Source organism: Diadema antillarum, unplaced genomic scaffold, assembly GCF_040938485.1.
Source record: "Diadema antillarum isolate AM-2024a unplaced genomic scaffold, OU_Dant_1.0 scf00000098, whole genome shotgun sequence".
NCBI lineage: Eukaryota > Metazoa > Echinodermata > Echinoidea > Diadematoida > Diadematidae > Diadema > Diadema antillarum.
Genome location: NW_027270987.1, coordinates 2,923,018 through 2,995,106, shown reverse-complemented (window position 1 = coordinate 2,995,106; position 72,089 = coordinate 2,923,018). Strand labels below are relative to the sequence as shown.

General features: G+C 40.2%; 2 protein-coding genes across 2 annotated transcripts; one reads left to right on the top strand and one right to left on the bottom strand.

Annotated features, from left to right (window-relative positions):
• Positions 1 to 10,756: 10,756 nt before the first annotated feature.
• LOC139718641 (origin recognition complex subunit 5-like) lies at positions 10,757 to 21,156 on the bottom strand. Its single transcript, XM_071630102.1, has 9 exons — positions 20,984 to 21,156; positions 20,378 to 20,671; positions 19,612 to 19,798; positions 18,424 to 18,554; positions 17,669 to 17,808; positions 15,604 to 15,820; positions 14,254 to 14,364; positions 13,530 to 13,642; positions 10,757 to 10,802 (listed from the first exon to the last, which is right to left on the bottom strand). Exons 1-9 carry the CDS (start codon positions 21,098 to 21,100, stop codon positions 10,757 to 10,759), a joined length of 1,356 nt encoding a protein of 451 aa, XP_071486203.1. The 5' UTR covers positions 21,101 to 21,156.
• Positions 21,157 to 42,598: 21,442 nt separating this feature from the next.
• On the top strand, positions 42,599 to 67,433 carry LOC139718665 (RNA helicase Mov10l1-like). Its single transcript, XM_071630122.1, has 20 exons — positions 42,599 to 43,528; positions 44,138 to 44,281; positions 45,127 to 45,315; positions 46,071 to 46,277; positions 47,299 to 47,419; positions 48,011 to 48,109; positions 48,256 to 48,405; positions 50,226 to 50,317; positions 54,191 to 54,249; positions 54,848 to 55,119; positions 55,240 to 55,399; positions 55,701 to 55,810; positions 57,035 to 57,112; positions 57,559 to 57,780; positions 58,497 to 58,661; positions 59,151 to 59,327; positions 59,688 to 59,837; positions 60,494 to 60,601; positions 61,874 to 62,014; positions 65,103 to 67,433. Exons 1-20 carry the CDS (start codon positions 42,633 to 42,635, stop codon positions 67,431 to 67,433), a joined length of 5,871 nt encoding a protein of 1,956 aa, XP_071486223.1. The 5' UTR covers positions 42,599 to 42,632.
• Positions 67,434 to 72,089: the final 4,656 nt, after the last annotated feature.

The following is a 72,089-nucleotide window of genomic DNA, read 5'->3' as shown; positions in this document are numbered from 1 at the left end:
TATACAAGTAAACTTGGCGGAGCTCAGAGCTGGTTGCGTTGTGCTGAGGGCAGTGTCTCTGGGTTGACCTAATATTATCCGAGATTTAAGAGCGTTATGCCGTTATATATAGGCTAGATGGGAATACAAGCATCATTTACCTTTAAAAATACAACCCAATAATATCTGTAGAGATTAAACTAAACTAACATAATTAATGTTATATTCTAGGTGTAAACTAATCTTATTGTCGTAAGAAAAAGGTGTCATCATAAGTTATTACAAGGTACAGGCAGTGAACAATAATATTTGTTTGTCACAACACTATGCCATTCGTTGTGCACGACGTTGATTTGTCTCATGGACAGAATGTCCATGATTAAAAAATGTCAATTCTATCATTTATATCGGAACAGAGCCTACAAATTATTGCCTGGATCACAAGAATGTGTCTGTGAATGTGAGATTGATATCTCTTGTAGAATGACGTTGAGTGTGGAGTAGGACAAACTGTCCTAGTACATCAGTTGTCAAGAGTTAACTTCCAGAGACTTTGTGAGCTATGTATACAGTTTGTATACGGCAAACAAACGAAGCCTAGCCATTAGCCTTACATACTGCTCGGCAGGGGATATTTTTATACAGTACACGTGTGTGTAGAAGTGTGCATGTCCTGATCAAACATGCCGGAATATAGTAGAAGCACAGGAGCTAGAATGTGATTGCAGTGAGCTTTCAACTCACCTGTGTAATCCATGATGATTGCTGGTGCTGGTGCTGGTGTTAATCTGATACAGATGAAGAATTGAGGTGTGCTGAAATGAGATTCGATGAAGATCTAGAACAGGGTCCCAGTTTTCCGTATATAAAATCAATTGGGTGGTGGCAGCATTATTCTTTAGTGATCGAGACCTGTAGATCGATAGGTCGCGTAGAGAGGCACGCGCGATACACAGGAAGTTAGTCTAAAGTACCAGACTTTCTAATTCTGTAAGTGTGTTCTCTGATAGATTGCGTAGAGGCAAGCGCAGCACACAGAGAGCTAGTCTAAAGTAAAAGACTTCCCAACTCTGGTTGTGTGGTCTCTCTCATAGATCATATTATATCTATATTTTTAATCCCCCTCTTTTAAGGGACTTTTCCGCTACAACATGTATATTGTCTTCATCAATTTCTTCTTTTTTTTCATTCTGTTTTAAGGTCAGTGTCAAAAACGGAGGTTCTAAAAAGGACCACCAGAAATCAGGGAACAAAGAACTACAAGAAAGAGAATCAAGGAAAGGCAGGGAAACAGCACCATGTTCCCCTTTTCTTTCAGTTCATCTTAACCCCCATCACCCTGCAACTCATTTACTTCATCGCTGGCTTTTTTTTTTTCCAGCTCAATTTCGACCAGCTTGCTTGTCTTTGGCTGGGGTTCAGGCATGCTGAGTGACAGCCTGCAATGACGGGAGCAGCCGACAGCAGCAGCAGCCTCCTATAGACCAATTTGAGAAGCAATTTGTGTATTTTGGCCCTCTATCGGCATGGACAGCGCCATTACTGCGGTGTTCACGCTTACCCCCCTACTTTCGCAAATGATGCACACGCACGGAATGAGACACTAGCTCCACAATACAGCGCGCCTGCATGTGATCGATGCAGCAGCGCAGACGATCGCGCTTTCTAATCCTACTTGATCCTAGCTAGCATAGCTAGCTCTGCATGCTGCGCACTTACGGCATATCCTGTCTGGATCATTTAGCTTCCATATCATACGATTTTTGCCTCCTGTATTTTATACATTAGACCACATCAAACTTATGTTACATTGCCTGCCTGTTATTTAGAATATACATGACCTCTAGACTTCTACTAGCTGTACACAATGGAAGAATGGTTGGATGACGTCCATCTGTGGCCTAATATTATTGATGAAGGTACACGTAGCTCTCACGAGGTCACCAAAACCAACGTCGGCAATGACCTCTAAGTCATGTGGGCAGTGAAACGTTTCAGTCGTAAAGTAATGTTGTTCCACCATTGATGGGGGGGGGGGGGGAAGGGACACCAAAAAGTTTTGCTTATTCATTTGTGCCTATGTCTAGAATATCAATTTGCTTCGTTCAAGTCATACATTGCAACACCCATTTTACAGTGTGCATCTTAAAATTTAAATAACAAATCTGTAACTCTATGAATTCTGCTTATGGTGTCAGTCGTTCTGAGTTAAAGGGACATTCCAGACGATTTTCATAATTTCACATCATGCAGTTCATAAATTGACAACTCCATGTACAGATTTGTGGAATCTATAGCGGTTATTGAGCAGAGAAATATTACTTTGAAAAATGTTAAACAAATTACACTGAACAAGGATGATGACATAGGAGGTTCACATATTTCAGAAATGTAGCAATGTAATTCCATTACAATACCACTTGCTTGCGAGTTCACCTGTGTATAATCTATGCATGCCTTCTTCTTTTGTTCTGCTTCCTTGAGTCCCAACTCATGCATTCTTATGGTGACTCTGCCATGTCATCATCCTTGTTCAGTGCAATTTGTTCTAAATCTTGAAAATATTCTTATTCTTCATCCCAATTATCACAAATTCTGAAACTCTGTCCTCAGTAAAACTAATCTATAGTTGTTCAAATGTAAAAATCTGAAAATCATCTGGAGGTCTCCTTTAAGGGAGCAGATAGAGAAGATCCTACTGATGTTTCTTTGATCAATGCTTCCAACAGGAGGACTAACTACCAAGCTGCAACCTTAACCCTAAAAGAGCCGGGCTTTTTTGGCTATGCTAAAACCATCCACTTCTTGGACGGGGAAGAATTCTACAACTTCTAAGTCTGCAACACAAACAGATTTTTTTTTTCTAGGGCAATGCATTTCAAGAAAGAATATGGTACAACTTGCATATGAAAGACAATTCCAGATAAATGCAGTGAAGAAATGAATATTAAACTTTTTAAATTAGAGCTGATGCTATTTTGTATGTAGTACTTGAGACCGCAGCGGGATCCATTCACGCTCACACATCCTTATCATCATCCCGACTCACAACCATTATGACCTCTGCAATAGTAAAAATTATTATTCGGTTATCTTACATGGAACTGTTGACCCTTTTGGGCAATTCATAGATGCAAGAAATTGGAAGATGGCACACTGTTCCCACGAACAATGAATCAGTGATAAAATTCAATTTGTAAGTTTGTGTTGCACTGCGGCAGAGCAGGTGGTAAAGTGAAGGCATATTCTCTGTAAAATTACAAACATTGGCTTCCTACAAGCATTTGGAGGCATTAATGGCTGTCACGTGCCAATCATTGCTCCAACCCAGCACAACAGTGACTTCTGTGACCGTAAATTATTATTCATTTATCTTACAAGGAACTGTTGACGACTCTTGGCAGTTTGTAGATCTATGTGACATTGGATGGTCAAGAAGTGTGCATGATGCAAGGGTATTTAGTTGCAAGAAATTGGAAGATGGTGCACTGATTCTTAAGATTTTGAAAAAAAAAATCACTAGTGGAAGGGAAACCCCAATGTTTGGTGACCCAAGAAAATCCTCTCATGAACAACTCCAGAAATCATAGAGCACTTGACAACGGCAGACTAACAGCCACACTGGTGGAAGTCAATAAACGATTAAGCTCACATCAAATTGCCGCATCCAGGAGCATGCTTTTGATACAAGTGTAGATTGAAATCAGCATGGCATATACGAGGGGCGACTGAAAAGTTTTGAGCCTAACATAAAAAGGATTAAGATATGAAGGCCAAATTTGGTCCATGAAGTCTTCATTATATCTTTCCTACCAACCAAATTTCTTGGTCGTAACAATTTTTATCCTTATTTTACAGGTTCTTGAACTTTCTGTACCAGGTGATTCATAAAGAATGGACAAAATGATCACAAAAGGTGTCTTGTTTCACCAGGACAATGCTCCAGCGCATTCATCAGCGGTTGCAATGGCAACCATTCATGACTGTGGGTTCCAACTAGTTCCGCACCCACCGTATTCACCAGATCTAGCCCCATCGCACTTCCACCTCTTTCTGAACCTCAAAAAAGATTTGGCTGGACAACGCTTCACCACTGATGAGGAGGTCATTGATGCTGTTGACTCCTACCTGGAGGACCAACCAAAGAACTCCTACTGCAGCGGCATAGAGGCACTACGTCACCGATGGAGGAAGTGTGTGGACTCACAAGGGGACTATGTAGAAAAATAGAGCAATAAAGTACTTCTGCCTCTTACCATCTCTTGAAGGCTCAAAACTTTTCAGTCGCCCCTCGTATTCACAGTGACACTCAGGATGTTTATTTGGAGGCTTTTGCACATGTTGGCATAACTGACTTTGTTTTTGAAAGAGTCTCAGTACCCTGAAGGGTACATAAATCTTTCGTGTTCTGCCTCAAAATTTGCAGTGGTGTGCTGGAAAGGGCTTCCTACAAGCAGCAGGTGCAATCGATGGGTCACACATCCCAATCATCACCAACACCAAAAACCACCATGACTTCTAAAAGTTATTCTTCAGTCTATCTCCAAAGGAACAGCTGACAGGTTTGGGCAGTTCGTAGATGTGTCGGTCGGTTGGCAAGGAAGAGTCCACGACGCAAAGGTATTTGCCAACTCAAAAATTTTACGGAACAGACAGAAGGGTTTCTATTGTGCCAGGAACCTGCAGCACGAATTCTTGAGGTGGATCATTTCATACACTTAACAAATCAAGAAGTTGGCATAGGACTTCAATAATGGTGCAGCAACCAAACCCCACATCTGAAATGTTAAAAAACATTAAAAGCATAGTTATGTAACATTTGAAGACTCCGCCAATGCAGGCAATCTCATTACGAAAACTCTCAACATTATTCAACATATTATATTTGAACACGGTCTGCCACTCTAGTTAAAAACCTTTGAAGTTAAACATAAAATTTAGTGAATTAAATCATCTTTATATGTCATCGTTGATGCTCCTTTACTGAAAACCTCTATCGGGACACAACTTGGTGAAAAACACTCATGTTTCATTGACTGATGTAGAAATCAATGCTCAACTCTTAGTTTATCAGGATGCATTTTCATGTATATTGTGGAAAGATTTTATCACAGGAAAAAAAAAAAGAAACCCTAACCTACTATAAAGAACTTTCAAATGCAAATTAACCCTACAAAGTTTGAAGGAAGTTGAACATTTTTTTTGAAGTTTTTCTTACATGTACAATGTACATACTTAATGAAAAGGCAGATTCTCCTGAAACACTGAAATGTTCACTTGGTCGTTTATTATGATTCTTTTAAAGTTGAAAAAGACATCAATGATTTCATTAAAGGGGAAGTCCGGACGATTATCAGCCGTTTCGTGTGTAAAGAACAATATTTCATGAACCTATTACCCTTTTCCCGACGAGAAAAGACCATCAGATACATTTACTATGATTTTTTTTTAAAAATAAGGTAATTCTTCATGTTCGAATCCGTCGTGAGCTGCCCTTCGTACTATCTGTCCCAGGATGCATTGCGCGTGACGTATCGGGCGCAGTTTCCTCAGCTGAGAGCACCGCGAGCGAAGCCCAGCTACGCATCGATCTCCCATTGCACTGCTGACTGCGGGCGGTATCTGCATGTGTGCCTTGTCGGCGCTACTGCAGGAGACCGTACACCGATTTAGGAGTTTTGTTGCCAAACGCTGTATTCCTTTATTCAAATAATCTTCGTTATATATCTATATAAAATCTTCAAAGATTAATGTAAAATAGTTGCAATGCTATAACATTTTCGTTTAAATTGAAATATGTATGTATTATAATACTGCCGTACTTATTAGTGTCCACCCCATCACTTACAATGCATTAGCTGTTGTCGGGCTGTGCAGGCATACATTTACGTCTGCTGCTGCCAAGTGCTATCACAATCCGCGATCGTTTTTTCGACTTCTGAGTGTGAACAATCTGAAATCAGTCTGTCAATGTCAGAATTATTGCCTCTTTTGTTGTCCGAGACTGTTGAAAAGTGTGTCTGACGGTGATAAAATACGACAGTATACATGTAACTTGAACCGAGGAAGAAATGCCAGCGCCAGCTTGGTAACGCCGCCGCGCCGCGCCGGTAACTACGACCAGCAGCCCAATACACACAGCGTAATCGGGCTGCGTGTTGTAGCATTCAGGATCATGTAAAGGTAGTATCGTGGATAGATATCAATTTAAAATCGAAATATTTCTTCAATTTGAAGACTTACTAGTAAAGTTGAAGTATTGACAACACCCTAACACTTGACACATCGGCATTTTTTAATGAAGCAATAGATCATGCCGCGTGCATCCGCTGTGTGGTCAGAGACTGTTGAGCGGTACGCTACTACCGCTTGCTTGGCCCGTATCACCGTTGCTCAAGCAGGGCTCCCCCGAGCCAGCTGACGCTCCAAGCAAAAAGCAATGTGAGGATGAAACGTCACGCTGTCACGTGATCTTTCTCGCCGGCGTACAGAAATCGAACGGTTACGATTCAAAATTAGTGATGCTAAAAAATCGATTGTGGCGAGTTGGGAGAGTCTTTTTCAATGAAACTTAGTCATTATGGTCCTTTATTTATGTAGATTTTGGTTAATTTTTTTCAAAATCGTCCGGACTTCTCCTTTAAGTATGGTTAGGGACAGCGCAACAATTAGGCTTCTTGTTCATCTGAAGGGGAAAAAATGGAGAATTTCTAGATTGGGTTATCCCATTAATAGGTGACTGGCATGTACTGAAGAATTTTCAGGAAGCTTTCACAAAGGCATTTTGGGACACTAGGCCGAAAGATGTTTCAAAATCAACAAACAAGCAGTCCACTCTGACAAACTTATGAAACTTTTCAAATTATAAGCATACACATCAATTACTTTAACAAGTGTTACACATTTAATTTTATTGTGCATTTAATTGTTTACTGCCATCAACAGGAGGAAATATGTTCAGTTGTGGAGAGTTCACACAGAAAGTTGGAGAAGTAGTTTCATGCCTAAGGCAACAAGACAGGTTATTTTCATTATCATAAAAATCAATATAATTGTTATTACTACCTTCATTATCATATATTCTTACTTATACAAGGTAGCCCCTTTCGTGATCTGAGCACTGTTATCCCATTCACTATCTTGTTCACATTATAAACAGAATAGCATGAATTCAAATTGAAGACTTTAGTAAAAGAAAACATTGAGGCTATGACGATAAGTGACTTAGAAGAGGAGAAGCGAATGATTACTGTTAAATATGATGGCGTTTTTATTAGAAATGAAGAAGCCATTTCACAGCTGGGTCAATTTGTCAAAAATAATCCACATGCAATTGATATTATTAATGGAATGCCATACATAGGGGTTACATGTCAAGTATATGTTAACTTTGAAAAAGAATAGCACACAGCTGATTACAAGTTTACAGTTGTGTGTCATTTGATGAAAAATATTCCGTGTGTAATATTAAAAGGTATGAACATGATTCACTCATCTCCCTTACCTGTTCAAGATATTTAAGGAATAGTGTCAAATTTTTAACCTCAACAATATCTTGGTTTCTACTTTGGTAAAGGCTATTAAAAGATACAAATTGTATTCACTTTGCCAAGTAAGTGTAAACTTTGGAGATATGTCTACAACATGGAGTTGCAGAAAGCTGTACTTGCAGAAAATTACGTAAGGATTTCATGTAGGAGAACCAGGGGAGCATGGATGGAGTAGGCCTTTGGAGACGGACCAAAGGGCTTTTAAACACCACATCATACGCAATCACGAGGAGAGTGATAACCAAATCTGGCTTCAAGCATTTGATACTCCCTGTAACCACATTTTGATTCATTCAATTGATCGAGACATCAGGATGATTGGCTCCCCTTGGGTTTTGACAACAAAACATTTGTTATACAAGATGGGAGCCAAATTTTATGACAAAAGGTACATGTACCGGTATCTCAGTGTATCCCCCTCTTTTTTAGTCTCCTTGCATGGAAGACACTGAATCTTGGACATTTAATGGAAAAACATATTGATGTTAGAAAGTGTCTCCAGGTTCAGTACATTTGCTCAGGGTGTGATTTCGTTTCATTCTTTGTGCACAAAGGAGAGAGTTTTTTTCCCTAAGATGTCCTTCCTAAAGGAAAGAGGTTTTTCTCTAAGATGTCCTTCCAATTCATTACTTTCATAAGTGGTGAACAAAAGAAGTCAAGGACATACAAGTATTGCCCAAAATGACTCTCAGCATAAATTAAGATCATGGTTTACTAGCATTTTACTCATATTTCCTGCTGCAGAACAAGTTGCACTCAATGTGCAGTGGACCTATTCATCAGAAGACTTGTTGTGATTACATAACACACAGTTATGTCAGCTGCCTCATAATGTAAGAGAAATGGATCAATCAGCTAGGCACTGTAAAATGTAAACACAGAGGACATCAATCGGTATACCACGTAAGAAGACATGTACCGACCTTGATATTGGACATTCTCCGTGTAGAGAGGACGCTTTCCACGACAAGTTAAAGTCTTACTTCATAAACATTGTGACACATCCACATGTGAGGGAGAATAGGCAGCTATTTGACATCCCATATTTTCTCCTGACAACCCTGTGATCTCTGAACAATTAGTCTGATGAGCTTCACATATACTTGGTAAACAGCAAAATAGTCATCACAGTGGTGACAGAGACATGGCTCAGGGATGACCTGCCGGATGATCATGTTTACTATTGAGGGATTTCAACTATATCTACTATATTTCAAATATTACTATACATGGATCATTTATAGAATATGATGCTCCATTAAGTACAATACTAAAAGATACCCGAAATCAGAGATTACTCATTTGTTTAGAAATCTTTAACATTTAAACATTTTAATTAATGAAATCATTTTCATTATCATTTTAATTCCACTGATCAGATGGATGTTTTCCCTTTTTATGGGATGCATTTGTCGTTTTTACTTACATTTTTATCTTTTACATATTTGTGTTGCATTGCAACTGTCCATTACTTGTTTATCTTATATTGGACTGAAAGTTGGAATTACATGTACATACCTTTCACCTGAGTTTTCTTTAAAAAGATTCTTTTTTTTTTCAACATGTCTATTAGAGTGTTTTCTGTAGTATTAGTAAAATGAGATATGCTATGCTGATCTCTGTAAATTAATTCTTTCACTTGTAACACTGCAGATCAGTGACAATATTGTATCCCAATATCGAAGTAAAGACAGTGCTGGTCAAAGGTTTGGTGCCCGCAAGTAGAATATATGCCGCTGTCCCACAAGCAAAATATCTGTCACAGGTTTGACGCTCAAGTTAAATATCCAGCCGGACAGCCCACAACAGTGTAGAAGGAATGCAGTAGATATGTTCAGTGAAAATAGTGTGACCTGGAGCAGATGGCTACCACAGGCTTTTTTTAGCTGTACCATCGACTGCTCACTTTACTTCAAAATTTTGTGCAAAAGACTTGCTCCGCTTAGGACTGGGGTTATTGCATAATGTAGCAGACTGTACTTCTGCACTTTATCTTGTACAGCCTGTTGGTAGCGAACTATCCTGTCATTGATGATAATCACCGCGTGAATGTAACTTGCAGGTAAGGAGCACATTTCAATAAACCTGATTGCTTGTGATATGAAGAGCATATAAATGTGGCTATTTTCCCCTTACTGCAATGTGCATTCATACTTGCACCTCCGCTGCATACACGGTGTACATCTTTGAGCCCATTATCAAGAATGTTTTAACGACCCCACAGAGATGTTGATCACAAGATGCATGTGTAGTCATGGAGAAAGTCCACTTCTTGTACACCTGCTGAACATGCTGCTAGAGGAATCAATTTCCCCAACTTCCCCCCCCCCCCTTCCCTAACAAACATGATAGATAATCTGTTCCAACAGAAAAAAAAAACATGTGACAAAATATTTCACAATGCAACTGAACAAACGCAATTTTTCACATAGACATTTTTACATTCACACATTCATTTAGACTGTTTCAACTTGTAAGATATTTTGGATATCAATACAATAATATCCAATCTGCTCAGAAGCTCAAACAAACTGCAAAATAGAATATCAGTCATCAGTCAAATACAAATTTTCTCTTTTCTTGATAACCACAAATTGGCTGAAGACATGAGGCAGTACTACTGCGATCTTCTGTCGTATGATGCAATACAACATGGTGGGTGAGGGGTTATAGCCATATGGGTTGATATCCAAGCTGTGGATTCAGTTCAGGGCGTTAGAAACATATGATGTGGTTGAGTCACAAATCAATGAGTCAAAAACGAAATGAGTGTGACTCTTAAATACTGCACCAGAGCACATACCAGCATTCCACACAATTTATCCAGCAGCCACAGGAGAGCAATTAACATCTTGTAACAAAAAGTATGTTTAACATTTGTTTGTTTGTTTTGTTGTTGTTGATGTCATTGTTGTTTTTGATGTTGGTTTAGCCCATCACTCCAAAATCAAACAATCGTCTCAGGTCCAAAGCATCTTGGGAAACAAAAATTCTCCTGTCGTTTCGTCAGCAAACAATTGAACAAATAGGTGTGGAGCACATTTGGTGGTGCCCAGCATACCGATCCATCTTCGCAGCATACGTTGTCCCTGAACCAGTCACGGCAGGGATGTTGCAAATGAGTCATCATTACATCTTTTCACACAATATCAAGAATTCTGTGAATTTTGTAATTTCAGGTCAGACTCACAAACACCATTCTCGCCCAGCTTCGGTCAAAATGGTCTTCAGACGAAGTCATACAGATACCGAATGATGTCAAAGTTTACGGTTCTGGAAATGGAAGAGAAAGAATTAAATGTGGTAATTCTACCTAATATCAAAGGTATTGTTTACCTTTGGATCCAGTTATTTCAAAAATATTTGAGTTATCACATTTGATGCATATGTGTAGGTCAGTTGAATCACTAAACACCCTACCATATAAAATTTAGCAATAAAGCCTAAAATATAAGGAGATATCACCATTTTTCTCACTAAACCATAACTTTAGACAGTTTAGTGTAGAAACAATTTCACTGCAATTATTGTTCACATTTTGTGTATGTAAAAATACTTAAGATTGATAATACACAGGGCTCGACACTAACGGTAGTCCGGTGGCCCGGGGCCACCAAAAACGCACGTCGGGCCACCAAAATGTCAGAAATGAAGAACATAGGCGGCCTGATCGGGCCACCAAAAAAGGTCGGATATTTGCCTTTGGGCCACCAAAAATAAAAGTTAGTGTGGAGCCCTGTTATACGCATTAACATTTTTATATTGGTTGTTTCTATCCCTCACTCACATTTTAGAACTATTTTGAAGTACTATAGCTGGATTTTTGTTTCTTCTGCAAATGGTAAATAATGGCTCTAAGATTCCTGCTGACAGCAAGCTTTTGAGTAAATGTCATTATTTATAAACTAGCAGCACCCGTGGAAATCCACGGGTCTGAGGGGTTTAATTTTTTTTTCTCATAATACGATTTTGCACATTTTTATTGAAGAAATAAAAAGAAAAGTCTTCTCATTCTTTCGTTAATTGTGCTGTCTTCTAAATGACCACCCTTCCCAGAAATTTTATAATACATTTTTGTAGTATATGCCAGGCGATCCGGTCCATTGGTAGGGATCATTCCCGCCACTACTTGCTTTTATTATAGAACTTGAGTTTCGAGGGGTTATTTTGCACCCGTTGAAGTCCAACAGTTGTCTTGTTGCCCCTCACCCCTCCCCCCCCCCCCTCACGCACACACACATTTCCACCTCCGCAGGGCAAAAAACAAAAACATTCAGGAAAAATTACCAAAAACGCAAATGAGATTCCCCGAAAGTTCTGCCCACAGGTTGTTCCCGTCGAAACGGGAAGATATTAACACTATGACTTTGATTACCCCCTGCTCTTGCATCCACGTGGGCACCCGCGGGAATCCACAGCTGGTCTCAAGGCCTCGGTTTGTTTTGTGGGGTTTTTTTTTTTCATGTTTCTTTTCCCCACGTTATGAGAGAAAAATAAGGTATTTTCGTCTTCATAATTTTGCTCCCTCATTTTTGTTTTTAATCACCAAAACTTGGCTTGATATATCATATTAATATAGAACTACATCTGCTTCAGATTGTACATTATCATAATCAATATTAGGCCTACAATTATTGCTCCTATTATTATTATTATATCATTATTATCATTATCCTTATTATTATTATTATTATTATTATCATTATTATTATTATCATTGTTATTATTTGGGGAGGGGGGATCATAGTCATCAGGTTTAATAGGCACCCGTGTGAGTAGGTTCTCACGACCTCGTATTTTTTTTCTTTAATATTTTTCCCATGTTATGGAAGAAAGAAGAATATATACATCACTGCATTCGTCTTCATTTGCTCCCTCTTTTTTTTTGTCACCAAAACTTGGTTTGATAGACCATAGAACCACACATTCTATTTCCACTTGCAATTTTAAAAATAGGCGGTCGGCAAAGCGAGGTTTTCCTCTACGTCCGCTCATCTTATGAATATGTATGATTACAGCAGCTCTGCAGTAAACGAATGGACACAGCTGCGCGTGTAATCTGATATGTAAGGGTACGATCGGCAAATATATTTAGCCGCGTCCTAAACAGTCTGCGTACAATGACACCGGACTTGAGAGCAAACGGCGAGCAAACTAAATGACGTACCTGAGCTGCATATAGTATTCTGCAGTTGTGCAAATACAACTACATAACCAACGTTCGTTGTTTTCATTTGGGGACGCCAATAATGGCGAACTGTACGTAAATGCCCTTGTAGTCCATATCACGCACACACAGATTCGTGTAACCATCGTCAATACATTCAGTACACGTAACAGGCGGAGGCAAAGGTACATCACAGAACTATATACACACAGTGTAGAGTGTGTATAGAGTTCTGCGAGGTACATTGTGTGTGTGCGTGCGCGTCCGCCGGAAGATGTCAGAGATTTCGCTGCACCATCATCTTTAGTATCCCCCAGTGTCTCTGCAAGCTAAAAGATGGAAAATCGAGAAAGCGGGAGGCCAGCGCAGGTACCGTGAATATTGAAACGCTGGGCTCTTTCGTCACGCACAAAAATGCATTATGCATGTAGCTAATTAATTTTTCTTTTTCGTCCTCGACGTCGACACGGAGGCGGAGAGGGGACGAAACCCGCGCCATTCGATGTAGGATACTCTCCTGCGGCCGACGGCACCGGTCGCAACTGCCCGGAGCCGACGGCTCGGGAGGAGATAGAGAAACCAGCAACGCCGAAATAAAACAGGAAATACATAAGGCCGCGACAACAACAACAACTTCGAGTATTATAGTATAGGATGATGGTATGGTATATCCTAGATAACTATGCTTTTAGTCTAATATCAAGTGATTTTTGTGTTAATATGGAATTTTTCAGTATGAGGGTTCTTTTTGTGGGAGGACATTTTCTACATTTTAAGATATTGTGATGTTGCACATTAACTTGACAGATTTGAATACTCAGCATAGGGCATACCTTGAAATAGACCGGATGAAGTCCAGCGACACGGTGCACTTGTACTTTGGAACATCCAGCTGGTCATCATGGCCAACATGAGACAGGAGTTGGAGGGTCACAAGGGAGGAAATCTGAAAATGGATGAAGAACAGAGAAGAGATGGCTCAAAATTTTACTCAGATTCAGAATTACACGCACTACCATATCTTCTTTATCATTCCCAAGTTAGAAATTACATCTTGCCGCTCCACTTCAAACATGCATCAAAATTCATAAGGTTGATTAAGAAATCATACATGTACAAGAATTGTTTCCTTTATTCCACAAATAGCAAGCCCCAGAGAAAGAGCACAGGATAGTACCTGAGAAAATACAACAATGTAGCAAACTGCACTGCTTGCAGTTGAAGAATCTGTTTTTATAATCAATTCAATAGCAGGTTTACTCCAGCTTCCTTGCACAAAAACATACACATTGGACTGATACGAAATAGAAAAGCTCTACAAAAGGAAATCATTATATCAAATACATACTGAAGAGTATCATCTCTAACACTTTGATTTTCATATTTTACAAAAGCCTTGTCCAATATCATTATTATCACACATCACAGAATTTCTTGGAGTCAAAGGATGGTTTTACAGACAATACCTTTGTCATATCTAGAAACATGTTCACATATTCTTTTTTTTTAACACACACACTGGTGTGTACAATGATATGGACTTCTATCAATGGTCACCTGTGAGAAAATGTTGGCTGAGGGGGCCACTCTTGCATCGACAATGCTGTAGAAGATGGCCATGAGTCTGTCGAGAGGGAAGGCCTTTGGACCCAGCAGTTGGTTACTTGTCTGTTATGGACAAAATCACAGACAAGCCATGATTAAAGTTTGTGTGTCCCTTTTTGCAACCTTCAAAATTAGATCCCTTTCATTTGCTGGTACATTTAGGAAGTACGTAGGTAATGCAGACCTTTACCCAGAACTGAACTTCTTTATGATGGAGGGGGAAACAATACTCTAGATTTTGAGTGAATTTTATTTAGACCTTAGATATTATAACCTTCATTCTCAGTACATACAAGATGTTAGGAGAAATTATTTTCCAACCATGCAGAATTTCATGACATTTGCCAAACAAGATGTTGGCAGACATCATTTTCTAACCATGCAGAGTTTCATGACATTTGCAAAGGGGATTTACAACATTTTATTGGCATATATATAACACATAGCATAGACTTCTTTCTCTATGACAAAGGTAGTAAAATTTTCATTACATCAGTTATGTCAATGTACACATTTTTCCAAGCATAAATAACAAGCCTATAATAGAATCACCTTTGCGAGAAAACCAACATTCCTCTTATGACCAGATTTGCTGCAAAAGGTATCATCAAGGAAAGATTTTAGAGCCAACTGGGTAATTGCATCAAAGACAATTACATAATCGGTTGCATGATGCTGAAAAGCATATCATTTCTATCAGAGTCTAATCAGTTTTTCAAAATTCCAGTGCTGCTAAGATGTTTCATCATTTACTCCAGAAAAGAAATTACATTCTGTCAGGTAAACTTCAGCAATGTCAATACAGCTTTGCATTGGATTTTACAACTGACTGTACCATCACGTTGACAATGAAAAAAAGGAAAACAGGCTCAGATGGAAAACGGGATTAGATGGAACAAACACGGAAAGAAAGGAGACTGTACACCTATCGTTGGCACACTGAGTCAATAGAGAGGGCAAACAAAGCCTTCACCATTCAGGATAGCTGACTGGGCATGTTCACAAGTGTGAGCAAAACACTTTGACAGCTAAAGAGCTGTTTATGACAGCTCACAATCTGTGCAGACATGACCAAAAATCTAGAGATGCCATGAAGTACTGTACTATTAATTTCACACTTTACAGAACTCATGAAAATAGTGAGTTTTTGGTTTTTGGGTTTGTTTGTTTTTTTAGCTATAAACACATAAAAAGAAATACTATGGTCATTGGAAATTACCAATGTGTGAACTTCAGTGAACTTGATTCAGACTTTAAAGTTGTTCAGTTTCAAAAAGGTAAGGAGGGAAGAAGTGGCCTTACCTCTTTCTTCTTTGAAACCTTGGCGGACTTCTTGATCTTCCCATGGTGCTTTGCAAAGAAGCGCCTGTCACTCTTGGCTGGGTTGTAGGATGCCAGGTAGGCAGCTATCAGCAGGAACTTGGAGTAAAACGGCAGCTCCACTTGGGCCCTTGCAGAAAGCATTGTGGGAAGGTTGGCCTGTGAGGTCATTTCCTGCTGGTACTTCTCCCAATGTGCACTGAAATGAAAAGGGTGAATTTATGCATCATGTACAGATATATTTGACAACATGGAGAAATATTAACAAATACAGCATTAATAAAACATTCCAGCTGAAATTATGACTACCTTGAAACGTTACACTCTTTCTTTTACTCCAAAGCTCTGGATATACAGTACTCTCCGCGTAATCGGGTATCGCTTAAACGGGTACGCCGTTTAATTGGGTAGTAATGTCAGAGTCAGTTCCAATGCACATTAAAATTACCTGATAGTCGGGTTGCCTCTCCGCATAAATGGGTAAATAATTTTCTTCTACTCTAATTTCCACCCACTTTTATCGCAGATATAACACTTTAAGAAATCATGCATGTCAAATTTCCGCGGCTAATTGCATTCTCTGCTTAATTTGCAAAGAAGACCGATCATTTGGGAAGTGATTAAACATACCAACACATGTACACGTACCGACTTGCCACATGAAAACGAACATTACACGTAGCTGGAACTCACAATTTATTGCATAGACAGACAGGAATTGACCACACTTGCGCTCCTCCCTTGCTCCGCAAAAAACATTCACAACACAAGATGTTTGCACGAAAATCAGACCATGCATCAGCTCCATAATTTTCCTCGGCCACTTCTCGAAAAGTAACCCGATGTTCTACATGACTAGTGCACGCAAGGAAACGTGTTCATTTTGGGAAATGTCTACATGTTAGCGAGGAGTCTATAGTCAAACGATAAAGTTTTCTGAAGACATATTTGTCCATAAAAAGAGTGTAAATTATAGTTCGTGACTGAGCAAGTGTAAGGTATGTATAATGTGCCGTGCAAGCATGCTTGCTAAGCATACAGTGTACATACTGTAGGTGTTTTATGTGAATCCTACAGTGTACATTGCATACATGTAAATTTTACACTTTGTGTGAGTCAATTATGAATGAGACGTGTTCTTCTGTTAATCGGGTACTCCGCTTAGTCGGGTAAGAAACGCTATGCCCGAGCCTACCCTATTATGCGGAGAGTACTGTACTTGCCATTTCAATGATTTAATATGACAGACCACTACCATACACTCCTGTCACGGAACCCACTGTTTGGCTTTACTTTCTACTCCATATGATATTTCTATCGAATGTACGAACGTACTTTGTATTTTTCTGGATCAGTTTGGATGTCTGGTCAATCATCACAAAGTTAATTTACTCATACCCTAAAGGAATCTGTAAATGTGGATTGTTATTACCTCCGCCAAGGGGGTAGGTTATGTTTTCGTTACCGTTGGTTTGTTCGTTAGTTAGTTAGTTAGTTTGTCTGTGTGCAAAATAACTCAAAGTAGTTGACGGATTTGGATGAAACTTGCAGGAAAGGTTGAGAATAACACAAGGAACAAACGATTAACTTTTGGTAGTGATACAAGAATTTTGGGGGAATTTATGAAGGATTTTTAATATTTTGGCAGGTAGGGTCAATGAACTTGGGAGGTCAGGCTGCGCGTATCTGAGGTTTTCATGCGCGCACTAAAGTGCGTGCTCTAGTTTCTGCTGGGGCGAGGCGCGCCGCACATCTGAGGGTTTATGACGTAACAAAGACTTCTATATTGGGAAATAGGGCGATTTTTCAGCGGGTGGAAATCACTGATCTTATGGAATAGCAAGATCACCGTGGAAAGAAGCTGCTTGGCGGAGGTCTGCGCTCTCAGAGTGCTTCTCTAGTTGTGCTAGTCAGCCTCAAAATGATATATTTGATGATATAACTGCATTGCTCAAATTGACCACTTTCATACAAAAGATGTAAGTAAAATCAATTCTTTAACTGGCAACAAGAAATTCTTTGCATTCTATGTTTCCTTGAATCATACCTTGATACCTCCCGCAGGTAGACAGTTTGAAGAGCCTTCTTGAGGTGAGGTTCAATGTTCCTCCACAGCTTGTGTGCGTCCCCTTCCGTTGCCTCGCCCTTGCTGATGGGCTCGACATACTTCGGAAAATTAAGTTTTGCCTGCAAAATGAAGGGAAAAAAATAGCTTTTACTGTAGTAATACCTTTATATACGCATTGGCAATTTCTTTCATATTTTATCCTCAGGTTACATTTATGAACAATATGGAATATGTGACTTCTTATCCACATGCCTTCTAGTTTGATAGTAAAAAACAAAAATGTTTGCTGTTTTCTCTAGTAGACTGAGTTACTTAACCTGTTTGTACCGGCACCTGCTCAACTTGTCATGCCTTTTCATCATTCAATATTTCCATCCAAACTTGACGTGCTTCTAAAGTAATCAACTTCAGTTGCAGCAATGTGCCTCAGCCTCATCAACAATCAGTTATAGCAATGTGCATCAGCCTCATCAACAATCAGTTGTAGCAATGTACATCAGCCTCCACAGGAAATGCTATGGTGACACAATAGGGACTAGTATTGGTACTTAAAGTAATCCCCATTCATTGACAATTAGTTTCTTGACATCTATACCAATAAACAAAGAAAAAAACTCTGCCATGCCTGCCTATTGGTGAACAAAGTACGGCAAAGGGTTAAGCATTTTGCATTTGTCTGAGAGCTTAGCTTCACAACTTTGAGCAGCACTTCATCGACAAATGAGAATCCTCACCAAATGCCGCAGCTCATTGAGGTCCCTGCAGGCCATGTAGAAGATGCTGAGGAGGAGGTTTACGTAGGAGGCGTAGAAGGTGGGCTCGTATCCTTGAGGGCAGTCAGAGGCAATGATCTCCAGAATCTCACCTGCCAATTTACACAAGGGCAAAAGGATGATTTATGACAAATTCCTATTTGAGTCTCCTAGAAGGCAATGCAATGCAAAATTCTGTACGAGCTGAAATTTTTGTGTAGAGATATTTTCGCGAATTGCTACTTGGAGGACATTTTCGCGTGTTGTTCATTTCGTGGTTGCGAGGGTCTAACTGACTTACTTATTCGCGCATTGTTATTTTCGCGGTTCAAAGACGATTCGCGAAATTCGCGAAATTCGCGAAAATAAAACCACCGCGAAAATTTCAGCTTGTACAGTATTGAATATACACAATCACCACAGCTGGCATCACTGCTTGGTGCCTTAGCATCCTTCAGTACCATTAAAACCATACTAGTCCCCTTTTGGGGGAAAAACAACAAAAACATGTCTCTTGACTGCCTAAACACTGCCTTCTATTGGTCAATAGAATCAACCTGTCATCTAGACATAGTCTCTGGGTTTAACAACTCTGGCTTACAAACTTTGCAATTTTTCTGTGACACATGGGCATTTCACTTGCCTTTTCCATCTCCTTTTCTGCTTTGTTTGTTCTACCATTGACAGCGTTAAATAAAATGGGAGGCAAAAATGTGGACACTAACGTAACTACCAGCTTTGTACTGCCCACAGTATACAATTCAATCCAAAGGAGGAAATCACATAAAACTCCATGTACAGAGCTGTACTACATACACAAAAAGATTTTTTTCGAAAACTCTCCCACAGTTGAAAATATCTTTTACAAAACAAATAAAAATAAATAAATCCAACATACACATACGGATTCAATTTTGACCTTCATTTACTGTACTGGTGTTCAATTCCGAATGGTGGAACATGCTTAAAAATTTGCAGGAAACATTAGGAAAGAGCAATTGAAGCAAAGAAACTGTGCACTCTTATTGCTGCAGATCAATGAATGAAACACATCAAATATTGCCACACGAGCAAATTTATCTGCCATACAAAACCTACCAACATTTTAATCAAATTAAAGATCTACAACTGTTCTGATTATCGAGGTAAGGTATGGATGACCAAACTCACTCTTGGTGTAGTCAGGGAAGTGAATGACCGTGGGCTCGCGGTAGCCTGTCCCGCAGCGGAACTTCTCCCACACAATCTGGCTCAGAAGGATGACACACACGTTGCACCGAGAGAGTTCCGACAGTCTGAGGAAGGCTGGTAGGATGTGGCCATCCATGAACCTCAGCCTTTCTGCCTTGTCAAGCACCTGTGAGGACCAAGACGATATGTCAGAATTGATGTCCAATTTTATTCATTCACTTGACTATTTTTCCAACTCATTTCATACTATCTTGTCCATTTTAATCCTGAATATCATTGCAACATATCAAGATCTTCTCTTGCTTCTTGTGACATCACAAGAGGCAAAAAGAAGCATATTGTATGATTTTGCTACAACACACATTTCCAATAAACACCTGCCCAAGTATATTCGGGACTCGTCCTCAACGGGTTAAGACAACATGATGCACCTTGCCATAAAATACATGCACAGTAGGTGCACATTGCCAACAACATCATAGGCTTTCGTATCATTAAGAACAGCATAGTTGCATAATATTGTGTATGTGTATTACTTTGCTCAATGTTGCCTCTGTGACATAACAGGATGCAAACTATGTAACAAATATGCAATTAGCTAACGACAGCTTCTTGTGTCTTCATAAAATACCACCTCACAGCCTCTCTTTTCAAAGTAACCCCAGAACAATTCTGACATTTTCTCAAGTTGACAAGTTATGACTGTGGCTTTGTATGAATGCCTGTGATGCACCACAACACTCACAATGTAGACAGTCTCCTCAATTTTCCTCTCCTCAATGACCCCTCGCAACAAACGGACAAAGTCATTGGCATTGTCGCACCGGGCGTACTGGGAGTAGCCGTTCTCCGGGCATGGTCCTTGACCGCTCAACTGGTTGAGGATCTCCTCATACAGCTGCCTCTGGTTCTGCCACTCAACACAGTTGACAACGGCCCGCACTGTACCAACAGCCTCGAGCACGGCTGCGACAAGAACCGACTTGCCCGTTGCTGAGTGACCATACAGGAACACAGCTGGGCATGTCACATGACATGGCTGAAAGTATAAGATTTGACAGAAAATTAGATGCTGGAAATACAACAGTGGCTTTCTGAAAACACAAAGTGCAGACCTACTGTAGGACCCTACTTCATTGTGATAACTATTGGAACAGTTGGACCAAGGCATAATGACAAGTTTCCTTCCTAATTTATCGTAAATCTATTAGCTCTATCAACTTTGCTCTTGTTCACAAACCTAAATGAGGGCTTCTTGCTCTCCATATTTTGTTGTTTTTTTTGCTGCAAAATTTTCAATAGCATAAATATGGAAAAAATTTTAAAACATTTGAATGTAGTAGGCCTATACCTGTCCCATCAGGGCAAACATCATGGCAAGCTGTTTTCCTCTGCACGGCAGGTCTCCCTGAAGCTTTCTGGTCAGAGCTGCTACATCCAGCACATTCTCTTTCCTTCGTGGTGCCATCGTGATGGAAGCATACAAGCCAAACTTGCATTAATTAAAGTTCCAGTTGTACTTCATCAACACACGGGCCTATGTAGGGGAAGAATAAGGGAAGAAATGCAAAATATAGGCAATTACAAATGTTGGAGGAAATGAACAGAATTGGGCATTTCCACAGTAGGGTAACATGCCCAGTATTGCTTTTTTGCAATATTTTTCAAACTAAAATAATACATACATGTCATATCTACAGCAGTGCATGTGAAATATATTAAATTTCTTTAATCTCAACTTTCATTTTGTTAAATATCTCACAGAACTGCACAAAATCCCGAAATATTTCACCTTGAAAATTCCGCAGTATATGGTCACCGGCACCAGTATTCGGTCACGCGATGTGCGCGTTCAAAGTCAATTAGTGTTCAAGGCAGCTGAAAAATATGCGCGCGCGCTACCTTGTTGGCACAAAATTGCATCGGGGACATTGCGGCGACCGTTGGTGACCGAATACTGGGGCCTCGGCACTTGCATTCAACTAAGTTGTGTAACTCATTACATTGGGACACAGTATCGGCACGTACGGAAATTTTGTTTTTCTTTTGCTTTTTTGAGGCTACCATTACACTCCAAGCTTGCGATAAGCGAAAAATCCCGTGAGAGAACGACGTATTTCTCGATTTTTAGCGTTTTTTCTGCGACCCGTACTCTTAAAACTGGGCCTTATCCGCACGCGCTTTTGCTTTGGAAAGTAGCGCCGATTTTGGGGCTATACGGCTAAGGCTGAAGGGAGTTTCCTGTTGTGAATGAGTGTGCAAGTATGTGAATTAATGTGATTTGCGTGTGTTGTGACAGTTGAACTTACTGGCTGGTGACTAGTGATAAGTGACCGAATACCGGTGGCTGACCAAATACTGGTGCCCTTACCCTAAGCCTAAGTATAACTTAAAGGACAAGTTCACCTTCATAAACATAAGGATTGAGAGAATGCAGCAATATTAGTAGACCACATCATTGAAAGTTTGAGGAAAATCAGACAATCCGTTAAAAAGTTATGAATTTTCGAAGTTTTTGTGCAGTAACCGCTGGATGAGAAGACTACTGCAGTGTATGAATAACTTGGATGTCACATGCGTACAACAATATAAGGAAAATATAAAGAGAATTTCACAAAATTTCATCTTTTGAAAAAAGTACACATTCCCGTGACTCGTTACCGACAAATGTTATGGGTAATATTATTCCCCCTGCCTTTAGAAAGAGTCAAGTCAAGTGCTCTTTTATTATGCGAAAAAAGTGAAAATATGTTGAATTTTTTTTTACATTTTCTTTATACTGTTGTACGCATATGACTCACAAGCTGTAGTAGTCTCCTCATCCAGCGGTTCCAACACAAAAACTTTAAAAATTCATAACTTTTGCATCGATTGTCCAATTTTCCTCAAACTTTCACTGATGTGTTCTACTAATATTGTTGCATTCTCTCAATCCTTATGTTTATGAGGGTGAACTTGTCCTTTAAGGGTATACCCAGTCATTGGGTGTCCAGACAGGTTGTGGGACCGGACGCGTACTGTAAAGTGCGTCTGGTTTGACAATGACGCGCCTACGTAAACAGTTGTCTGTCAGTGAGGAGCTGTGCGTAAATGCGTATTCAAAGTAAAATAAGTCAGTACGCGAGAGTCTTAAGTGTCCGGACACCCAACCCCCCATCGTACTTCAGTTCAGGGATGTCTCTAGAGTAACTGCGTTAGTAAGCGGCCGTGCAGCCATTCGCAGCAGGTACAACATACTCGGTAATATACCGCTAAACACAGCATTGCACTGTTATATGCACACTACACATACACTAACACACTACCAATCAACAAAAACCAACCGATAAAATGGGCACGATCTCTGACAAAGTGAAATTTTCTTACCTTAATGACAACATATCGCAACCAAAATGTTGTTTTGGGTACTTCTTAACATGACAATTAAGAAATAATGGTCCAAGAAACTTGATTTTTTTTGTCATTTTCCCGATGTTCATGGATTTTGAAAACATATCCTCACATAAAATAGAACTTTCGTGAGAAAAACACGAGAAAGACATCAACAACACTGTCAGAATTGCGATCTTGTTTGCGGCCAATGCATGTGCGCCCGCTATTTTCACGTGCTTTCGCAATGGGAATTGGCGCTTACGCAATGTTCGCGAGACATGTGAAGGCGTTCAGCTAAGGATCACGGAGCATGCACGTATTGCATAGGGATTGTTCATCGTGCCGCAAGTAGAACTACAGCGTCGCATATAGCTCTTATCAGCGAAAATTGTGCCGGGTTTTACCCTAGTAAATCATGAAAACTGCATTGGTCAAATCAATTGGTAAATTTCTTTTATGAAAACAATTGCGTTAATGAATAATCTTGTCTATGATATATGACATAGTTGAAAATAATTTGCCTGATTTGTTTACAAGTTGGAAAAACCCTTAACAATGCTTAAACTGCCGCAAACGGGATATTTTACTCTAACGTTAAGTGGTTAGACCTATCTATGTTTTCTGTTTCCAGTGTGCAGTTATCCCTGAGCTGAGGCTGAATACAATCTGATCTTCCATGCAGTCATTCCAGAACATTTCAATGAGAGATAACTCTGCACAAAAATTGCTTCAAACAAGCAATCTATTAAAAGCTCCCACATATAAATTTAACTGTGTAACTGCTGGCCTAGCAACTTTAGGCCTTTTCTGTGGTACCTGTAGGCCTTGTTGCCCTTGCTTTTCTTGGCCTTGTTGGGGCCTTACTGCACTATAGCGACCCCAGTGCCCCTTAACCCTAACCATCAAACCCTAACCCTAACCTAACCCCGTCGCGGGGCGCTGTAACACAGTACAGTACGTATTTGTCCGTATGGGGTCGCTGCTGCGGTTAACCCTAGCCCCGGAGACCCGCCGCTCTGTACGTTGTACGTTGGGGCTGCTGGTCGCAGTTACGGTTAACCCTAGCCCCGGAGACCGCGCCGCCAGGCGCGGTCCTGGCGGCTTCCCCGCAGTTTCGCTTATGTTAGTTCCTAAGTATTCTGTGCGCTTGTGCAAGTGATTGTGAATTCTGTGAACATCGGTGAGCTGCATATAAGACATCATTTTGTGCATCACAAGCAATGAAATGCATCAAACAGTCGCCGATGATAGTCATTTAGGTTTCATCGACCCATGTAAGTATTCCTAGTAGTTTCTGTTGAAAAATTAAGGAAGTATAGCGCCGCAAAGGCACCCGTTTGTTCAACATGAAGATCTTTTATGGGAGCACGGCGCAGCCGCCACACTGCGTGTGGCGGCTGTCGCAGTTAGGTTAACCCTAACCCTAACTGCGACCAGCCCCAACACGTAGTGTGTAGTGTGTAACTGTGTATACGGAGCGTCCCGGGGTTACCCTAACCCTAACCCCGGGACGCTCCGTATACAGTTACACACTGTGGGAGCGTCCTGAGTCAATAGAGTGCTATATCGGTAAGCTTGAAAAACATACACAGTCTGTCACAGATTTTCGCACCTCCGTAAGTTTCGAATATCACGAGGAAAAAACGTACTTTTATAGTATACATAAGATTCTTATCTAATTAATACCCTTCGTTCACCTTGTTCTTGTTCACACTGGTCCAATGATCTTGAAAAAACGTTTTTTTCACGGCCATATACGGGTCCGTAGTCCTAGCTCCCCATCCCATTCACCATTTTCGAAATCAGTATGCAGTACACTGCGCACGTAAATATTCATGTGCTGGCGGAGTCGCAATGCGTTTAGCCTTCTGACAAGGCCTGCGCGCGCGTACCCACCCAGAAAGCAACGCAATATACAGCGAGAGGGTTTGCCAACAGTATGATAAGGCCTTGCCACAAAGCTACACGACTTGACGGCCAGCGCATGCGCACAAATCTCAAGTCCATTGACTGTATAAGATGTAGTTCTCCCGAGTTCCTCTCGACCGAGTCGCATTTAACTCATCAAACCGAGCAGAAAGGGACTATTGCCAGAACCAAAAGTTGAACGCAGTCAGTCTTCAACATTACATCTTCACCTGTAAGTCTTCATATTGCAGAATTTTTGCTATTTCATATTGATTTTTAGGCGCTATACTTCGCCTGTCATGATCATGTCTGCTACAATGCGCAGCCCCAACACTGCGTGTTGGGGCTGGTCGCAGTTACCCTAACCCTAACCCTAACCCCAACCCTAACCCTAACCATAACCATAACCATAACCAAAAACCCTAACCCAACGTTTTTCCCATAGGTTTAACACGCGCCATGCCCCAATCTGTGCCGTCTTAAAAAAAAACGCGCCCCGGAGTTAGCTTTGCATTGCCTTGCCCTTGGCCTTGTTTTGGGCCTTGTTCATGTTGTAAGTTTGCTTGTCGCTACACCACCACTGCACTGCAAAGCACCACCGTACCAGCTCTCAGTCTCAGTATGTTGTATATTCAAAACGCTAAACACTAATGTCAAAAGTTAGGCACTACTAAACACTACTTCAACCAAAAAAGCACGTTTAAAACGAGTAGAAAATGTTAACTTACCTAACGAACCACTCCTACCTGGTTTTATGGTAAGATCAAGAGAATTCGATCCGCGCGCTTACTTTGAAATCTGACGCGCTCACAAAACACACATGCGCCATATCCATGCATGCATGCAATGAGATGGCGCGTGTCGAATGTAAATGCGCATGCATGCGGTAGGTACAGCACCATCACTGTGCTTTTAATTCTTAGGGCGGACTCACACTGTGCGATTTTTACTGCGATGCGCTGCGCTGCGACAATGTGCGATATCGCAGCCTGTTGCACTCTGTCGCAGGTGCTGCGATGTATACCGCACACTGTGCGATTTGTGGCCTACGATTTACACCGTGCGCATGCGTACATCGTACATTACGGCACCTGTTCATCATAAAGAACGGTCACCATGAATGAAGTCACTCGTGACTTTTTTTTTTTTGGCGACGTTGGTTTGAAAAGTACATGTATGTTCAAGCTTGCTTTTTTTTTATTCTAAAGTAACTACAGAAATTACTAGATATGAATCGAATAACACTGTATATTCTAAGAAATAAAGTTAATAATGATAGAAAAAAGAAATGCCATATTTTGGTATTAATTTGGATCACTGCCTGGATCAAGGTTCCCCCCCCCCTTTTTTGGAGGGGGGGGGGTTACGTGGTTGTAGGATTCTTGATCATTGGAAATAGTCATTTACAGCATATTACGCATATTTCTGTAATTATTACAATGGGTAGAAATCACAGTAAGGGTGAAAAAGTACTGCTTGGTGGAGGTCTGTATTCTCTGAGTGCTTCTCTAAGGCTTTGATAGTGGAATTCTAGCATTGTGGTTTCTCAAACACATAAAATATTGTGCTGACATATTTTTCTGGTTGGCCCTTGAAAAATTCACTCTTGTTTTGTGTACGGTAAGTAATTACCATCCGGATGTAAGGGAATCACACTTATTTACAATATATATTGATTCACAAATAAAAATGTGACAATAATAAAGACAATGATATACTCAAGTCATTAAATTAAATCTAAAATATAGACACATTGATCACAATTAAAGTCAATTCAATAGTTTATTTATTTCCATCATCAAAAAAGAAAAAGAGAAGATGGTACAAAGCGGTTCAAGTTGTCGATTTGTCTTTCTATATCATGACTACAGCTGTACGCTTCAATCAGTTCAATACAATTGTACTGTCAAAAAAATGCAAAAAAAAAGCAAAACTAGTAGGAAAAGCAATATCATAATTGTGCTGTACAATTCATATATACATACTGCAGTATGGATGTCATAGTTCTTAAAAGTATCACACAAAGTGATAAAAAACATCAACTTCCATTTCTTTTCCACATAAACAATGAATAAATTCTGTCAACTTGAACATCTACAAGAAGTTCAGCTCAACGAGTTACCATTACAATTTGCATGAGACAACTACCTATGCTACTACAATTTCCCAAATAATGTTGCAAAAACAAACAAACAAACCTCAGAGAGGAAATTGCTGCAATCTAACATACTCTACAAGCAATGTTTACAGTTAGAGTTTGTGTTCAAAGGTACATAAACACTTACTGTAAACATACAGTGTATTTTGAAAAACGCCAAATTGAAATGATCATACATTTGTACCAGCATCCGAAGGGGTGCTTTGAGATGCACTAAATGTGCTACTGGTCCTAATCCAGATTAATCAGACACTGCATACACTGCAAAATACTGTGGCAAAGCAGTCATTTGAATTGAAATTCCAATTGTGTGTGAACCTTGTCAATTGTATACCTTAAAAATGTAATATCATTACAGGAGATCTCATCTTCAACATTGTCCATTTTCTGTCCATCCCAGATTATGTTGGTGCCTACCTTAGGCATTCTTTACAAGAAGAAGATGTGCTGGTTAAAATGTGTGGAAGAAAAGAAATAAAAGTTTCAAGGCTAGAGTACATGTAATTTTGGTTACACATATTACTTTCCAGAATTGACTTATAAGCAAGAAATATACAATTGTGTTACCAATAAATCAAGAAGATACAAATGAATGAACATTGAATTGCTTTGACTGATAAGGGTAAGTGGCAAACTGTAGCCTACAATGTAGCAAATACAACTATAACAATTTGCTGACTCAAACTCTCAGATGTTGAGTCCAGTAATAAATGTTATCCATCGATACAGATAGAGGTATGATAAAAAACAAGCAAACAAACAAACATAATTTTGTGCAGAGGGGGGAGATCAGCAGTTAAAATATGTATGATTAAAATACCATGCAGCACTTATACGGTAGCATATATACGACTGCATAGGGGAAAAAATAGCTATCTCAGAACGCTGACTGCTGCATTCACATTGCTCTAAATTCAGAATTGCACAGTTACATGATTTCTTGTTTGCAGCTATGGTACAACTTATTGCAATGATACATGTGCCATTCTCCATTTTTCTAGCTCAAACATTTCTGGCAATACATGTATCATTGTCAGACTCACATTTCAATACGCTTAGACAAGGGCGATGAAAACACACCGTGCAATTCCATCATTGTGCAATGATTATTAAAAGCCTTGTTGATGTAGACTGGCATTATTAGGGTGATTAATAAGTTTACAAAACTAAGTTGTTCAATGGTCAAGTTAAACTAATATTAGACAACTTGCAATAAGCTCTCACTTCCACAAAGGCCTAAGGTGTTTTTACTCTGTGCAGTCCTGTGAGTGACGAAGAAATATGATGTCATGTCACTATCACTTTTGCAACAGTGCAAGTCATATATACAACAACTTCAAGGTAAAACATCTCTTGAACTTCAGAAGTTTTCCATCGATTCAAAGGAAGTTTTGCTTACATGTTCAGCTCACTGCAAAGTGTGTTGCCGTGGTAACAGCACTAATTGCCCTCAAAGTAATGTAACGGCTTTAAGAACAGCTTTCTTCCCCAGTTTTCGAGCCATTAAAACAATGTTTGGCCCACATGTTGAGTTTAATGTAAAGTTGCACAAAACATACATTTCTAAACAGTAGTGGAAAGAGTGTTGCTATTGTCTCTGAACATTGTAATGGCCCTCACAAATCAAACAAAAGCTTGTGGAATTTTTCCCTCTCCAGTTTTCCAGTGATACAAACAAAACATGGTACATTTGTTGTACATGATTTAAAGTTGCAGGATACATTTTAAAGAGAAAGGGAAAGTGCATTGTCGGAGTAACAGTGCATAATCGCCTTAAAATCATGACAAAACCTTGCACATTGAAATTCTTCAGCTGTTTGATGGTATTTCAGGAAAAAAAAAAAGACTCACGGTGATTGCACGTAAATTTGAGTTTTTCGAGAGTAGCTGTGTTTATAGTTGGTGGGAAAACAGAAATCAAACCATTGTAAGTTAACATCAAATGCATGTAAAGTTCATGGAAACTTGCACTGGTCCAACATAAATGAAAGAAACAAGTCAATATGTCAGTTTCTTCAAGTTCCACCTTCACGACTGCCTGCTGTAGTAGCTACCACTTTCCTGCTTTGAAAAGTCACATTTTGTTTCCAGTAAGTCCCAGAGAGACAGCAATGTTATCCCACACCGATCTTGCAGTTACAGGTGTAAGTGTTGAGGTGAACTACATGACAAAGGCTAAATAAACACAAAAAAAGAGAGCAAAAGGGAGAAAATAGGGGAAATATTAATTGTTACAAAAATGCATAAGGTTCCCTGTGAAGCAAATGTTTGTAATTTAGGATGCCTCCAACTTTCCGCCCATTTGCTTACAGTGTTTACAGCACTTGAACTACACACATTAGCAACTGACAACCACAGTTGAGTTATCGAGTTGAGTTTTTATGAAGTTCCTCGACCATGGAATTGACTGTGAAATTTTATTTTCTTGAAAAAGTAAAAGAACAATGTGGCATTTTTTATTTTATACTTAGAGAACTTACGCCTGAATAATCCTTTCGACAGTGATCATAGATCTGAACGCCCTGACAAAAAGAAGTATTCCTGGATGATAATTCTTTGAATAAAGTCTACTCAACAATGTTCTTTGAAGTATGTAAATCAAATTTGGGATTTTCAGGTACACCCCAAATACATAAATATGTTGCACTTGTCTGTAGAGAGAGAGGAAAAAAAAAACAACAAGCATGTTTTTGTTTTTCTTTCTCTATTTTAGAGGTAAAGCAAACATTTTCCATTAGTGCATCAGCAGGGTACCTACTGCTGATAAAATTTTGGTTTCCTTTGCTTCTTGACTCCTCCTTATCTTCTTAGGTTTTGCTTTGACAGGTCCTGCTTCTCCTTCTCCTGCTCCTTATGTGTAGCATTTCAGCCTTTGACGCCTTGCTGGTAGAGTCTTTATCATCTTGTAAATCCTAGTAAATAGGAGAAAAAGAAAAAGAAAAAAAAACACACAAACATGATTACATATTGTATTGAATTAGAATGATGAAGAGGGATGCATTCCCCCTATGTCTTACAATGGATTCATTCTTTCAAAGAAATGATGTTTTCATTTATTTCTAGAAATTGCTTACAATGACTGCATTTGAAGTTCTATGAATAAGCTATTCATCACTTTTAGGGTAGCATGAATGAAATTTTTATATTCTTCAAAATACTGTAAAAGACAATTAAATTACACTTTTTGAAATAATATCTTTCTTGCTCTCAACTTAATGTTTTTTTTTAATTGTCAAGCCACCATAAAAAGAAAAAGAAAGTGATGTATTCACACATGCAGTCACATAAACATTTTGGAAAGTATGAAAAAGTGTTTATTTTATCTTCTAACATATATACTGTACCTCAGTCTCCAAAATTGGTTAGGTATCCTCTTGGCATGTTTGTCCTCAGAAATTGCAGGTAAGAGAGGGATTCATGTACTTCTGCAGGACAACCAGTTGCCAGCTGCTCCTTTTCTGCTCTCCCTTTTCAACATTTAACCGGAGGGCCAAACCCCAAAAAGTCGCTTCCTTAACGAGTGAGTTGCACTCTCTCTACAAACTAAGTAGACCATGCTTATTTTCAAGTTTTTATTGTAACAAACAACATTCCACTGGTCTACCTCAAAAAATTTGTTGCGAAAGCCTCCAAATCCAAGATGGCGTCCAAGATGACCGCCATATTTACTGAATTTGTTATTTGCAAGATAGAATTTGATTGAAACATCAGACTTCAACAAATTTGATGTCATATGAAAGAGAATAAAATTGTCTACAAGTTGATACCATTTTTGTGGGTTTTTGTGATAAGTGGATTGAGATTTTAAGGAAAAAACACTCATTTTTTGATATTTTTCTGAAAAAAGGAAAATTATGAAAATGCTTGATCCAGCATAAATCAAAGAAAGACTGAAGGATTATCTTGAAACGTTTTAAAAATTTTGCTTGACATATAACTAATATTTGGAGAAAATTAGGGGTCAGTACCATTTTTGGTTCAGGAGCAATAATGTCTCAAACTTGAAAACTCACTATGTAAAAATGGTCACTTTAGTTGTGACAAGACCTTGTTGGTCGTGAAAAAAGCCTGCGCGCGCCAAGACTACTATACGCGCCACTGGCACTGGCGCTTGTAGCAGCGCCAGTGGTGCGTGTAGTAGTCTTGGCAAACGCAGACTTTTTCTTTGACAAACAAGGGTTTGTGCCTGTAAACTAACTTTTCATACCAAGTGGTAGCTCAGGTGGCGCTGATTGCTATTATTTCAAAGTAGATTGTTCTGAAGCAGATGAGATGAAGCAAAAACATCTTTCAAATATATATAGAGGTAGAAGCTTGGAACACTAACCTTGCTATAGAAAGTTTAAAACAAAATTTGGATCAATCACTCAAAAAATTCAAGATTGCAGGCCATCAGAGCTGACATAGTGTATTGCGCCGTAGTAAATGTATCATTTTGATTTTGATACAATTTTGTCTGTTTTGCTGTCTATTTATATGGTTTTTATATATTCTGAACATTTCAATGGTATTTCAAAACCATCTTAGGTTTTTATGGAGACATTTTTCAGAATGCACCATGAATATTTCTCTAAAAAGTAAAAAAAAAAGATAAAATTAAAAATGCTATGAAAACCATGCAGAAATTAACATCTTTCCCATAATATAATCAATATTTGGAGAAAATTAGGGGTCAGTATTGTATTTGGTTGAGGAGTTATAATGTCTCAAACTTGAAATCCAATTTTACATAATATATATTTGCACGCATCTGTTCCCAAAGACGTCACAGAGGGTCACATCCAAGATCGTGCTTACGTTTCGAGTTCCACTCTCTCTATAAACAAGACCATAATTAAGTATACTAAGCAATGTTCCGTAAGTACACCTCAGTAGATTTGTTGCAAAAACCTCCAAAGTACAGATGAGGTCCAATAGGGCTGCCATTTTTATTGAATTTAACATTTCAAACATAAAATTTTGATAGAGACATTGGATTGCATAAATTTGATGTCATATGAAGGAGAGCAAAACTTCATAAAAGTTGATACCACTTTGCTGTGTATTGTGATAAATTTTAAAGAAGAACTGAAGAATTGTTTTGAAACCTGCGATTGAGATTGAAATTTACTGAGATTGAGACATAATTCATATATCTGGAATTATAGGCAATATCATACACTGTTGACTGGTTAACATCTAAAACTTGAAAAAATTATATTTACGCATAATAAATTTTGCATACAATGTGTTTACATGGTCACATGCAATATTGTTATGATCTAGTGACTTGCAAGTACCTGCAACTAACTTTTCATGCCAAGTGGTATATAGGTGTCACTATTACTGTAGCATTTCATCATAGTAGATTATTCTGAGGCAGATAAGATTGAACAGAAAGTAATTTCCAAAAAGAGATAGGAGCTTGGAATTTGGCACAAATTTTGACAATATGTAATATTTAGTATCCACACTCGGTAATTAATCAAGGTTGTCGTTCAAGGCATTATTTACCATTAGTGCATGTAAAACAAAAACCCAGCTTTAGTTCATTCCACAAACTAGTTCTAACCTGTGAGTTAGGGATAGAACAACTAATGTACAAACTTAAATCAGTATAATTAATGCTAAATATTGTTAGATATACTAAATAGATCTGATAAGAATTTTTTTATATACTAAATTGTTAACAGTTATCATGATTATGGTTTCTTGATAAGAAATGGTGTTATCTCCGTATGTTTTAGGCTTTATTGTATTTTTTTTTACATGGTAGAATGTTTTGTGATACAACTAACCTGCACACATAAATCGAATGTGATATCTCTCCCAATGGTAAACAATACCTTTAGTGTGTTGCGTGAAAGTTAAATATCAACTTATACACTGTAACTTATAATTTGATATATTTTTTAATCTTCTTATATTGCTGTCTATTACATGTTTCTATACATCCGAACGATATTGTACTAGTGAAAACCATATTGAGGGTCTTTTTTTTTGGGGGGGGGGGGTGGTGGAGCTCATTCCAGTGTTTGGGTAAGGCCCAATCTTTGATAAAAGAGAAATGCTTCTGTATCAAAGATATGCGTTTTTACTTGTATGTTACTCTGCTGTTGTAGAAACGTGGATGATGGTATATGTGTAATAATGTCTGATCCGCAGATGTCCTTGAAAGCCCTTCTGATCCGAACCTCCCCCCCCCCAAAAAAAAAAAGAAAAAAAGAAAAAAAGAATCCGACATGGCGGCAATTTCTCAACTTTGCTCTTAAATGTGTTGTGCGAAATTACTTTTCAGTATATTGTTCGAATAAAATTGTCCAAATTGATTATTCGTGCTGTATATTCACATTTACAAATAAGCATGCTGAAACTGTATTTACTGTTATCAGATTTTCTTACATTGTTTTTAGGCTGATTTCATGTGGGTTATAGTGTCACAATTGATCTGAACTTATGCCATTGGTAGATGCTTTCCCATATTAGATATAAGGATCTCTCGAGAGTGAAAATGTTCATTTTCATTTATTTTAGAGTGACCTCGGGGATCACTCGAAGAGTGACGAGTGATCCCTAAGGCAGGGCTCGACACTAACGGTGGTCCGGTGGCCCAGGGCCACCAAAAACGCACGTCGGGCCACCAAAATGTCAGAAATGAAGAATTTGGTTGCCTGATCGGGCCACCGAAAAAGGTCGGATATTTGCCTTTGGGCCACCAAAAATAAAGGTTAGTGTGGGGCCCTGCCTAAGGTCACTCTAAAATGAGTGAAAATGAACATTTTCACTCAAAAGTCACTACAATTTCACTCTAAATTCACCGTTTTCTGTTATTCACTCCTCACATCAAAAGTAAAAACTTCCACTCGATTTGTTTTTTTTTTCTTTTTCGGAGAGTAGAATATCAATGGTTTTAAAAATATGTCCATAAAAACCTTAAACGGTTTAAGATAGCGCAACAGACAAAATTGTATCAAAATCGAAATAATATATTTAATTTGGCGCAATACACTATGTCAACTTTGATGGCTGTCATCTTGATTTTTTTTTTTGAGCGGTTGATCTAAATTCTGTCTTAAACTATCCACAACAACATTGGTGCCAAGTTTCAAGCTACTACCTCTATTTGAATTTTTTTTTTGGCTTCATCTCATCTGCTTCAGAACAATCCACTTTGAAGTAATAGCGATCAGTATCACCTGAGCTACCACTTGGTATGAAAAGTTAGTTTGCAGGCACAAACCCTTGTTTGTCAAAGAAAAAGTCTGCATTTGCCAAGACTACTACACGCACCACTGGCACTGCTACAAGCGCCAGTGCCAGTGGTGCGTGTAGTAGTCTTGGCGCGCGCAGACTTTTTTTATGACCAACAAGGTCTTGGTCACAACTAAAGTAGCCATTTTTACATTGTGAGTTTTCAAGTTTGAGACATTATAACTCCTGAACCGAAAATGGTACTGACCCTTAATTTTCTCCAAATATTAGTTATATGTCAAACAAAATTTTGGAAACGTTTCAAGATAATCCTTCAGTCTTTCTTTGATTTATGCTGAATCAAGCATTTTCATGATTTTCCTTTTTTCAGAAAAATATCAAAAAATGAGTGTTTTTTCCTCAAAATCTCAATCCAGTTATCACAATAACCCACAAGAATGGTACCAACTTGTAGACAATTTTATTCTCTTTCATATGACATCACATTTGTTGAAATCTAATGTTTCTATCGAATTCTATCATTTAAATAACAAATTCAGTAAATATGGCGGCCATCTTGGACGCCATCTTGGATTTGGAGGCTTTCGCAACAAATTTTTTGAGGTAGACCAGTGGAATGTTGTTTGTTACAATAAAAACTTGAAAATAAGCATGGTCTACTTAGTTTGTAGAGAGAGTGCAACTCGACCTCTGTTTTTAGCTTTTGGCCCCCCGGTTAATTGAGACAAGCCTCCAGTATGAATTCCTTAGAGATTTCATTTTTATTCAGACCTGTTTAGGGTGACACAAAGGGACAACTATTTTCAGGCATTTATGATAATTACAGTAGACTCTAAATTTACCATTTGGGTAAAAAGGACAACATTTGGGAATGAATCTAGAGTTAACAAACACATATAGTGATAAACAAATTTATTCAACTATTCACCATTGTTGATCATTGGACAGGCCTGTACGTAAGTGCTTCATAAATTCATATATCATAATCATAATTATTTCAGTCATTTACTAAGGTCTAAGGGCTCGAAAGCTTAACTAAATTACACTATGCATTACATATAGTGTACGTTTAGTACAAGTATGTCAATATACATACATGTGTAACACATGACGCACACAGCATTGTTTCCTACAGTCTGCAATTTTGGATAATTCATGATTGCCCTTGAATGATGTTTTACATTCTGCAATCAAACTGCAAGTACAGTTTGTACACCCTACACATTGGGGCAGGGTCTTTGATGATTTCAGACTGAGAGTTCATTTTGATATACTTTGTTATGAAATTAAAGGGCAATTAAAGTTAACAGAGAGTATGACATGTACACCGGTACTGTACTGTATACTATATAGCCTTACCAAGTGCTGTGCACAGCACGTTTGTGACTTGCTGAGGCAGCAACGACAAGGCTGTGTTTATTATCGACACAGATTAACAAATGACGCACTGCCGGATAATCAAATACTTTGTAGCACTAGTCTGCAGACCTGAGCATGAACATGTTACAGCCTCATACAGTAACAACTTTCAGTTTGGAGTGCATGATCGATCATCACATAAAAACTCGGACAAACATGGACAAAATGTTAATCACCTAGTAACCTAGCCCCGGAGACCGCGCCGCCAGGCGCGGTCCTGGCGGCTTCCCCCCAGTTTCGCTAATGTGAGAGCTCCCCTATTCTGTGTGCTTGTGCGAGTGATTGTGAATTCTGTGAACATCGGTGAGCTGCTTATAAGACATCATTTTGTGCATCACAAGCAATGAAATGCCTCAAACAGTCGCCGATGATAGTCATTTAGGTTTCATCGACCCATGTAAGTATTCCTAGTAGTTTCTGTTGAAAATTTAAGGAAATATAGCGCCGCAAAGGCACCCGTTTGTTCAACATGAAGATCTGAAATGGGAGCACGGCGCAGCCGCCACACGTGGCGGCTGTCGCAGTTACTAGTAACCTACATGTAGAGAGGGTCACTTCAATGCATTGCATTTGTTTTGTGTGTGTGTGTGTGTGTGTTTCTAGACTACAATTTCTGTACAAATCTCCAAGAACATCTGATCAATCTAAGTTACCTCAGCTCCTCTTAGGCCTTATTGTTAAAAATCTAGAGTGCTATACTCCTGGCTTTATATAGTTAGGTAATTTCCACGAGACTAGACACTACGTCTACTCTAAAAAAAAGTTTGGGAACAGTTTGTTTATTTTTTGTCTAGGATCTGGATTCATACTGCTTGTAACTATAGCAATGGATCTCAATTACAGTGTAGGTCTAACTCCAACGGTTAGAGTTCTAATTCCCCTAACGTTTAATACAAAATAGGGCTAAGCCTACGGTTCTAGCGTTAGACCACAGCCAAGGGCAGGAAAGGCTAGCACAGCTACTGACAATCTAGATCCAGTAGGTGCCTAGGCCTAAGTAATAATCGACACTGTATTTCTGTAGCCATCACTAGCTTAACCAGAGTAGGCCTACCGTATGATTTTGAAATCCATGAGCACATTTTGGCCCCCCCCCCCAAAAAAAAAAAAAAAAAAAAAAATGTAGACCCATCTAACGTTAGTACCCTTTCGTTAGATCACCGTAAGGGACTAACATTACTATCGTTTAATGTTGTAGAACGGGTCTAAAACTAAGAAGAAGCCTGCTGACTGCGAGTAGTGCTAACGTTACTCGTTAGTGCATGCTACGACTGCTAGTGCTAGACTAATTAACTGGTAGATCTAGTGCTTAGGGTCTAGACAGACTAGTTTAGTTAATCTATATAAGACTTTGATAAGGAAATGTAGATTTCTAGAGATCTTATCACTAATAATATCAGTTACATCTTGATGGGCTAGACTTTCAATTATCAATATCCTTTCCTATAAACGTGTAAAAAATATCTGGATCTGTTTCTGTTTCTGTTCCGGTTCTGTCGGTATAGTCAAGAGGTCTACTCAGAATTAACTGTACTCCACCAACGTTTTGTAACTGTGTGTTAGTATGGTCGTGTGTGCACGGCAGGAAGAATGTTTCACATTTCAAGCCTCTAGACTAGACTAGATCTCTAACTGTTGGTTACTCTTTTTCAACGTTATATCGTTAGACAGAAACCACGTCTAACGTTAGGCCCTAACGTTATGTGTTTACTGTTAGTGTTATGGGTGTTCACGTCCACGTCAGTCGATCCAGTAGCAGTGCAATACTAAGCCATTATGGTCTAGACTTAGATCTAGGGCCTGTCCAGACCAGGGGCCTAGCCCTAGTACTGGTAGTAGTTTATACAACGTGTATGTCGATTTAATTTATACAATTCGACTGGAACACTATAGATAGGGCAGACTAGGCCTAGAACCACTTCTAGGCCCACACAGGTATTTAGGCCTATATAGCTAGATATGTCATGGGTCTAGTTTATAGCATACTCAGTAGGGCCTAGGCTTAACGCTAGAATAATTTAAACATTAGATCTATTATTAAACACTTAACAAGTTAGTCCAATTTAAGGCTATGCATACAGTACCGGTCCGGCGGTACGCAAACAAAATTTTAACCAACCCACAGACTGTTTAATCTGCCCTCGTTCAAACTCTATACATGGGACTACGTATGGACAAAACGGCTGCAATGGACGCGAGAAGCCCATATTCATGGTAGAATTACTCACGATTGCACTCTAAGTCGTTGTAAAACTCCCTCCCCATCTCATCTTCGTCATCATGTTGAGATAGATCAGTAAGCAATTGTGGAATAAAGGAAGCATATCCAGCCAAATCTTGATAAGTATTTCTTCTACTGCCTTGCTTCACTGAAAGTTTTCGATCATCGTCGCAAGCGATTGTCGCAGAATTTTGAACATGTTCAAAGTTCTGCGATGGGGCTGCGATCCCTGCGATATCCCCAAATCGCCGGTTGTCGTATCGCAGACATCCTCACACTGTGCGATTTCTCGTCGTGCGACATCGCAAAGGGTAAATCGCAGTAAAAATCGCACAGTGTGAGTCCGCCCTTACATTCAGTAGCTGTGCTGTGTGTATACGTGTGTGCACTCTAAAGCTACTTGCGCACGTGGGTCAAGAAATGAAAACACGGCTCAGCTCACCCACCACACCATGCACCCGAAGTTTCCAAACAGTCGCGCGTACGACGAGCTGTGGTTTGACGTTCATACGGGGATTCCCGCGACTCGCGCTCCGGTGGTTGATGGCCCTACCCTGGCTCCTTTTCCCAGGCAGTCAGTACTGTGTCTACGTACGTCATTGTAGTCATAAAATTCAGGCTACACTGCCCTGCTTGGGTTACGTCGGCGTCTTTTGACGGTAGATCTTCAGTGAAAAAGGTTCGCAGGATCTAGGTATGAGGCCGTGCCGTATATGCATACAGTAACAGCACGTAGGCGAGTTTGTGAGTTGTTTGTTTTTCAGATCATTCATCCAATATCAAGATTCTAGTAATAGTAGACCACGTATTTACAGAGTTAACTACTAAACTAGTCTAGACAATACACAGCCCAGTCGGGCTAGTACATGTACAGGGTTAACACACGTTGTGTCGTTAGCACTGCCAGTATTAAAGCCCAAACAAAGCACTGGTACGCCTGCAAAAGTTGTCAAATTTCGCTCCCAAATGTGAACGTATGCTTAGGAAATGTGCAGGATAGCGATGTTATTACAAGATATTCGATGGGTAACGACGAAAATGCGAAATATCAACCAAAAAAGGTTCAGTCTCAGTACTTACCCGAACGGGGTCAGGCTAAACTCGGACTCGGGGGTAACTCAGCTTCGCTTTGACGGCGGGATGAGTTGTAATGGTTGTCCCTCTGATTGTACTAAGTATGTTGTCCTATGGGAGCGGCCTGTATAAACTAGCGCTTCGTGTTCTGGCTATATACTCACAGTAATGGTCCGAGTTGTTACAACGTGCGCATCAAAAACCTCTTGCGCGCATGCAAAATTAGTGTGCGCCTACCTCTAAGGGTGCGTTCGAGCGCTCTAAAGCGAACCAAAGCAAACTGAACTAAAGCGTACCGTACCGTACTGTGCCAGTTTGGGAGCGTTCGAAAGCTCTGTGGAGAAAGCGTACCTCTCGACTTAATTTTAGAAAAGGTCACGCTTGTTTGTAGCGAGAAGGTCATTCACCTTGCGCTTGACCTACTTACAGCTGCCCCGAACAAAGAGAATGATGTTTTTGCATTGTGACGTATGCACATGATACGCGCATGCTTTACAACTAACTTATGGTACGCTTTGGTACGCTTTTGGAGCACATCGGGAAGTGATCCACTTTTGGCTCGGTACAGTACGGTACGGTACACTTTAGGAGCGTTCGAACGCTCCTCTAGCGCAGTACGGTACGGTACAGTTCACTTTAGGAGAGCGCTCGAACGCGCCCATTAACAATCAAAGGCGCTTGATAAACAACAACAAAAACTCCAAAGACCGCGCGCTGTCATTTTTGTTTTGTTTTGTACAGGATTACGTTAGCACGCACTTTCCTGTCCATTCAGTTAGGCCTCATTTGGTATTATGCAGTGGCCAGTAGAATGTGGCGATCACTACTGCGTGTGAATTGTCTGAAGTAGGGTCGAATTTTTCCCGAGACCGAGTTAGTCTGGAGCCTTCTGGAATAAAAGTCGGTTTTCCTACTATTATTATTTTTCTCAAAATACTCCAAACCGACTCATCATTCCGGCAAAACCGCGTCAGCCAGGTAAGTTTCTTAGTGGACTCTTTCGATATATTGCAAGCAAAAATGAAATGGTGCTAGACGGGTTCTCAAGCACTTACCGAAACTTAGTTTTCACTTTAAACTGCATAGGCATGCGCATCTGTCCACCACTGCCAGTTTTAATAAACAAAATATGTGGGCCTATGAACATCTGCCATCTACTAGGCTCAACAAATATATTTTTATGTTACCAGACTAAGAAACAGGGTAATAGTTTTGTTCTCATGAACTGTAACTGAAGATTTTGGTCGCCGGGTACGTAATCTTTTAATAAAGGCCTTTAAAGTTTAATAAACCCATGACCAATCCCATGTTGATCTGTTCCACTCAACCAAATTTCACCAAAATCACTGGGAATAATTAGAGCATGTAAAGTTAAACGTACATTACTATTTCCAATCACATACATGAATAAGCCAGTTTGCAGTTCCACTCTGGCTCTGCGCTAACAGCCCTGTCGCTGTACACAAGTGTAAGTCGACTTACACTTGTTTGTGTACAGTGACAGGGCTGTGTATAGTTAACTTTGTGCATGAGCATTCAGTGCAAAGTATACAAACTGTATGCTAATGAAATGGATGCTTTTCCAAGTGTTATTTGAAGGATCATTCTGGCCATGTGGTCTACAGTTCATTCTTTATTTGATCAGGATCGATGAATCCCATCAATTGTTACGTAAAGCTTAACGGAGAATCTATGCGTTGAAAACGAGTGCAGTGCCCCTAACTGACTGAGAAAAAAGAAAGGTCATTCGTACCGATGTGCCCATGCATGAGCTAAATCTCCAAACTGGCTTATTTGAATCAAATTGGAATTGGAAGCACTCTGCAATACATGTATTTGTTCAACTCAAATGATACCTACAAAATAATATATCTACAACAATTATGTATGTTAAATAGTGCTATATCAAACTACTTTTAATATCTCAATGTTGATTTTGTTAACTACCCGGTAATCTACATCATAAAGTGGCTGATTCACAAAATCTATAAAAAAAAATGATCACCTTGATAATCCACCAGAATCCGTTCAGCCTCTCTATATGGAATCCGGACACGCGCTATTCATGTTCAATGTCGATGCGTGTACAAGGCCGCTGAAAAATGCGCGACGCCATACCTAGTTGGCGCAGGGTGCATCAGCGACATATTGCAGCGCCCATTGGTGTCTGAATTCTGGCGAGTTGGCATTTGCATTCAACCCCTGTACATTTAGTAATTGCATTGGCACCACGGAGATTTTGTTTTTCTTTGTGTTTTTGAGGATACCATCACTCTCTGAGCTTACGATAGGCGAAAAATCTCGCAACAGAGCAGCATATTTCTCCATTTTTCGTGCTCTTTCAGCGACCCTGATTTTTAGCACGGAACTTTATTCGCGCATTCTTTGAAGAATGTTGCGCAGATTCTGCGTTCTTGATGGTGAAATTCGGGATATTAGATGGATTTTTGTAAGTACCTGGTATGTGAAATGATGTGATATACAGTGTGTTTTGTGACAGTAGAATTTGCTGGCATGCGATATTTGAAGTGATAAGTGTCTGGATGCTGGAGGCCAGCCAAAAACCGGGGGCTTTACGCTACATTCATAAACATAATTAACTATGAGGAGGTGGGGGTCACTCGAGTACCGCGGTTTGTTTTGTGTGCACTCTCTGAGCATGATTTCTCGACAGATTTTCTTTTTCATTTTTTTTCTTGGTAATATCTACAACTCACAACAAGTATGAGAATTTTGTATTCATGATGCTGACTCCCACCATACATTATACCATGATACCGTTACAGGGGAAGTTAGCATGTACACAACACACACACAAACACTGACACACATCCACACAACCATTGTAATTTTGTACTCTTAGTTCACAGCCAACATGCGTGTGTACATACATGTATATAGGGCCTACATACAGCTGTACATGTATCATACGAACATGCTTGAAGTTTCTATACCAGGTACATGAATGCATGAACACAATTTATTCGTTTCATCTTTTCATCCTGAAAACGCTGGTGCTTCGCCTCTTCAGTGCTATTTTTATACCGGTAATGTCTTTTGTCCCCAAAACATGGATATGATACGATGTATCACCTTTATGATGCATTTATTGGCTTGCCATTTAATCATTTATACCATATAAGCTTGTGTTAGTAGTTTTTATTTAAAGACACCCTACCCTGTACGCAAAATGAGACTTGTAATTGTTTTAAAGAAAAAAAAAGGGAGAGACAAATTGGGACTTGCTAATTTAAGTTTCAGACAGTGCTCGCTGCATAGGGCTGAGTGCCATTTGTTGTAAGCGATGACATCCAAGTCAGCATCGGTATCGACACTTGCCCGTATCTGATTTGGTTCAAATTCTTGTGAGTGAATGGAAATAAAGGTACTACGTATTCATTGTGACTTTAGTGGAATTCAAGTTGGTTGAGCATCCATAAAATTGAGATATTGAAATGGATACAAATGTACATTAGTGCCAATTTTAACATTTGATTGCTGTGCAACCTTTACTTAAATATCAGTCCTGCATTCATATACTCTTACTGCAGATTATCAAGGAGTTACCGTTAGATGGCTTTAGGTAAAAGCAGCTGAAAGTAACAGATGCAACGTTACCTTGATTCCATCCTTTGGACTGAGGGCTGACGTGAAGAGATGTTCTCCACAATTGCAACATCTTTGGCACGTCTGTGGGGCGGTAAGGACAGAGTTGAAGATCAACTACCCGCAGATGGTGCAGAACTAGAAGCAGGTCCTCTCTACCCACCGGGTGACTGCCCTGATAGTTATTCCTATGGGTACGAAGGGGATACTCAGCCTCAATTTGGCTACCACAGGGATCCCCTCAAAGATGCCTCGTCAAATGACTCCATAGGTGTGCAGTTCCAGGACGGAGGTGATGATGGCACGGGGATATCTGGTCCTGCACATGGTACTCGCACAGTGAATGGAAAGATAACCCACCTGTATCAGGATTATGGCCTCATCGATAACACCATCCACTTCAGTTTTGATGCCGTTCGCCCTGGCAACAGGCCCAAAGTAGGCGCAAAGGTGGAGGCAGCAGTAAGGTTCGGCGGACACGAAGATGTGGGTCTAAGAGCTCATGAAGTGACAGTTTATGTTGGGGACTGGGATGACAGCACTGCGGTGGCAGAGGAAGTCGAATGGATCATTGGGAAGGTGACGAGAGCCGAGAAGACATCGGGGGTCATTGATGGGTCGATCACATATGACCAGGATGCCTGCCCTTATGGATTTTCTCCCTATCGAGGAGATTGGGTCCTGATGGAGATGAAAGCAGGCAAGGAGGGTGAGGCACGCCATGTCAGGACCTTGAAGCCTCTTCGAGAGAAGCAATTTGTGGGCTACATAACGCACGTCTACCCCGGCTATGGCTTCATTGAAGGCTCCATCTACTTCAATTTCAAGGCCTGTGAGCGGAACTACCGTCCGCAGAAAGACGACTTTGTGGAGGGAAAGGCAGTCGAGTCTGACCAGAGCAAGGGGCAGTGGAGGGCAGTGTTTGTCACTGTCAAGAAGCAGTTTAGGTGAGCTATCATACTGATCCTATTGGAACTCCTGAGATAGTCTAAACCACTTTGCATCTTCCCATATTCCCCCCCTTCCCCCCGATCTTGGCCATCAAGCACATGATTGGGGTGAAAAATGATTGGTACATTCCTTTCCTTTGACATAATCTACAAAATTGTAGAATTGATTTTCTGAAAACTATCATTGATACTAATTTATGCATAATGGATCCGTGAAATCAGATGTATCAATACAAATCAGTAATAAAGCTCCAAAAATGCATTTTTTTCGGTGTACCACTATGATACATCCTCAGTATTCTTTGTAGTATTCTTCAAACATAAAAGTACCGGTATATAAAAACATAATGGTGATAGCTTTTTGCTGTAGCGACAAACTGCCCCCCCCCCCCCCCAACCTAGTTAGGGTTAAAGTATGATAGATGTGGGAGCTCCAATGATTTGCAATTCTGGCACAATTGTGTCATTTCCTCTGATTCTAATATGGCACAACAACGCACTTTATTTGATGAAATTTACAGTTTGTATTTCCGATTTCCAGGAATTGGTATGATTCCTGATAACAGTGTCAATTAAAATGCATGAAATTAATATCTGATTTAACAGGCAACTCCAGATGCAGCAGTTTCCTGCCAACAGCTTCAAGGAGAATGAAATGAGTCGGAACAAAAGCTTTATTGAGGTGACTGTGGACCAGGGACTCTGTAAGATGGCTGTTGGGCAGGAGACAACAAAAATACTTTCTATCAGGTATCCTTGCATGCCCTGTGAGAGCATTTTCACTCTTATGCAATTATGTTTTAAGACTTTGAAGAGAAAAGAAGGTACTAGACACAAGTACTGTAAAAGTGGACATTTTCGCAGTGTAGAAATTTTCACGCATTTTGTGCTACCAGAAGCAAGTGCGAAAATAAAAGCACGCAAATATTCTTGCATGCCATTTTGATCCAGTACTTAATGTCCTGATTCTGCGGAATTAAAAACACGCAAAATTCATCTTACCTGGCTGAGCGCGAAAATAGATATCCACTTTTACAGTGTGTTTAGAAAAGTTATCCTTTCAGCTAATTACCTGGCATGTGAGTTTTTAGGCTTGTTATACACTGCAACTCTCAACATGATGTTATTTTTGAGGAATTCTTGTTTGAGTACAATAGAGGTACATGTAGGAGCTGGGAAAAGAGAGCTTATCTTATGCTGTACATCATATACGCATTCACATAGCATTAGGTTGAATGTAGTATAGAAAGAAGATTTGCCACATTCCATGATGGAAAACAATGACTGCAGTAGATTTAGAGAATTGATGATGTATTAATCTGAACTGAAGCAGAGAACAAATTCACAAAGACTACATTGCCATACAGGTAGAGTGATAGTGTCTCACAAAAACTAGGAAGACAATTTCGACAGAGATAAGAAATCATTTCCTTAGACAAAGAATGGTATACAGGATATATAGACATGATATGTGAACATGTAACTGAATCAGGGCCCTATACTTTCTGTTCACTTTGTGTATGTAAGTCTATTCAAGTACATTGCAGTTACCACAGTGACTGTCTGTTCTGAAATGCTATAACTGTGTATCCAAGAAACACTGGCCATGAGAGATGCAAGTTGCTGCAATGTGATGCGGTCTGCCTTTTGGCTGACATCAGGTTAGCCTTGGACGGTACTGTTGAGGAACAGCCGCCACAGTATTCAGGAAGCTGTAGCATCTGCCGTCCTACAGACATCGAGCCAGGCTGCAAAGTGCGTGTGAAGATTGGCATCATGGGAAGGTCTGTTTTTTGACAGAATATATGACCCCAAGTCATGAAGAAATGAATTTTGTGCGTTGTGATTCCCAAAGTTTACCTAGCATGTCACCATTTAGTCATAACATCCGCCTAAAAAGTCCAGTGATGATAGGATATGATATGATGTGTGTAATGGATGGAAGTGAATTGGGAAATTTATGGTCTGGTAGTCAAGATTAATAAACTCCTTGAAAGTGGAAATTAAGGGCCATATACTCGAATATGTGGCAGAATAAAATGAAATATATGAGAAGGTACAGGCAGATGGAGTAGACTGCACTGCAGTTTACATTTTTACTTGGTTTAAGTTAGTAAAATCACTTAGTGAGCAATTATTTCAAAATACATGTTCTGTACTTGTATCCTTAATAGAGGAATGTTTAAATATATTTGTTTTCAAATTTCTTTTCCAGTTATGATAAATACTGCTCAGGTTCTGCTATTATCTTGTATCTACATGTATGTACATGTACATGTGTTTATATGTACTAGTTTGGATTTCTGTTTTGTTTAATTTTTTGTCTTTTTTTTTTGGGGGGGGGGGGGAGGGTTGTTCAATCATGCCTTCCAGATTGCTTAATGGTCATTTACAATTCACAGATGACAGACCAAAGTCAACTGCCATTTTGGTGAAATCATCAACTGATGATTGGTCATGGGTGCAAATCAAGTACATTATACTGGTACATTTATGATCAATGACCCTAAATAGGGCCCCTTCAATCTCACCCTTCCAGGCATGTTGGCAACTCATCATGTCAGGTCATCATGACCTTTGACACCTGCTGCATCACCCGACCCATTCCACTGACTGTTGTAGATGGAGCGGTCAGCAGCAGTGAGCCCCAGTGGCGACAGACCGGCAAGGACAAGTGGCTGAGGGAACATGCCATAGAGACAAGTGGTAGCCAACCTGTGTTGTATGCAGGAATCAGGCCAACTCGGTGAGATATGCCGAGAAAAAAACCAAAACAAAACAAAACAACAAGCTTTCGCATAATGTCTGCACCAACTTGTCTATAGTTTATTAGTGTCTGTTGCAGAGGGCTTTCACACTTCAAACAATGTCTCTGTTTTCACGCTTCCTAAATGAATTCCTAATCATGCAAAGTGCTAGGACATGTTCACACACACAGGAGGTTTTCTCACCAACCACTATACCTGCAAATGCTATCCCAAAGCTGTGTCACAAACACCGTGACTTCTTAGTATTAGATGCATACGCATCAAGCAGTATTCTTATTACAAATCATCAGACCACAATTGACTAAACCTGATTTGAGAAGTGTATTTTGAGAAATTTAATTCGGCCTGTATTTACAGGAGTTGACAAAAGAATTTAAAAAAAAATGCTCAAGTGAATCAAGGGTGTTTAGCAATGTGTTCACAAACAAGATCCTTGCAAATGTGGCAGTCCCAAAGTCTAAAATTTATCTATGCTGTGTTTATCCTCTGTGCATATCTATCGTAAATACTCTGGTAGGATGGAAATTGTCATGGTATCATCAAAATTAGTTATTACGGTTGACCTTATGCAGGTTTGTTACTCTGCCAAAGATTCAGGGCTGTAATGATGGCAAATAATTTGTTTCACACACAGAGCATGCAAGACACTTCAGTATTAATACCAAGAATATGAGAAGTTATACACTATCAGTAAAATGAATTGATGGCTTTTATGTCACTGCAGTGCAGGCAGTATTGATGTAGTTGTGACGTTTTCACAGTTTTCATTGTTTGCGTATCCTCCCCCCCCCCCCCCCTCCCTTGATGTTTAATTCTTTGTACATTTCTTGTTGTTCCCTCTCATCTCTTTCCATCCACTCTTTCTCTTCCATCATGCATTAATATCTCCGTCCATTTATCACTATTATCTCTTTTTTATGCACACACACACACACACACACACACACATTCATAAATCTCTTTGTGTTTCTGATCCAAACCTGGTGTTGCTTTTAAAAGGTCTGTACCACGAAACATGAACCCTCCAGTGAAGCTGGATAATTATCCAATCAGCAGGCTGCTGAAGCAGTGCTGTGCCGAGGGTAGGGATGTGACCGAGCTTGTGCCGGAGCTAAAAGAGGCAAGTCCTACACCCATATGGACCCATGATCACAATCTCTTTGCTTTTGTGCTTCTTTAAGACCAAAGTATTTGTTTTTCATCTGTCCTTTTTTGTCATTGCCGAAGGATGTTATCTGTGTAATTACTATTTTTCCTGTGAAAATATAAATGTAAATTGTACATAAAACATATCACTATGTGCACTTTAGGCCTTGAACAAGAGTATTGATGTAAATTTGTATGCAAGATGCATTGCTTTGATATTTTCATTAACATTTTTCAGCATAGAAGGCAATATTGATAATGCTGTCATGATATGTACTGTACAATCACTTTTGTTAGTACACGTAGGTATCAAATGAATCAATGACTCTCTCACATAATCTGCATGTGATATTTGGCTTGGGGATATTCTAATGTTGTCATGGATTTCTCCTTTGTTTTGACAATATGAATATATCTTATTTCTTTGTGTCAACATGTAATTATGCTAACTTTCATTTCACTGTTGAGCAAGCAACAAATTTGATTTTGTTCAAATTTGTAAAGATTAAAATCTTCTTTTGATTAAAATTTTCTTTTCATTTTCCTATGTTTTGCTCTGTTTCAGGCTTTGAGTCTTAAGAACTATTTCAAATTCTTCTCAACTCTGCTGCATCTTGAGGAAATCAAAATGGAAATTGATATGAGAGAATTTGACATGGAAAAGGTGAGTGATATTCAAATTTATTGTTTTGTCCAATTCCTAGATCACTGTTAGAAGTTTCACCTCGTGAGTTTAGACTAGATTCCAAACTTACCCATGATTACATCTTTCTTTTTTTTCTTCTTCTTGAACTTTTTCTTCAACTTTAGGCCAGCATGAGACCAAGAGGAGAGTTCCTGTCCCTGGAAGTTCCTGGTCTGGCGGAGGGGAGGCCATCGGTCCTTGTTGGGGACAAGGTCATCCTGACCCAGCCCTTCTGTGGCCAAAGCGGTCCACGCTTTGAAGGATTTGTACATGAGGTCAGTCACAATTTCACTGGTGTTGAGGCTGAAGAGCCATAGATGGGCACAAAAATCAGTGATGTCAAGGCCTTATTATTAAAACACCTGCGTTTGTATTCAAAGATCAAAGCAAGCATCTTCTGTAATTTAATTTTTCCTCTCAGATGTCTGAATAAAGAATGTTCAAAGAGTTAGAATTAGATATCTCTGTTTTCATCGACATGAGTTCCTTTAAAATTCATTGTGTATGAAGGTTTATACATGTAGTGGTCAGCTTTTATGTTGCCGGAAGCTTGCATTCAGTTTCCACTCTCCGTAGTAATGATAATGATAAAACAATACATTTATTAGGTGCTTAAAATGGATGTTTCTAAGCGCTGGGTTTACCGGAAAATTAACCCTAACTAGGCCGGGCTATTTAGGTAGATGATAGAGCCGGGGGGGGAGGGGGTGGCCTCCCAGGCCCCCCCTCCAGATCTCGGCCGTCGACCGCGCTATCGCGACGAAAATTGGCACACACATTGCCTATGATGTAATCTAAAGTACCATGAAGTTAATTTTTGCAAAAATTACCATTTTCACTAAATTATGCTAATTTATGCATAATGATGCATGAAATCAGACAAATTGGTATAAATCACTAAATAAAGCTCAAAACAGGTGAATTTTTTGTGTAAATATTCTTTTTAGTGTCCTTAGCAAATGTAAGAGAAAAAAATTGCGCAATCAGAAAAAATTTCTTAAGTATTTTATTGTTTTTTGAATTTCTTATGTATTTCTATGTTTTTTCGACTTTATGTTTTCCATTGTTTTATCGATGAAATTTGTCCGCGACACTGTTCCGAGCAAGAAAATATGTTATTAATTGATTTTAGTCAATAAAACCCCCAAATAATCATGCTTTTATGAAATTTGCCTGTGAACACAGTTTGCATTGAAATTGTACACGAATTCACGTTTTTGAGCAATTTTTGGTCCGACATGCACGTGCATATTTATGCGCAACTTCGGAACCACGCGCCCGGGTATCGCAAATTTGGTGTCAAAAGATGCGGGAGACTCGAAAGAAAAAAGTCATGAAACGTCGTGGCGATAGCTTCTCGCGATAGCGATACATAGCACAAAACGTCGAGGGGGGGGGGCCTCGGAGGCCCCCCCCCCCCCCCCCCCCGGCCTAGTTAGGGTTAAGATTTAATCCAAAATAATAGAACAATCACAATATTAAATACCTTATGTAATTCAAACAATAGATACAGTGTATAAATACAAAAAATGAATACTGAAAATATATGCGTAGTGCTCTGTGATGTTGAGGTACATGGTTATCACTTAATTTTGCTTATTAATTGTTGTCATCAAGCATGTTTTTCAACAGAGATGAAGTCAGTTGAGTGTATACATATATTTCCTACTGTACCTGTGAATAAAATTTACTCACAGATGCTCATACAATTGTATGGGTGAAAAAAATACTTCTGTTGTATTCCTTCAGCGTAAGCAGAGTGGATATGTGAATTGGGAAATAATCAAATGCATTGACTATAGAAAAATGACTTGATAGATACATTAGCTCCTGGGACAGTTGCTGCAGTCTTATTTTCAGCAAGGACTCAGGGTTAGGGTTTGGGGTATAGTTTGATGTAGGAATTAGGATTAGGGTTAGGGTTATGTTTGTGGGTAGAATTTATGTTTGACTAAGCGTGTGGATATTTTACTGGAGCAATTGTTGCAGGAGCAAATGTCATGGAACTGTTAAATACATTGTATGTCCCTAGATTGCTCATTGAGGTACCTTGTATACCAGCCTTGATACCCTTCCTCCTTTGCACCTTAACCAGATCCACAGTGAAGACATTCTCCTGAAGTTTCATCCCAGCTTCCATGAGACCTACGGAGCTGAAGAGTTCACTGTCATGTTCACCTTTTCAAGGTAGGCCTGCGTGTGAATGATCATTTACTTCCAAGGTTAATGCATGACTAGGGACCTGTTTTATCAAAAGATATAATCATGGGCGTCACCAGCGGGGGTGCGTTGGGTGCGAACGCACCCCCCCTTCAGATCCTAAAAAAAAAAACCTTCAGTCTGCGAGCGACCTCAACGCCGGACGCTAAATAATTATTCTTTTCTATTTTTTTTTTTTATATTTTGCACCAGGGAAAAAAAAAACAGAAAAAAAAATCGTGGGCAAAAACAATTCGCACCCCTGGTTCTGGCAGCAATGATTTTTTATAAATATCTACTAGTATTCTATCCAGTGTTTACTTTTTATCAACCGTACTGTACATCCGTACAATACGGAGCACGTACACATTTGCGTGTACGTGTGCTACTTACAAGTATGTAGGGTCTATACGTTACTTCTGACCAATCCATATTGCCAGCCCAAGAGTGCGCCTTAGCCTCCATAATTCCAGAGACGAGAAGATTTTCTTACCTTTTTTTTTTGACAGAAAAAACAAAAAGTTACCCCCATGAAAATGTTGGAGGGGCAAGCATATTTTAATTTTGCCCCCCCCCCCCTTTTTAATGATTCCCGAAATGAGAAGATTTTCTTGCTTTTGAAAGAAAACAAAATGTCCCCATAAAAACACTGGAAGGCAAGCGCACCATTTGCCCCACCCCACATAATCATAATTAACGCGATGAAAAGATTTTCTTGCTTTTTTTTTGTGAGAAATCTGCCCAATTATTTCACCCAAAAGCAGTGGCATAACTACGGAACTACCATCCGCTGGTAAAAAAAAAAAAGACTTACCAAAAGAGTAATTGAAGGGTTAGTAAACTGCTTTTGAATGGAAGGGTCATCAAGAAATAAGATATGTTTCTATGATTTCTTTTAGCCATAATAAAATAGGTATATAGTGTGAAACATTGTTCAAAAAGCCCGGACCCGACAAAAGATTGTGAATCAGCGTGATTCCTGGTTGATATTCTGCATATAAGCAGGATGTGCGCAGTGTACTCAGAACATCCAAACGGCAAAAAGAGTCGCTACAATGTTGCGCAATGTGATGTATGTACACCATTGTACCTTATACGCTTCGTTATATCAAAGCTAGATCATTGATTTTGCAGTGTTGCTTTACATAGTATAGTCTATATAAAAATGTCTTGCATTGCCAATAAAAAGACTTGACCTGGGCTAATTCCTAACTTTTCCATGTATATAATACACACACACAAACAAACACGCACAATTATGGGATGCTCTAAAGTGCAGATTTTGGACATCCTTCCTCCGCTTGGTCACTTCGACGCCACCTCGCTGGTCATACCTCCCCCAGTCATGAACAAACCGACACCCTTGATTACCAGTGGCGGATCCAGGGGGAGGGGCGCACCAGGCTTCCCCCCCCCCCACCCTCTTAATTTCCAAAGCGAAAAAATATAGCTTCAAACGGCAGTTTTTGGACTGTAAAATGTCAAAATTTTCAAGCTCGTTCGCTCCGCTCGCTCGCATTTAGTCGTAAAGTTGCTGCCAGTAATTGCCGGCAGTTGCGCCCGGTGTCCCCCTCCCGCTTAATTTCCAAAGCGAAAAAATATAGCTACAAACGGCAGTTTGGGGACTGTAAAATGTCACAAATTTCAAGCTCGCTTGCTAAGCTCGCTCGCATTTAAATTCTCCTGATATTGCTGCCAGTAATTGCCAACAGTTGCGCCCGGTGCGCCCCCCTTAATTTCGAAAGCAAAAAAAAAAAAAAAAAAAAAAATCTTTCTATAGCTTCAAACGGCAGTTTTTGGACTGTAAAATGTCAAAATTTTCAAGCTCTGTGGCATTTAATCTTTATGCAATTCTTCTGATGTTACTGCCAGTAATTGTCAGCAGTTGCGCCCCGGGTGCGCCCCCCCCCTTAATTTCCAAAGCGAAAAAGTATAGCTACAAACGGCAGGGGTTTTTTTTGCTGTAAAATGTCAAAATTTTCAAGCTCGCTCTCTTCGCTCGCTCGCATCTAATCGCTGTGCAATTCACCTGATGTTGCTGCCAGTAATTGCCAGCAGTTGCGCGCGGTGTCCCCTTCCCCCTTAATTTCCAAAACGAAAAAATATAGCTACAAACGGCAGTTTGGGGACTATAAGATGTCACAATTTTCAAGCTCGCTTGCTAAGCTTGCTCGCATTTAAATTCTCCTGATATTGCTGCCAGTAATTGCCAACAGTTGCGCCCCGGGTGCGCCCCCCCCCCCCCCCCCCCCCTTAATTTCCAAAGCGAAAAAGTATAGCTACAAACGGCAGGGGTTTTTTTTGCTGTAAAATGTCAAAATTTTTCAAGCTCGCTCTCTTCGCTCGCTCGCATTTAATCGCTATGCAATTCACCTGATGTTGCTGCCAGTAATTGCCAGCAGTTGCGCCCGGTGTCCCCCCCCCCCCCTTAAATTCCGAAGCGAAAAAATATGGCTATAACGGCATTTTTGGACTGTAAAATGTAAATTTTCAAGCTCGCTCGTTCCGGTCGCTCGCATGTAATCGTTATGCTCTCCTGATATTGCTGCCAGTAAATGCCAGCAGTTGCGCACGATGCACCCCCCCCCCCCCCTTAAATTCCAAAGCGAAAAAAAATATAGCTACAAACGGCAGGTTTTTTTTTACTGTAAAATGTCAAAATTTTCAAGCTCGCTCGCATTTAATTGTTATGCCATTCACCTGATGTTGCTGCCAGTAACTGCCAGCAGTTGCGCCCGGTGCGCCCCCCCTCCCTTAATTTCCAAAGCAAAAAATATGGCTATAAACGGCTGTTTTTGGACTGCAAAATGTCAAAATTTTCAAGCTCGCTCGCTCCGCTCGCTCGCATGTAGTCGTTATGCCATTCTCCTGATATTGCTCCCAGTAATTTGTTCAACAACAATTTCCATCAAAATGTACTGCTGTATACCTTAAACAAGTGTGACACGCAAAAAGCCTGCATCAAATTGCACCATTTACAACATCAAAATGCAAAAAGTTCTCACTGTGGGAGGAGGGGGGGGGACAACAGGCACTTCCACACCCCCCCCTTCCTCGCTCCCTCGCATACTAACACCCCCCCCCCCCCCCCCCCCCCAAGATGAAATCCTAGATACGCCGGTGCCCTTTTCCCGCTTGGTTTCCCTCAAAAAAAAAAAAAAAAAAAAACAGTAAAAGTCTAGGGATTGAGAGCTTTTTATATTCCAAATGTCTGTCCAAAAAAAAAAAAAAAAAAAATCTCGTTACATTTAGTTTCAAAACGCACCCCCCTTGAAAAAAAGCTGGTGACGCCCCTGATAATTGATTGTAAATTTCCGTAACACTCAGGCTGTCATAGACTTATGATAGAAATCAACTATATAATTATAACAATTCATAAAACAGGGCCCAGAAATCACAAACACATTATGCTATGGCTTGTCATCTGTTTACTTTGAATTCAACTTATTTCATTGTCACAGTCTCACAGTTATAACAACTTGAACTCGAGTCTGTGGCAAATAGCAGAGTGTACTAATACTTTGAAGGTCACTCATCAAATAATGTGTTACTGTAGTTTAATGTTTAAGTTGGATCAAGGAGGTGGCTTCCAGCTCTCTGGTTGGATGTTGTGATGCATGAGTTGATGCAAACTTCTGTTAAAAAGAAGAAATGCACTTCAATTTACAAACAACGTTACATTCTTGTTTTAAAATAGGAGGAATTATCCTGTGAAATCTGCGTGAATGTAACTTTGAAACTGAGGTTTGGATATCTGTTACAATGTCATGGCAAGTTAATGCTAGTTTGCATTGTTAATATTATGATCTCGTGTATTTAGGAGAAAAAGATATTTTTTGCTATATTTACCCCGGTTTACAGAACTCCATTGAGGCGATGTCACCAGGCTGCTGAGTTTGCCGTCAATCTTGGGGAGCAAGGTAAGTGGGAAAAAAAATTCTTTTGAAGAGGAACCTCAAGATATGACTTCTTGCAAACATCGCCCTCTGTGTCTTTTGCAATACAGTCTGACCTTACTTAGTGGCCACCTGTCTATGATGGCCAGCTGTTTCATGCCACTAAAAACTCTCCCTGAAACAAATCATGTGTTTACAATCCGAGTCTGCAGAAACTGCAAGATTGTGCATGATGAGAGGTCGTCTGTCTTGCACGGTCAGCAGCAAACTAATGTGTGTCTCTGTCGGAAAATATTTCACAGTATGTAGATGCCGCAGACTGGAATACACACCTCTGACTATACTTTGAATAGCCAGGGTTCATTTCATGATCAAAGATCCAATTATTTTGTGTTGTGAGTTTCTCCTCTTGGGAGACAGTTTGATTTCAATATTGATGTCATGGGAAGACATGGAAGGATAATATCTGGGCCCCGTTTTATCAAAAGATAAAATCGATTTTAAATTTCCTTACCACACAGGCTGCCATAGACTTACAGTTGAAATCAACTATATAATCAATTTTAACTCTTCATAAAACAGGGCCCAGAAGATTTAACTTGATTTGATTTTCTTTCTACAGCTCTCTTCCCATCTGATCTCCAGCCGAAGCCACCACAGGTGGATATCTCATTTGTCTCCATCCAGCGGTCTGTGGTGTACCCTGGCCACACCCGACCAACAGATGTCATCCGTCTTCCGGTGCCACCAGCAATCCGAGAGTCTTCCAGGAGCACTTATTCTCCTCCTCTGCCTTCCACCAGGAGCAGACCTGAGATGCCAAGGGGAGGTGGGGACTCTGAAGAGCCCATCTTTGTGGTCCCCAATGCCCTGGTGGACGGGGTGGGGACCTCAGTGGGAGAGGAACCAGGAATGGGGACCAGTGAGGTGGCAGATGCTAGAAAGGCAGAGTTCTTGAACAAGAAACTTAATGTCAGGCAGAGAGCTTCTGTTACCAGAACCTCAGTGGGAGAGGGACCGGGACCGGAACAGGGACCGGGAACCAGTGAGGAGGTGGATGCTGGAAAGGCGGAGTTCTTCAACAAGAAGCTGAATGTCAGACAGAGAGCAGCTGTTACCAGGATTCTGAGGGGGGAGGGGCGGCCAACTCCTTACGTCCTGTTCGGACCGCCAGGTGTGTGCCATCGCTGGTTAAACGTGGCCAAAATCTATCAGGCTTCCTACGGATGGGCTCTGTGGTGAAAGATTAAAATTCAAATGTGAACTTTAATCGTAAATAGCAGGCTATAGTAATTCAAAGTGTGCTAGTGTGTGTACATTTGTATCTGTGTTCATATTAGGTGGAAGTTGTTTATCAATTAAGTTTCTGTATTTGACAGGGTGCTGCTGTTCATTGGGTAGAATTTGAAATAAATCTTCCCTGTTGTGATACAATTTTCCACTTTATAGACGATAATCATTTTAATTCACTGCAGGGACCGGTAAGACTGTCACCCTGGTTGAGGCCATCCTTCAGATCCACCACCACCTGTTGTCCAGCCGTCTCCTGGTCTGCACCCCCTCCAACAGTGCTGCTGATCTCTTGGTGAGTCAACACATCTCAATCCATTGACATCTTGGTCCTCCAGAGTAGACATACCATTTTGTCATAGGGCGAAGGGGAGTGTACAAACTATACTTTACTATGGATTTTGTTTGTTGGTTTGTTTGTCAGTTTATCTGTGTGTAAACTTGGGTTTCTTGTTTCTTCTTCTCTTTCACATATTTGTTTGTCTGTGTATATGTTAAATTGTTTTGTTGTACTAATTTGAAGAAGTGTCTTGTCCCCATGTTTTCAAGTTGTTGATATGTTTCTTTTTCTTACCTTCCTCTTTGTGTGTGTATGTATGTGTGGGGTTTTTTTTTAGGCCTTTCAGTATTTGTCTTTATATTGTTACGTTCTGCAAATGAAGTTACTTTGATTTATTTTGTTTAGATGTTTTCTATGCATCCTTTTTGTGTCGTTCATGTATGTAGTGCAGTATTTCTTTCTGATTGTGGCAGGTTTGTGAAGTTGATGCAAAATGTTGGAGACCTTAGCACATTAACTTGTTGAAACTTTTTTTATTCTTAAATTTTAAGACAAAGTAGCTATTTTATATAACTTGGTAACCAACTACAAGTACAAGCTAGACATCTATCAACAGACATATTATTCTCTATAGGCACGGTCAGGCTGGCAAAAGATCGAGAAGTTTAAGATCGCGAAGTTTTGGCCATTCATAGGCGTGCGTGAAAGAGTGCACCGTCCGATGGCTAGTGATTTAATGTAACAATGCACATTTGTACATGACAATGGCCTCACGCTTCGGAGACACCGCCCGCAAACTGATCGAGAAGTTTGGCGAGAAGTTTGTGGTCACACTGGCAAAACTTCAAGATCTTAAAGATCACAATCTTAAACTTCGCGATCTTTTGCCAGTCTGACCGCGCCTAAAGACACAATAAAGAGCACCCATTGTTGTTGCAATCTTTTGGATATTAGACCTTCAAAGTGAGATTAGAATTCAGCCCCGGGTATTTTGTGAGAAATTGTGTAAACTGGCCCGCATACCTTTGTATTAAAAAAAAAAAAAAAAAAAAACCTAAACAAAACACACTCACACTCACTCACTCATTGAATCTTTAGAATGGTTTCTAAATTCAGTATGTACACTTTTAGAAGATAGGGATATTTCAGAAGAATACATCTATGTTTTGTTTTCTCCTGACTCTTCCATCATGATATTGACACATTCTATCTTCTTGAAATTCTGAAATTTTCCTTCAGACTGAACGGCTGCACCTCAGTGGGCGAGTGAAGATTGTTGATATGATCAGGCTGAATTCTTTCCGCAGAGTGGAAGAGGTTTGTATGAGCCCCATTTTGATTACTGATTTTTATTACCTACTCAATATCTACAGTTGTACATAATGGTTCAGAACTTATGAGGAATTTGAGATGTTGGGTTTTGCAGGGTGTTTTTTTTTTGAGAGATAGAGTTGAAGTGGTTATAGTTATCATTTTTTATTTGTTCAATATCAACACTGCCGACACTTTTTCTCTGCATGTGGTCTGATGATATCATACCTTCAATTATGTATCATTCTTTATGTATCTCTTTCTATATATATATTTCTCTTTCTACATCTATTCCTCTATTTCTTACTCCCTTTTCCATCATCTATACATGATTTTTCCACCTCTGTGTGAAAGTACATTCCAGAAATGGTGTTATACACTTCATTTCAACTTTTCCTTCATCTTCTTGCTTTGCACCTTCCATTTCCTCGTTCAAATTCTCGGCGCATCAGAACATCCCTCCTGCAATTCACCAATACTGCACGGCGGGGGACGAGCTCCAGGCCTTGGCCCACCGCCGGATCATCATCAGCACCTGTGCCACGGCGGGCCAGTTCTACGCCCTGGGCCTCAAGGCGGGACACTTTACCCACGTGCTGGTGGATGAGGCGGGCCAGGCGACAGAGCCAGAAGCTGTGGTTGCCATGGGACTGGCTGTAGGCCCAGAAGGACAGGTAGGGGATGTAAACTCTGTGTGGGTCACTGTTTGTACCATTTCTGCATGTCTGATAAGCCAGTTCATAGTCATTATCTGAGCATGTGCAGGTAGAGGAAAATAACAAGAATGGGAAAAAAATAATTTCAACATTAGCATATATCACTATCAGTATTAGCATCTCTTTCAGAATGTGCTTATACATGTATTTAAAGCTAATTTTTTCCTTTCTTTTTTGCCACTTGGCTATGCTGTTGCAGAATGTAAGTGTTGTGTCGACTTACTCCCATTTAGAACTTACGTGTAGCCCGTTGAGGACGAGTCCCGAGTATACTCGGGCAAGTGTCTATGGGAGATGCGTGTTATAGCAAAATCAAACCGTCCTCAACGGGTTAACAAGTTGGTGTTTGTTGTTGTTTTTTAGATTTGAACTGTTACAAGAGATCATTTTTTACACTTAACCCATTGATAGAAACAGTGATAGGTTAATATGATTGTTGCTTCTGTACTGATTTTCTCACATTCACCCTACTCTCATAAATGACCCGTGGAAGAGATTGTACAGTAGATCCAACCACAATGTATTGTGAAATTATAGATATACACATTGTATAAACATGGAATGTGATATCTAGGACACATTCATGCTTCCAAAGCCTGTGGTTATGTGGCTTCATTACCATCTTGACCTAAGTATCAGGTAGTGTGTTCTCCCCATGTCATGTGATCCCACAGGTTGTTCTTGCCGGCGATCCCATGCAGCTGGGGCCTGTCCTGGCGAACCGTGAGGCAGGGGAACTTGGCCTTGAGCAGTCCCTTCTGGAGAGGCTGATGAAGAGAGACTTGTACCGTAGGGACCCCAAGAAATTCAGGGATCACGGTGGATACAATCCCCTCTTGGTGAGTTTAGGTCTGTGGGACCTTGGAATAGTGATCAGCAGCATCTTACTTCAAGGAATCGTGCAATAGTATTGTTGCACGATACATTAAATGCAGGTAATATTTCTTCAACCAGCAGCTCAAATGAAGTCTGTAATCACTATGTGTCAAAGTTATTGCAAACTGCTGTACAAAGTAGGACTAAGCTTAATCTTCAACATGAAACAGATATTTCACAGGATCACTGAACCATCAGGCTGTTTAATTTCCAGTCAGCCCGTATAAGCTGAAAGTGCTTGTTAATAGCAAACACATTACTGAAAGTTTTATTAGTAAAACCGATATCTCTGAGCTCCTTGTTTCAAAAGTGTCCACAATCTTTCAAGGTTTTATCCAACAAGCAACTATTGAGAGTGTATGTAAATTGAAAACCTGTGTGTGCAAGACATTGGTGACTTACATGTATGGAGAAAAGAAATCATTATCCCAATAACCTGCTCTTGAAACCAGGTCACGAAGCTGGTCAACAACTACCGTTCCCACCCCATGCTCCTCACGCTACCCTCCAAGCGCTTCTACCACAACGAGCTCAATGCCTGTGCCAGTGTTGAGATGAGAGAGATGTTGTGTGGGTGGTCAGTGCTACCAAACCAAGGCGGCTGCCCAATCATCTTCCATGGAATCCAGGTAATTCAGTTCCTTTGGCTTGACCTTTGTAAACAAGTGGACTGAAAAAAAAAAATTGAATGTTTTACTCTGCATTTCTTCTTGGAAATTGTTTTTTAGCAAGATTTTATGATGGTAATTATAAGATGTAGGGCAAATAGACCAGCATATGAATTCTGAAACTCTGTACCCAGTATAAGCAATTTATAGTCTTTCAAATTTAAAATTCTGAAACTCTGTAGCCAGTATAAGCAATTAGCATTTCTTTTTTTCAAATGTAATACTCCAGATGCTACCATGGAAACAAGACCATATAACCATTGCATTACTGACCATGATTGTGAGTTGTAGTAGTGATAGTGTCTTACTATGATGTCACAGGGAATGGACATCAAGGAGGGCAATAGTCCATCATGGTGCAACCCAGCTGAGGCTGTCCAGGCAGTGACCTACCTCCAACAGCTCCTCAATGTCCCCACCCTTTACCTGAAGGAGACTGACATCGGCATCATAACCCCATACCGCAAGCAGGTGACTGAGACAAATTCCTACTTTGCGCTGATGTCGGGCAGACCCACGTAGTTACAAGCACAGAGCTGCCATGTCTCCCTGATTTTGCAGGAATCCCCCTGAAAATGTCCAGATCTGTTCATGTTTGAATAAGAGAATATTAAAATCTCCCTGATTTGGGAATTATTTTTGCTCATTGAAATGCATGTAACACACAGATGTCTCCCTGATTGCTGTGTTGAATCTCCCTGATTTAGATGTTGGAATGTTAGCAGACCTGCAAGCAATGCATGTATCTATATCTGTATAAACATACATCCCAATAGACTTTTTCTGTAATGTATTTAGGTTCTATGCATGCTTGTTCACTGAAGTTTGCCAAGGCCTTAGCCGACCTAGCAACCACTGATGAATGCTTAAGTGAAATCTTGCCCAAGATGTCTTGTTGAAGGGAGCCGTTGATTATAATGGTTTGTCACTAGACTGTATGAAAAGAAATATCCAAAAATCTCGATACATTTCAAAAATGGTCTATAGTAGAAATGTTTTTCAGTTGATAGCGTGCAATTATCTGTTTTAGATTCTGCACAAATGCACATGATGTGTGATTTGAAAAACTTGTACAGTGTGATTGTTTCTGATTCTAACTAAGGTTTGCTTCTCTTTTGCCAATGCAGGTGGAGAAAATCAACCAGCTGTTGGACACATTTGAGATTCTGGATACAAAGGTTGGATCAGTGGAGGAGTTCCAGGGACAAGAGAGACTGGTCATCATCATCTCTACTGTGAGTCAGAGAGGATGGGAGAGTTTTTGTTGTTTGCTATTATACAATACCTGTTAAGAATGTAGCTATCCGATTGGTCAATTGCCAATAATGTGACATTAGAGAAAAGTTCCATTGCACGCTCCGGCTGTCAGCCGTGCAATTTTATTTGAGCAAAAATGGATAACGTATGGCTAACGTCACCCATTCCCATTGACTCCAGTATTAAACTCAAGAATGATTCGGAGTTTTTGTTCCATCGCAGGGCTCTGATGTCACAATAAACAAACATTTGCAGCGCACACTCAACAATTACAAGGGCGCTTACAAGAGCGTATTTTTGTCACTCATTTTTGTAAACAACTTCTTTTCACATACGTACACTTGTACGTACACGTTGACTGTGATTGTGCGGCTACTCGTTCGTCTTTCACGGAAAATAGTTGCCATTTCTGTGCTAAATTCAAGAATCTGTGTTGACCAAATCTGTTGACGTTTGAGGTGTTGTATAAAACAAATAGTGTATGGTCTTTACTCGTGCCATGGAACAAGATTTCGCACTCGGTGAAAGATGAAGCGCACTATTCAACTCGGCTTTGCCTCGTTGAATAGAACGCCCCTATCTTTCACCATGTGCGAAATCTTGTACCATCGCACTTGTGACCATATACTATTTGTATATTGTTTGTATGTGTATAAAGGGAGGGTTGTCTTTTTTGTTTTTAGTTTTTCAACTGGTCATGTGCAGCAAGGCTTAACTTTCAATGTTGTGAATTACATTTGTACTTCATCATACAATTAGAAAAAATGTAGCAGTCAGGACTTGTTAGTACTTCCCTTTAGAAGGTCTCCATTTCCAATTTCTTTTTTGTCTGCTTGTATGTGTTAATAAGCATTGTGGAAGACAAACGGTTCAAATTATATGATAAGTGTCATACTTTTTTTTTTCAATTTAACCAACTCACCTCAAGGTTGAAAATTGCATTGGTCTGCCATGTCTTTTAAGTCTTCTTTGATCATTTCAGACATCCACAAATTGATGTATAAAAGTTGTATGTAGTGCATTTTAATGATGTACACGTGCATCTAATGTCTGTGTAGTAGGATGTCTCTGTTGAATGGCCCCACCCTCTTGCCTCCTAGATTCAGCTACTGCTCTCCAACCCAAACATTTGGTGAAGATAGAAAATTGTTGAGAATGTGGAAATAGTAATGGCACACAAATGTATATCTCAGTGTATCTAATGTACATATATTTCACAGATTTTTTGTATGTTTTGTTTCACTCCAAAGGTGAGGTCAAGCACGAGTCTGATGGCCTTTGATGTGCGGCATCAGCTCGGTTTCCTTAGCAACCCAAAGCGATTCAACGTCTCCATCACCCGTCCCCAGGCTCTACTCATTGTCGTGGGCAACCCTCATCTGCTGGTCAATGTAAGTCCATCAAGAAGCTTTAGAGATTGGCATGTTTGATGGCAAGATTTTATTTCAATGCTGGTGGCTCCATGGGCATCTTTCTCTTGTGTAGAAAATGTCATTATTTATTAGAAGTCTTACTCGCCATCAGATGTGTATCCATATTCCTTTTGAAAATGATGATAGGAGGATGATGATTCGGATACATTTTTCTCAGCGTTCATTCTTTTAGAGACAAAAAAAGAATGTTGAGTAGAGATGTTTGAAACTACGAATATGTGCTTTTGATATGCTAATTACCTCTAATTTCATTTTGCCGTTTGCTGATGTGTGCTGAAGATCATTTGTATTTTTTTTTTATATTCTCTATTTTGGTTAAAGACCTAATAAAATGCTTGCAAAATGTTTTAATATGCAAAAGAAATGTAAAATATATGTCATGATTATCAATGTAAATAGGTTGTCAGTGTCGTTCCGGTTTTTATCGCTTCTAGAAACTCCCCCAAATATCACATTTTTGGAGGACCCCGTTGCAGCTTTTGCGAAAAAGATAGTCACGTGACCAACACCCCTGAACCGATTGATGACGTATAAGCACGGAGTTGTGCTCAGTTAGCAGACGCCGCTCAGCACAAGCACTCAGATTACTACTGTAGCTTGGTACACGCGCGTACACGATAGCTAGCCCGGCCAGGCCCGGGCCCCGCGGGATGTGCGCTCCCCGTCGACCCACTGACTGTCGACATGTACGCATTACCACGTACATTATCACTAAGTTAGCTTGCACAGATACCTGGTACCTCGAGCATAATGTCTTCCCCTATATGGGTAAACTTCGACATCGATGATGATGATGAAGACTGCAGCTCTGACGATAGCGGAGAAGAAGAGGAGGCACATGAAGTTGAAGGGGAAGATGGGGAGGGAGAGGCAACCGATGAACCAGAACGTTATCGTGGGGCTGCACCTTACCGATATGAACCAGCTGCATCTCCCCCGCTGCCAGTGCAAGAGTGTATGAACATGGCACCAAGCCCGAGAATAGACCTCACGGAAACGATCGCCTGGGAAATACAGAGTGGTATGTCTGGTATGCCCCCATATAGTTTAACGTTAGAAAGGATATACTGTATTCTACATGATTGACATTGTAAGTTGTAACTGTTTGTCTAGTAAGTAGATTAGAAGAACAGGCCCAGCTCGCTCACAAAGTGAGCGGCTACTCCGGCCGCAGCAAGCAAGCGGGAGCGTCCCGGCCGTGGCCTGGCCCGTCGGCCGGCGCTTACAAGTTAAACTACCAGTAGTACTTAGTCTAGTAGTAGATCTAGTAGCAGTCTACTAGTAGTTATAGTAGTCTACTAGTAGTAGTAGTCTACTAGTACTACTACTAACACTGCTAGTAGTAGTACTATTACCACTATACGGCTCTAGGTCTAGTAGACTAGTAAGTAGTAATAGCAGAATCTTTGGTAGTAGTACAGAGGCTACACTCTAACGCCTAACGGTTAGGGGGATATGTTGTTACAGGGTGGGTCGTGGCTCAAAAAAAAAAAAAAAAAAAAAAAAGGCCTAACCAGTTTCCCATAGTCAGTTTCTGCAACATTTGTTATCAGTAATTTAGATGCGCCATTTTCTAAGAAAAACGATACCAAGAATTATCGTCAATTTTGGTCGAGTAGTTTTTGTTTTATGCTAAAAATCATACTGTGGAAGGAAGCCCAAACGCCGTGCTTATCTACCGATGAATGCCACGGTGGGGCTGGATTCACGAGTAGGTCTAGGCCTATAAAGCAGGCGAGTCGCCGTAGTATTAGTACAAACACGCAGTGGTGGTGGGGCTATCGTGAAATAGGCCCCACCGCAGTGCGCGTGCACCGTACCCGTGCGTTTATAGCAAGCAAGGGTAGGTCCTCCTAGGGTTTAGGGTTAGGTAGGGTTGTATTTACGGTTAAATTGGCCGTTAAATTAGTCGAGGGCCATATTATGAAGTCATTTTCGCCGCATTCACGAGTATTTACTGTGGAAGGCAGCCCCACCGCCGTGCTAACCTACCGAGATGAACGCCACACGGTGGGGCTGAAACAGGCGAGTCGCCGTAACGCTAGTATTACTATTAGTACAGACACGCAGTGGTGGGGCCTATTTCACGAGTTTGCCGAAAATAATGGATATCCAAGCGTACCACAGTTGTAATCTGTATTATTGGCAGTATTAAATCCGATACAGTTCATTAAATATTCTTTTGTCTAAAGGCTTAGCCAATGACAATAGTGCAGCGCAGCACCTGCTATGCGCTCGCTAGCTCGCTCCCCCGCCAGCGCTAGCCAGTGCAGCCGCCGGCCGGCTGTCGCTGCGCTGCGCTAGCATAGCCTTGCCAGCTCGCTGGCTAGAGGCTACGGCTAGACTGGTCGTGAACGACTCCGTTCTTAGACGTCATCACAATTTAGAAGTGATAGTGCGCCGCATGCGGCGAAAGTATAGCAAGTTTTCCAAAACCGAGGAAATTGCATCCATTATGTTAACAAATATAGAACAAAATTCAGAACAGTAAAAAAACCCGCACAACCATAGAATTACTTAGAATTTAACATTTAATATTATTACATCATTGAGAAAAAAATGCCTAAACCATTTTATTAGGTCTTTAAGAAGAAAATGAAATTGAATATAATTTAATTGCAATGATTGAATTGAATTGGATTGAATTGAATTGAATTGAATTGAATTGAATTGAATTGAATTGAATTGAATTGAATTGAATTGAATTGAATTTATATGATTTTTGTGTATGTATGTTTGAGGTAAGATTGTCCGTGTATGAACACTGTGCAAAATTGCATATATCAGAATAAGTCATGAAGGTATCTTATACAGTGCATTTTCTTTTATCTAACTATCCCACATTTATTTGTTCATGACAGCAGTAGGTTCACCTTACAAACATGTGCTACATGTATGTTCAGAGTGATTGGCAGGTGTAACTGCTGTTTCATAAAAAAAGCTTTTAATTGCAGCAAACACAAAAAAAAATATCTATCTTTCTGATGCACCCATTTTCTGTAGTTATGAAAAAATGTTGGTGTACTGCCCTTTCCCTTTTATCCAGGATTCTCACTGGAGAGCGCTACTGAAATATTGCCTGGAGAACAAAGCTTACACCGGCTGTGAGCCTCCAACTAAAGAGCTGATAAAGAGGCTGGACGGACCTGAGGATCAAGATGGAATTCTAGATGATGAAATGCCGGACAGGCAAGATGCTGACAGAGAGGGCACAACCAGAGCAAGTAATGAGGAGGAGGAGGTGGAGGCTAGCCATGGTGGAGAAAGTGTGCAAGAGAAAGGAGAAGTTCAGAAGAGTGATCTAGGTGCAGGAGGAACTGCTGCAGGGACATATCCTGGTGAGCCAGGGGGACAGAGTATTCCAGAAAATAAGCAAGACATCGCACAAAGCAGAGAAAAGATTGAGGGTGAGGCAGAGAGTGAAGGTGGGACAAATTCTGAATTAGAAAACAATGCAGCTCCCTCAGAAGATACCAGTCCGGAACCAGTACACGTGGAGGATGAGGGTGAGAGTGAGGCGAGGCCACCATCACAACTTGAGAAAGGTCTCCCATCTGATTCCAATCCTTTGGAGGACACAAAAACTGAAGATGGAGGAAGAGAAATCAAAGTGGAGTCAAGTGATGGCAATAAATTCAGGCGAAGTGAAAATGGGCCCTCTTTGAAGGATGAGACACTGGTTTTGAGTGCTGAAGGTGAAGTCAGTGAGGATGCAGTCGGTGCTGGCCCTCAACGGGGCAGCGACACTCCCTCGAGTCTTGGGGAGGGGAATGGCGACTGGCGGTCGGAGGGGACAGTAACAGAATCAGATGTTAGTTCAGCTGTGGAGACGTCTGCATTGTCTCCTTGTATTGAGACTGGGACCACAATGTCGCATTACACGGAAGAAATATGGGATAGCTACAATAATCTAGAATCTTTGAATGCGATGTCTGATTCTTGGGGTATTCAGAACAGTTGTAAACCAATGGACACGGAAACATTCCAAAGCAGGGGCTGGTACGATGTTGATACTGGGCAGCCATCACAAAATGTTGATCCTACTGCAGAGCTTTCATCACCACATCAAAACAGTTGCGTATCTGGAGCCTTGTACCCGTCTCATACGAAATCACCTCATTTACCACAACATCATAGCCCTATGCTTTTGACCATACCTGATCTGATGCAATCTCCAGAGATGCACAACAAGTATCAGAATGACCGTGAAAAGAATCGTCCCCAAGGAGGATTCTCTTACAATCCGCCATCTAGGCAACAGAGATCAACCAATGCACCGTTGAGGTCTTCTTCAACGAATCCACGCAATGACAGAGCAACCTCTCATTACAAGGTAGATCAACAATCTGTCTCACCTGGGGCAGAACAAAGGCAGTCTTCATGGAGGTCTGCCAACAGGGCAAAACCATCCCTGTCCGATAACGAGAACAGACGCGCAGTGAGAAACAAGAAAGTGATGAATTCTGAGGAATCTGCAACCTCACAAGGGAATTTTTCAAGGAGTTCCGGTGGCAGAACTCACCCCCATGTTTCCCGTTCCAGCTCTGAAGGATCAGCAGTCACTGACAGAACAAGAATACCATCCATTGGAACGGAAGCCAATCACAACTTTGTATCTACCAGTTTTGACGAGGGTGCATGTGTGCCTCCAACCATTCCATCAGTGTCTGGAGGTTCAAAACACGGCAGCTTAGACAGGGATGAGAACACTGGGGAAGAGTTCAGCAACACCTGGGTGCAGGCAAAGGCTTCAAGGACCCAACAGACCCCCAAGAGGCATCCCGCCCAGTTTGCAAAACAGAGAGAGCGACGTGTAAAGCAAGATTCCTGGAAATCAGATTCCTGGGGCTCCAAGTCGGACGATCGAGTGAGGAGTGCAATGCCAGAGCGATCTGCCAGACTCGGCTCAGAAGTCAAGCACAAGCAGCAGACGGTTGGCACAAATGGTAGCGAAACCATGACACATGCCAGAGACATTCCAAACAGATTGGCACCAGAACAATCTTCCAAAGGATGCAATAGCTCGCCGCCAGCGGTGTCGGGAGCGGACGTGAATTCAAATAAGCCTTCTGCCTTCGGTAGGGGTTTCAGGCGGTCCCCATCTTCACCTATTGTTGGCGCCTCGTATTCTCAGAGCTCATATGCGACGCTGTCTCCCCCTAGTGCTGCAGGAACCAGTCCAGAATCTGGTTCACCTGGCCACTTTATAGCTGCAGGGAGAGGTCTGTTCATGCCAAAGAAAGAAGAAAAGACTCCTGCCCATGTGCCAGGAAGGCCCAGGGGAAAGGGAGGGAGTGCCGTGGGAAGAGGGCGTGGCAGAGGGAGGGGTAGAGGCAGGGGACTGCTGGCAACTCAGTTTAGTTTTGGACAATCATGAGTGTAAGTTCACACCATATACCAGCAATCCAATTGCTTGTGCAATACAATGTGACATGTCTCTGTGTGCAAAATATACAAGTGCCAAGTATAATTATTTGAAGCATACATTGTTATGTCAGGTATTAAAGGGATCGTATAGTATTGGTCGAGACCTAACTTCAGTTTTCTGTCATTTTCGAGTGAGATGGTGAGAAACCTCTTGTAAAATATGAAAGAGCATGTAATTTCAAGAGGAATTCAACATCTATTTGATGAAAATCGGTTTTGAAATGGCTGAGATATCCAAAAAGGGCGATCCTAATAAGAGGTGGGACCCACCTTTTATCACGATCACTTTATTGTCCCCGCCGAACGAGTTCGAGCAGGGGACTATGAAACGGGCTCCGTACGTGTGTGTGTCCGTGTGTCCGTCCGTCCGTCTGTCTGTCCGTCCGTCTGTCTGTCTGTGCGTCCGTGTGTGATCAAAATGTTCAATTTGCTACTTCTCTGTCATTTTTGAGCCAATTTTGATTCTGTTTGCTTTATTTGATAGCACTACATGGGAGCTTTGAAACTTCTACACAGAATTTCAGTTGTGACCTTTGACCTTGACCTTTGACCTATATTGTACATTTTGCTTCAAAATGCTACTCCTTCGCCATTTCTAACCCGATTTCGATTCCGTTTGCTTTATGTGATGGCACTGGGTGAGGGCTTCAAAACTTATACACAGAATTTTGACCTTTGACTTCTTGGACCTTTGACCTTGATTTTTGACCTATATTGTACATTGGCTACAAAATGCTACTCCTTCGCCATTTCTAACCCGATTTCGATTCCGTTTGCTTTATGTGATGGCACTAGGTGAGGGCTTCAAAACTTCTACACAGAATTTTGACCTTTGACTTCTTTGACCTTTGACCTTGATTTTTGACCTATATTGTACATTTTGCTACAAAATGCTACTCCTTCGCCATTTCTAACCCGATTTCGATTCCGTTTGCTTTATGTGATGGCACTAGGTGAGGGCTTCAAAACTTCTACACAGAATTTTGACCTTTGACTTCTTTGACCTTTGACCTTGATTTTTGACCTATATTGTACAGTGGCTACAAAATGCTACTCCTTCGCCATTTCTAACCCGATTTCGATTCCGTTTGCTTTATGTGATGGCACTAGGTGAGGGCTTCAAAACTTCTACACAGAATTTTGACCTTTGACTTCTTTGACCTTTGACCTTGATTTTTGACCTATATTGTACATTTTGCTACAAAATGCTACTCCTTCGCCATTTCTAACCCGATTTCGATTCCGTTTGCTTTATGTGATGGCACTAGGTGAGGGCTTCAAAACTTCTACACAGAATTTTGACCTTTGACTTCTTTGACCTTTGACCTTGATTTTTGACCTGCATTGTACATTTTGCTACAAAATGCTACTCCTTTGCCATTTCTAACCCAATTTCATTTCCGTTTGCTTTATGTGATGGCCCTACAGTCTGTAGGTGAGGGCTTCAAAACTTCTACACAGAATTTTGACCCTTGACTTCTTTGACCTTTGACCTTGATTTTTGACCTATATTGTACATTTTGCTACAAAATGCTACTCCTTCGCCATTTCTAACCCGATTTCGATTCCGTTTGCTTTATGTGATGGCACTAGGTGAGGGCTTCAAAACTTCTACACAGAATTTTGACCTTGACTTCTTTGACCTTTGACCTTGATTTTTGTCCTACATTGTACATTGGCTACAAAATGCTACTCCGCCATTTCTAACCCTATTTCAATTCCGTTTGCTTTTTGTGATGGCACTAGGTGAGGGCTTCAAAACTTCTACACAGAATTTTGACCCTTGACTTCTTTGACCTTTGACCTTGATTTTTTACCGATATTGTACATTTTGCTACTAAATGCTACTTCCGGCGGGACATATTTTACGCACCGCGTAATTTCTACTTTTCCTTGTTTTACACTGTTTTTGGATGTTTCAGCCATTCCAATACCGATTTCCATCAAATAAACTTTGAAGTCCATTTAGAATAGTATGTTCTATACTATTTCATAAGTGGTTTCTTTATATCTCACAAAAAGTTAAAAGCCCAATACTTTATAATCCCTTTAAGCATCAGTTGAGGCCTGTTTCTGTCTGCAGATTTCAACTATTGAAACATTATAATAATTGTAGTGTTCATCGTAGGAACTGGTTGACCACCAATGAGCTTTCGAGTGTTACTATGATAACCATATGAAGAGTTTGTTCGCAAAAACCGATAAGTCCATATTTGCCAATAATAAGAAAATTTTTGCTTCTTTTAACCATAACTTCAAAAATGTACCTTTATATGTAGTGACCAATATATCATTTAAAAGGTATTATTTTGTACTTTATGACAGAAACCGTGCTTCAAAATCTTCAAAAATGAACTTATTGGTTTTTGTGAACAAACTCTTCAGATACAGGTGTATTGCATCTAGTAATGATTGCAAATCTCCATGTGAAATGGGCCCTAGGGTTTCAATGTGGAAAGACACTAAATGTTTCTCCTTTAGCACTCTTTGAAAGACAAATATCTTTATCTAAAGAGCCAAGGTGTTGTGATGATACGGTGTCATTTTTTTCTCTCTCAGTTTAATATGTTTGTTTTTTTAATAGAGAGAATATTCTTTGCAAAATCCTTGTTTGTTGGTTGTTGTTGTTTTTGGTTTTTGTTTTTTTTTTGGGGGGGGGGGTTGTTTTGTTTTGTTTGATTGTTTTTATCTCGGTTGTGTAAGAGGTCTTCCAGAACTCTGAAGATGAAAACATCCTTATTTTTCCTGGTTACACAATAACCATGAATTGAATGGAGAGATACAAATGTTTAGGAGATGAAGAGCCATTTGTTATATTTATATACCAAGAATGATTTGCTGAAGGTACATTTAAATGAGAATGCTACTCTTTGCAACAGGCCTGTTGTGAATGGAAAAGCAAAAGACATTTCCATTCCATTTTTCATGTACAGTGTACTCCCATTATAACGAAGTCCTCAGGAGGTAATTTTCTGTCATCGTAATCGAACTGTCATTACACTGTATATCCGAACAATAGTGTACAGTGGAAACTCGATATAACGAGATGGTCGGGACCGAGTCATTTTCCTCGTTATAGCCGATATCTCGTTATATCAGTAGGCATAAAATAAAGACATTAATTTGCACATGTGGGACTACCCATTATATTTCAATCAATACTGATAACTTGATATTGTGTGTGAGGGAATTACTCACCTTTATTGGTAAGAAGATGTTTTTCGCCAAGGAAATCCAATATCAAGAATGTGTTTCTTATTAATTGTAGATGTTTGAATTTGTAAATTTATATAGCTTGCGATTGTATCAAGATCGTCTGTGGATTGGTATGTGATTATCGTATGGGTGTGTGTTGTGTGGAAAGCTTGAATATGGTCTACACAATGCTGTGTGTGTATGTGACACATTCTGTATGTACATTATGACTGCGTGTGTGTGAAGACGGGGAATTCCCTAAGTAGAAGGCCAATCACAGCATCAGATTGCCTCACACCTACTAAACGTCATGATGATGTCATGTATACATATGGCCGTCCCACCACATTTTCTGCATGTATCAGTGTGCGTGCACACACACACTTCACACGTACAACATGCAGAGCTAGCTGGAGAGCACTGAAGAAAATGATTATGTGTGTACAAGACAGTTTTTGGCGCATCAAGCTTTACAATCTCGGAAGATGATAGCACAGGCGAAGTAAAGCTTTACCGAAGGCATTTTGCTTTACCTCGCTATAGCAGGTTTGATTTACTATGTTTTTCTTTGTTTGGAAGTCACAAAATTTATCTCGTTATAGCAGTTATTTCGTTATAGCCGATCTCGCTATAAGAGTAGCATTTTACATAGACTTGTGTGGAAGGAAATTTGGGACCGAGAAAATTTCCTCGTTATAACCGATATCTCGTTATAGCAGTGTTCGTTATACCGAGTTTCCCCTGTATAAGCATATATAGATGAGAGTTTAGGGACCTGAATTTTGATTTTGTTTTAGCGATTTCATTATAACCGTGTTCTTATAGTGGGAGTGCACTGTACTTAGAGCTTACTGTGCACACCGAGTTCCAGGCATGGAACTCAAAGCTCTATGTCTTTTTTCAGAGATGTACAAGTACAATGTACACATTGTAGGAGAAAACTTGTCACTTATAGTTTCCCCAGAAAATGGTGATGCATATTTACAGTATGTACATGTAGGTGTGGTGATTAAGCAGATGTTTGTGCAAAGGAAAACAAAAACAAAAATACTCCAGGACATTGTAGTGTTCAAATATGCAAGTGTGGAAAGGAACATCCATGTACTAGTACAAAGTGTATTAAATTTAAGTAGAGGGTTGTTAAAAATCCACTTTGTGCAATTTAATTTTGTGCCTTTACGAGGTGCACATTGATATGCTTGTTCTAAAGGATACTGTAAACAGATACAGGAAAATTTGAGTGCCATGATTAGTGATTTCAATAACACAACTAGTTATTTGCCTCATATGTGCAGCGCTTCCAGGATGATGCAGGGTTGTGCAAATTGATTCAGATACATTGGTATGTGTATTGTCTTTCTTCTTTATATAGGCACGGACTTGTCATGAAAGTGTGTGCATGTGTGTGAGT

What these genes read in the sequence shown, in the direction of transcription:
- LOC139718641 (XM_071630102.1), bottom strand. Translation starts at nt 21,100, where the DNA reads ATGGCACCACGAAGGAAAGAGAATGTGCTGGATGTAGCAGCTCTGACC. An exon ending in TACCTGCGGGAGGTATCAAG is followed by an intron (nt 15,821 to 17,668) that starts GTATGATTCAAG and finishes TTTTCATTTCAG; the next exon opens with TGCACATTGGGAGAAGTACC. An exon ending in TTCATCCGGTCTATTTCAAG is followed by an intron (nt 10,803 to 13,529) that starts GTATGCCCTATG and finishes TTCCATTTCCAG; the next exon opens with AACCGTAAACTTTGACATCA.
- LOC139718665 (XM_071630122.1), top strand. Translation starts at nt 42,633, where the DNA reads ATGTTCTCCACAATTGCAACATCTTTGGCACGTCTGTGGGGCGGTAAG. An exon ending in ACTGTCAAGAAGCAGTTTAG is followed by an intron (nt 43,529 to 44,137) that starts GTGAGCTATCAT and finishes CTGATTTAACAG; the next exon opens with GCAACTCCAGATGCAGCAGT. An exon ending in GTGGATACAATCCCCTCTTG is followed by an intron (nt 58,662 to 59,150) that starts GTGAGTTTAGGT and finishes TCTTGAAACCAG; the next exon opens with GTCACGAAGCTGGTCAACAA.